This window comes from Chenopodium album, chromosome 15 (assembly GCF_948465745.1).
Source record: "Chenopodium album chromosome 15, dcCheAlbu1.1, whole genome shotgun sequence".
Lineage (NCBI taxonomy): Eukaryota > Viridiplantae > Streptophyta > Magnoliopsida > Caryophyllales > Amaranthaceae > Chenopodium > Chenopodium album.
This window is the reverse complement of record NC_137848.1, coordinates 10,631,581-10,703,669: the sequence shown is the minus strand read 5'-3', so window position 1 is coordinate 10,703,669 and position 72,089 is coordinate 10,631,581. Positions and strand designations below refer to the sequence as shown.

The following is a 72,089-nucleotide window of genomic DNA, read 5'->3' as shown; positions in this document are numbered from 1 at the left end:
GACCTCGCAAAGCAAAAAGCTACTAACAATAGTAACCATAGTGGCTGGAAAGGAAAGAAGAGCGACAATCCTTGTTCTTCTGGAAACGCCCACTCTAGTAACAATGTTAGCACCTTTGACAATAACGGTGTCTTAGCTATGGATAATCAAGGATATAAAAAGAAACCTAGGAGAGAGTTCACACCCATTGGAATGACCTACGATGCTGCTTTCGATCGTCTCTACGATCGAGGATTAATCAAACTCATTGGCCCTACCGAGGATCCAACGCCAGAAAAGCGATCTTCAAGATGGGATCCCAATTCCTATTGCAAGTACCATTAAGGAAATGGTCATACCACCGATGAATGCTACAGGTTTCAAAATCTCATTCAAGATCTCATAGAAGCAAACAAGATCCCATTGCCTCTAGCTAGCGAGAAGACTGTGTGATGTTGAAGCAAACGACACAAGACAAAAGGCGAACGTCAACGACAAGATTTCATGACCTCTTTTTCTATTTCTTTTTCATTTTTTCCTTTCCCCAATAAGTCTAGCATAGGCACCTTTCTTAGATTTATTTTGTAGGTTTTTTTTTCTTTTTCCTTATAATGAAATAAGCATTTATTTTCTTGCATATGATCATTTCATTACATCGCATTAAAAAAAAAATCCATGTCAAACTAAGCACAAGATATACCAATGATTTGAGGCACCCCTTGTAGCCACATCATATCACCTTAATTTCACCCTTCAAATATGCAATCCTTTTTTTGATAAACCACTTTGAGCCTCGTCTAATGATAGACCTTTAATTTTCCACCCACGTCCACCTAACCTTAGGATAGAACAGTGTGCAATTTATGCAATTTTCAATTTCATAAAAAGCTTGAGTGACTTCAAAAGATTAAAATAGCAAAATAGAAACAATAAAAGTGTACAAAAGGGCAAGTGTTCCAATGTCTTTGATATGAAAATGTCTTTGATATGAACACGTCTCAGATTGCGTCTCTTATCGAGTGCTCGGTACCGTGCTTGAGAAACATGAATGCCAAGTGAGTGATAGACCGCATGATCGGGATTGCCCACACTTATAAAAAAAATGCAAAGGCAAAAAAAAAAAAACAAAGAAAAAAAGAGTTAAAACACTCAAGCATAAAAATACAAAGATTCAAAAGCAAGGTTGCACACCTTGGGGGCTTACCTAGGGTGTTGAGCCTTTATCCCCCTCTTCTTCAAACCTTTAGCCTAACCACGTTACAACCCTTAAAAGACCTTTTTGAGGTATACCCACTTGTGCGAGGTTCCGCTAGAGCTACGTTTGGCCTGATTCCTAACGGATACGTAGGCAACCTCACATTGGGGTGCGGCCGTAATAAAAATACATTCACATTTACGTTCATAATTTATCATATCTAGGAATTTCCAACATCATTAGCTTACCTAGCTTAAGAGACACCATCATTTGACTCTTTTCAATATATTTTTCCACACACTTAGCCCTTGCGGCCTAACTTTAGTGTCACTTTCACACACCACACGGATACATGACCAAATAGTCTTTCCCTTAGGAACCCTTTGTCATGAAATCTTAACACAACGTTGGAGCATACTTTGTCATAACAAAATCACTCATCACTCATCATTGCATCACAAAGTATGAAGTACTTAGCCTCTGCGCCTAAGTTACCTAAATACTTTCATTATCGAGTCAACCGGGATAGTCTAAGATGTTACAATCCTTGTACTGTGAGGGACAACGTTAAAGGAATAAGCTCATTCAACATGCACCTTCAAAAACTTCGCTCCTTTCTTTTTTCGCGTCTTTCTTTTTCGGGAGAAAGTCGGTACCCTCCACAAAAATGACGGAAAATTTTTGAATTTTTGCTTCTTCGCATTTTGAGTCCAGTACATCACAATACAATGCACACACGTGTCAACTCACCTTGGATCAACCTCAAGTCAGTCAGTCACATTGAGCCAACCTCAAGTCAATGAGTCAAGCAACGCTAAGTCTTAGGTCAACCCTAAAGAAAGATAAGCAAAGTCCTATATTCCAAAATATAAATGCAGGGACATTTCAGTGAGCAAAAACATTCTCGGATTTTTTCGAAGAACCACGAATGAAAACCTGACTCCAGCGTCAGACGACAAGGCTGTCGCCTGGCGACAGAAGAAAAGGGCGGCGCCAGAGTCTTCCAGCAGGCGCCAGTGTGGCGACGCAATGCATGGCCCCATGTTAAATTATGCGAACCTCATACAACAATTTTGGGTTCCTTGGTACGCCAGTTAGCCCCTATAAGCAAATTAACATGATTAGTAGTCGGCTCGATTACAATCGTAGTAAGTGATTGACCTGACGACGATCGTCTCACTTAGCTTAAGCGCCTATGCATTGGCTCATTACAAGTACCAACGCATCGGTTCAAAGCAAGCACTTATACGACAATTTTTCCAAGATTGGATTGTCATCCCCAACTGACAATATTTCCAAAAGTGGATTGTCGCTCATTCTTCTTAAACGACAATTTTTCCAAGATTGGATTGTCATCTCAAGCAAAGTTTCCAAGCGTGGATTGTCGTATTCCTTCTCTATTTGGCAAGTTTTTTCCAAGTTCGGATTGTCATACATTCATCAAATCTTCGACAATTTTTTCGAGATTGGATTGTCATCTCCAAGCATGGATTGTCGTACTCTTTCTCTATTTGGAAAGTTTTCCAAGTTCGGATTGTCATACATGCGTCAAATCTTTGGCAATATTTCCGAGATTGGATTGTCATACACATAGTTCCCTATGGAAAAATTTCCCAAAGGATTATCGTAGGTCTCTATTCATCATAAATTTCGGCAAAGGTTCCTTAACGTGGATTTTCATTCATTTCAGTAAGTGGCAAATTTTCCCGAAGTGGATTGTCGGTCGACTCTTTTTTGCAAATGTTCCAAGACGCGGATTGTCAATAGTGGAAATATTTTCCTAAAAGGATTGTCGCATAGCATTGGCAACTTTTACCAAAATTGGATTTTGGCAAATTTTCCGAGATAAGGATTGTCACTTCATCGTAGCAACATTTCCAAGGATGGATTGTTACGTAACATTGACAACTTTCCCTAAATCGGATTGTCATACATCATACAACAGTCGTGTTGACAACTGTTCCTGAAGAAAATAGTATTGTCATCACCAAAAGCATCAACATCAAAATTCAAGCAGCATTAAGGATCGACAAGCGTTGGTCTTCGATAATTTTCTTTGGAATATTATCACGACAACTGAAGGTGATTTCAAGCGGAGTTATCTTCGATCGTGTTCCCTAAGATGTGGAAGATGGTCACAAAGCGGAAAAGGATAGTTTCAAGCAAAGCAATCTTCGATAGTGTTCCCTGGCTTGCGGAAGATTATCACAGCGGAAATTGGAGGCAGTTACAAGCATAGCAGTCTTCAGGCGGCATGGCGTTCTCTAGCTTGTAGAAGGTCGTCAAAACAAAATGCAACAAATCGGTTACCTTCAGAGACGTGTGCTCGACGGTGAAAGATACGCGTTTCTTAACTCTTTTATCTGTTTAACTACCGCTAGTTTGCAGGTATCGGCGTTACAAAAATGATTTGGGATCGCAGAACGTTTCGAATCATTCTCCGTCCCTATCGATACTTTGACTTTCGTTTTCAAAACTTGCGTTTCTCCAAACTCAGTCAAAGTGGGGCCTTCTGTAGACACCCATTTGTGTCTCCCCAAAACCAAACCCAGTGATGAATACCTTTTGCGTCGAATGATAACCGAATAAAGTGAAAGTGTGAAAGGTCAGGTGTTTCGGTTAGTTTTTATTAAAAATTCTTTATTCTGTTTTCGAAAAACAACTCTATTTTATGAAAATAGCCAATCCAATTTAGTTTGGTCCACGACAAGGGTCCAATAATAGTGTAGTTAGATAGGGCTTGCAAAGAGCTTTCCAACGATATATTATAAGCCAAATTCCGATGAATAATGAGGAAGTTATGGCCAAAATACTAAACTGGGCCTGGTTGATCTTTACATGCGGCCCGATGATATAGGGGAGGGCCCAATGTTAATTATTATTCCTAAAGTTATTAGAATTAATTATATTCTTCTAGAATTCTCTAGAAGGTTCTCTTAAGTCCTAATAAAATTAGAATTAATAATTATGTTTTGATAAGTTTTACTTGGAATAAAATAAAATACGATTTCAGTTTTCATACGGACTTTACAAGTCAATTTTGATTGATAAGTGGACTCCTTGTTTGAAAGCGCGTAGGTATCCAGGATGTCGCCAGACGACAGGCCTGTCTCTACGCGACAAGCCTTGTCGCCACGCGACGGAGCTTGTCGCCAAGCGACAAGTTTGGTTTTGCAGCGACAGCGTGGAGTTTTATTCCTTATCACATTCTACCTATTTCCGGACTTTTTTCTTATAAATAGGGTCCTGAACCTTCGTTTTTATTCATCTACAATCTACAACCAACAATCAATCTATTCTCTATTCTCTATTCTCTCTAAGCTCTCATCTCTCTAGCTTTTCACAAACACAATTCCGTATACACAAGATCTAGGAACACCTAGTCAAGTTCGAAGTTGCCTTCGCCGTAGACGTGAAAGGTTATAATTTCTGAGGGTTTGGTCCCAAATCCAGTCTAACTCTTTTTAATCTTTATTTAATTTAATTGTTTAATTTTATTATTTTCCTTGAAGTTACTAACGCGTGTATTTTGTTATTAGAAAGAGATACGAGGCATCAAAGTATGTAGTCTTATTGCTCTATTCTTGTAGAAAGCATGTTTAAATTTGTTTAATTCCTAGCATCATGTTAGGATGTTATTATATCTTTCTAGTATCATGTTTAGGGTGCCTTTTACTCTTTTCTAATATCATGTTAGTATCATGTTAGGGCTAAAGCTTTGATCTTTAATGCTTAGTGACATGCTAGGGTTTGTTATTAATCTTGTTAGTATCATGCTTAGGATCTTGCTATTAATATTATGCTTTAACATGATTATTTTTATAATTGTTATGATTATTATTATTATGCTGCTTGATATTTATATATTATTGTTATTGCTTGATCACGCCTTTTATGCATGTTTAAAGGGAATTTGTACTTGTAATCACGCTTAATAAGATAATTAATAATCTTGTTTAGGCTAATATGATTATTATTCAAGTGATCGCCAATAATAGATTTATCTGTGCATTAATATTCAACCAACATTGATAAACAGGTTTAGGGTTAATCTATTGATTGCATGTTAATCAGAAAGCGCACATGAATACGAAAAGAATGAAGTCGAGGCCTATTATTAGGGCAGGTTCAATCTCTTTTAGGTTGGATTTGTACCTTTATCCCCGAACACCAGTCATGGTTCCAGACCTTTTGGAGTTAACGATCTCATGGATCGTTAAGGGGTGTAACCTTCATCCTGTGAACGGTTTACAAGTTCCTAAAACTTGTTGGCGACTCTTTTGCTCTAGCTTCCTTCCCTTTGGACGCCACCATGCTTAAGTGTATGATCACAGTGGGGTTCAAGTTTGGGGTAATGCTTGAAATATTCCCTACACTTACCCTTCCTAACTCTTTCAAGTTTCCCCTAAAGATTAGCTTTATCCATTTTCATTCTTCTAAATCAGATTTTAACTTTTCAAAATTTGGATACCGATCACGAAGAGGAACTTCAAAGTTAGGAACTGCTTCCCCAATTTTTAACAAAGACAGTTTCACATTCAAAAGAGCGTTTTCATGTTTTAGTATTTCAAGATTTTCTTTCAAATTTATATTGTCATCAAAAAGACTAAAGAATCTATTTTGAATTTCAAATTTCATATTTTCCATCCATTCACCGTGTTCTTTGTAAGTGTCAAGTGCCTTGTCACTTTGAGCTTTAGCTCTGTGGAGTTCCTTTAAATTTTCCTGAATATCTAACACAATATGTATCAAATTTTCTTTAGATAAATGTCTTAATTCATTAGAAAAGTACCATACTTCATCCTCATATTCTTGTAATTTGGCCTTTTCATTAGTCTTAGCCATAAGACATAGATGAGCCATTTCTTCTGATGGTTGGTCTTCTTCTTCTTCTGAATCTGAGTCTCCCCATGAAGCCATCATAGCCTTCTTCACGTTTTCTTTTGTAAAGTAGGGCTTATAGGCTTTGGACTCCTTGGCTTGATCTTTTCCTTTGAACTTCCCTTTGTCATTCTCCTTTAGTGGATAGTCTCTTATGAAGTGATCTTTTGAACCACACTTGAAACAAGTAGTGCCTTTGGAACTTGAAAGTTTCTTGTTCCTATCAAACTTCCTGTTGTTCATCATTTTCTTTAATCTTCTTACTAGCATAGCCATCTCTTCCTCATCAACTTCAGATTCCTCAGAGTCTTGTGCTTTCAAAGCAAGACCCTTGTTCTTGGGACTTTCGGCATTGGAACTTAAGTGTAGTTCATGATTCATTAATGATCCTGCTAGCTGTTCCATATTAAACTTTGTGAAGTCCTTGGATTCCTGCATGGAAGTTACCTTGGATCTCCATCGTTCATCTTGTGGAAGACTTCTCAAGATCTTTCTGGCCTGTTCATCTATAGGAATGTGCCTGCCAAGGGAACTCAGCTCATTAATAATATCATTAAATCTTGTAAACATTTCCTCCATGGACTCCTTAGGTAGAATTTCAAACCTCTCATACCTAGACATCAACAGATCAATTCTAGAACGTTTTACCTCATTAGTACCTTCATGAGTAACTTCTAGTAGATCCCAAATCTGTTTAGCAATCTTACATCACATGATTCGGTTATGTTCATGGGGTCCAAGACCACAATGAAAATATTTGATAGCTAAAGCATTTAACTTGAGTTTCCGATAATCTTCTTTATCAAAATCAGAAATAAGTTTAGGAACTACCTCATTTTTCTTATTGGTTGCGGTTACCTCAAAATCACCAGATTCAATTACACGCCATACCTGGTAATTTTAAGCCTTGATGAATATCTCCATCCTGTTCTTCCAGTAGGTGTAAAACTTACCATTGAACATAGGTGGACGTTGGGTAGAATACCCTTCTTCAAGTTTCTCTTTGTAATTCATCTTTCCTCAAAAACTTACTCGGTAAAGTTTTCTACTTACACGTGAGAACCTCGCTCTGATACCAATTGTTAGTTGAGACAAACACTATAAGAGCAGGGGTGAATTGTATGTGAGTTCCTAGTGACAACTTTTGCGGAATATAAAACTTAATGTAAAGGAACTTGCAAAGCACACAATGTTTTACGAGGAAACCTTCTAGGGCCCAACTGGAAGTAAAACCTTGACCCTCTTAGGGATTTCCCAAACCAAATCAATCCACTATAATAGGGCAAACACATAAGTTACAACCTATTATACTCAGACCTTTACTCACAAGTTTCAGATTGAACTTGCTACACAGTAGGACCCTATCCTACACAACCTAAGTCACTGACTTAGATTCACTCGTACTCCCTGAGTACTTTCTCACTCAGCTTCAACCTAGAAGCCTACAAAATTGTATGCAAAGATAAATCACACACACACCCTAAGAACCCAACCAATACAAATTATTGACCCTTAGTATATGAGAGGTAAGCTACGCATGAAACCCGAAACTAATATGACAAAGTTATGAACTTGGAAAACTTACACAATTAAGCACACTTCGATTTCTTCACGCATAAACTCACAAAAATAATGAAATGAGATTTCTACTATTTATACAAGACTTACTCGTATAGAAAGTAGGGTTTTCAAAAGATAAATATGTTAATATACCAAAATCCCAAAACACGATTTTATGTAAATCATTTTGAAAGAAAATCTTTTTAGAAAACTTATCAAAGATAAATCACCAAAAGAATAATATCTTTTGATAATCTGTTTTTTAAGAAATAAATCATTTTAGAAAATCTTTTCTTAAAAATTTATCTTTTATAAACTTTCCTATTTTTTAAAGCTTGCCAAGCTCATTTGTCACGTTTCTAATAAGTCTCACGCGTAACCCTAACAATCATATTTACAGCAAATCTAAAAGATAAAAACTTAACAAAACATATGTGCTTCGCCAATATTCTGTAAACTAGGATACTTGGGCTTCACGCAGTCCACAACTAAATTCTTGTTGTCACTTATACTCAAGTTCTGAACTGGAACTTCGCATGCCAAGTTCTAATAGAACTTGCTGTCTTCAAGTTCCTGTTAGGAAACTCAGATAGTTCTTGTAAAAGAACTCTTCTTCTATCTTGTTTAACCTTTCCTTGGAATCCCTTTATGTCTTCTTAGATTAGGTTACTCTTGTACTTCCAAAGTTTACTACACCTGTTCTAATTACAACACTTAGAAACACCTTTATTAGTTGAAGTTTGCTTAGTTTTAGTTCATCATCATCAAAACCTTTAAGCTTCAACAATTTTCCCCTTTTTGATGATGACAAACTTTAGCAAACTTCTAAGGAAAGTTTTGTGATCTAGTGAGCCTATGTATGGAAAGTCATCTTGTGTGTTCAGCTGTGTAGTCCGGAGGTTGCCCTGAGATTAGTGGTGGTTGCCCTGTAATTTGTTGGCGGAGCGTGTGGGCATGTTGTCCAATGGGCATGGTCCGGTGTGTGGTGGTTCGTGTCGGGTGGACCCTGTAACTCGTGGGGATCGAGTGGTTATGTGGCCGAGAGCGAACCATGGTAGTTGATTGTGTAATCAAGCGGCGGGTCCCGTGGTAGTAACGGCGGTACCGAGATGGGCTAATAGCAGATTGGGGCTATCGTTCGAGGGGAGGCAATGAGTTTGTGGTCTTTGGTCTGAGGGAAGGATTGTTGGGAATATGCATCCCAAGTCCCACATGGAAGAAATAAGGAGGAGAACTCCTTATTAATGAGATGTTCACTACACTAGTATGAGCCCTTTTGGGTTGTGTCCAAAAACAAATCCGTGCGGACTTGGCCGGCCCAAAGCGGACAATATCATACTAGTGGATGTGTGAACGTGTGCGGCGGCCCTAACAAGAGTAAAAGGGAAAGGTAAGAGAATCTCTCTACACTCAAGCAAATGTAATTGATGGATTCGAACTTGTGGCCTAGTGTCAAGTCAAAAGATGGGTTCCCCAATCCCACCAACTCCCAAGCAAACGTTTGATGCAACAAACTGTGTATCGTATATGACTAGACTTTACTAGAAGCTTTTCTACATTACTACTTGAATGGCCAGTCATTTATGACAATCATGAGGCATAGATATGTAGTTCTTATCACATCAAATTCTCATTAATCATACCACTTGAAAAATACAACAAAAGTTCAATATACAAGTAAGGCACTAAGGCATTGCTAATTAGCGACGGCATTTTAATTAATCCAGCTCGACCACATTCATTTTCATTGTTTGTTCCTAAATAATCTGATTTTTTTTTTTTAATTTTTAATTTTTAATTTTAATTTTAATTTTTTATGGTCTTAAACTCTTAACCATTAGACTTTTGTCATGTTCACCTTATCTCACTTATATTTATATTTTTGTGAATAAGCAAACCTAATTAGTTTAACTAAAGTAAATTTTTTAAGTTAAGTTTAGACAAGTTTAGATAAGTTCAGTTAAGCTATTATTTTTAATATATAAAGTTAAAACTAAAAATCAGAAGAATATAATGCATTATTCTTAGAGTATCTACTCGTATTATTTCTTACATTCTTAGAGCCACAAAATCGTATCACGATTAAATTTTCATGAAATCATAAGCATAATAGCACACCTACTATATTCTATTATAAAAACAATTGATAATAACCAACTCACAACACGTTATTTTAAATGAAGCGAACTAGTGTGTGGCCTGAGTAATGCCTTAGCTTGCTAATTTGTACTTCTTTAATTTGATAATTATGTTCTACTGTTTGTATAGTTAGTGTGTGGTTCAGGCGTTCTCTCGAGTGTTATTGTGTGTCTTTTTTTTTTAAAAAAAAAAATTATTTTACCTCATATGTATTTATTTTGTAATCTTGTGAAATATAAAAAAAATAAAAATATAACCTCTAATTTACTTAATATATCTAAGGAATATATAATGTTAATTATATGAAATTTAAGACATTAATCAAAGTTGGTTGAAATAGTAAATGTATGAACTTGTCATAAATCTTTGTTAGTGTCTAAATAATTGAATTGTCATCCTTAATGATTTGAAACCGTCTTTATGCAATTACTTTTTCATACTTCTATATATCAAAATTTAATGGAACAATAATTTAAAGACAGATGGAGTATTGTAGTAGACTCGGAAATAACTATCATTTCCCAGTTCGTCCCACAATTGCCCAGCTGAAAATCCTCATACAACCACCTCCACCAAGTCCCACAAGGCCACAACGGCATCTCGTCCGGATTCACGTGGAAGTGAAGATATAAATGCAGCTGTGATTCAAACACATTTTACTGCCCTTATTTTGTTTATACCTCAAACACATTTTAATGTTTTATAATAACATGTTATACGATATTTACATTGGAAAATTAGAACTACACAGGAATATTTTATCAAAACAAGGATGGTTGAATATAAATTTACGGTAGCCGTTTGAAAAATGACTACCACATTATTTTAGTGATATATAATATGATTGATTTATTTTTTCACCTTACAAAATGGTCATAATTAGTCTTATTATATCTACAATACAAATATATTTTTTGAAATTTTCAATTCGACATAAAATAATTTTTTTTCAAGAAACTATAAAATAAGAATAAAAATTACATAATTGACACTAAAAAATTGATAAATAAAAAAAATATTGATAATACTATTTTATACCTAAAGTAAAGCAATATACTTAATTATCTGAAAAAATTATATCAATTATAAACTACTTCTTCTTTTTTTTTTTTTTTTTTTTTTTTTTTTTTTTTTTTTTAGTTGCAACACTTCTCTTTTCACGTTTGCAGATGCATGTTTTCAATCGTCAACATTTTTAATTCCCGACATGTAAAAATTATAAACAATTGATATTAAAACTGTATAAGTCGAGACAAATCTAACAAGATTCCACGTGACTATATTTTTACTTATGTATAAACAGTCAAAGTTAGTCAAAACGAAATACATAAATAGTATAAAAGTTAAATTGTTGCAACTATTAAAAAACGGAGAAAGTATATATAATCATGAAAACATTATGATAGTCATATTTCAAATGACTACTGTAAAATTTTCACACAGGTCTTATTGACTTATTCAAAGCTAATTGCGCAATCTAACTATTTACCTTCACTATATACTAAACATCGATCTAGTGTACCGGTAAATAGTGAACTTATATATATAGTCACCCGCGATTTTTCATCTTGAATCTCGAGTATTCCATGTAACCATCGTCTTGTGTTCTCTGTTTCATTCTTTTAAATTCAAGTATTAAGTTTCTTGGCATTCATCTTGTTGTCTATGCCCTAGCCAAGTATAGTCATTAATTAGAAGAAATTTGACAAAAGCTTTAATTTTTTTTTTTTCCCCGAGAAGTTGACTGAAATAATTGTCTCTTTCATAAAGCACGAATAGAAGTTAGAACTACTCCGATCCTTAGTCTCTTTCAATTCTCTTCACTTAATTGTTGGATGGAACTAATAAAGGGAGGGCCCTTATAATTTGGTTGTAAGCCAAAATTGTTAATATAACCATAAAAATATAAAATTGCCTTTATGGACAGATGGTTTGACGATTTGTTAGTTATAACCACGAGTATGATTTAATTTGATTCTAATTCATTAGTAGTATTCGAATAGTTAGTTTACTTTTGTTGTGAATCTTGTACAGTGGTCTTAGCTTGCAATCTTGCATACAGAGTAATTTTACCTATGTTTTTTTTTTGTTCTCAATTATTACTCATTTGGTCAAACTAAAAACCTTTGATTTGATCGTCTATTGCTGCTTATGATACACATATAATACACATGTACAAGTAAAAACTTATTATATGTATGTGATCTTGGTAAAATTGTAAATTTGTTATTGATGTGTAGTATTCAAATATCAAATTTTCATAATTTATCTCACTAGATATGTAATTAAAGTTATAATTGGTCAAACATGAGCATTGGAATATTGGATATCATACTAAATATAACTAGGAAAAAAAAAAGATCAGAGGTACGAAATAATTACTCTTATGCTTATCTATGGGTTAATTACAAACTAATACATAGATGATTCATTATAACGTCAGATCAAAAATTTATGACACGTAAAAATTGTACTTTCTCCGTTTTTCTTATCACAACGTTTGATTTTTTACGCTATTCACATGCACTTCTTTATTTTTTTTTTTTTTTTTTTTTTTGTGATTTATACGTTGTAATTATAGTCATGTGGGATCATGTAAAATTCATTTCGAAATACACTGTATTAATTTCAACATTTTATAATTTATACTACTCCGTATTATAGACGAATTTAGATATTTAAGCTATAAAATATGCATTGATAATATATGGTAAGTGTAAAATTCCCACGTTGTGATAAAAATATAACGGAAGAAGTAGTTAACTAGCAAGGATGGTCGTCATATATAGACTTTTTTTTTAAAAAAACCTAGCTAGCATTAATGGAGAAAATAACGATGAGGTGAGAGAAGTTTCTAGATGTGTTAGGGCTCGAAGTTATAACCTATATGGCTAATTGGCTATATTTCTCTCAAGTTGAAGCATAATATTTTAATTAGTTTTTAAAATTTTAATGTATTAATATATCAATATTTTATATTTTGGAAATTAAACTTTTCTCAAGAAAACTAGCTTGCTTATTGATCGAGCAAGCAATTTTTATTTTTTAATTACTACTTCCGTTCATAAAATCTGCAACAAACGGGCTTGCACAATTCTCAAGGAAAAATTTCTTAAGCAAAGATTAGTAAACAAAAGAGAATGTGATTAACTGGAGAAGAGAGAAAATAACCCCACCACAACCACCCAAAACCCAGCCAGCCAACACACACCACCGACACCACAAGACCACTGCACTAGACCACCGACACCACCAGACCACTGCACTAGACCACCGACACCACCAGACCACTAGCACCACCACTAGACCACCAACGAACGAAGCCCCACCTCACCACCACCAATCAACTCGCACCACCACCCTAAACCCATCCAACCAACCCGCACCACCACCAAAAACCCACCCAACCACCAACGAACCAAAACCCCCACTTACCACCACCAATGAACCCACCCAGTCGCACGACCACCAAATCGTAGACCCCCAAATCCAACCAAATTGCACGACCCCCAAATCCAACCAAATCGCACGATGACGACTTTGAAAATGGTGAAAGAGGCGGCGAATTGGTAGGGTGACGTGAAAGGGGTGAACGATGGCGATTTTGAACAGGGAAACTAAGTTAGCGGTTGGTGGTGGTGGTTTCGTGTTATTGGTGGGAAACAGAGAGATTTGATCTGAATGGTGGTGTTGGTGGTGGTTTCGTGGTGTTGGTGGTGGTTCAGAGGGAGGAGAGAGAAAAAAATGGTGATGTTGGTGGTGGATGTGGGTTGTGAGGGAGGAGAGAGAATGTGGGTTAGGGTTTTAATTATAGATAAATTAATTTGGGTTAAGAGTTAATATGTTATTTATTATATTTAAGTAAAATTTAGTAAGGGTATAGTGGTAATTTTACACAAAAAAATTACTAAAAGAGGAAACTTTTGGTTTTTGCACATAATGTATATTTTCCGTTTTGGGAAATTGTTGCAGATTTTATAAAATGGAGGTAGTACTTTTTTTTGCTCCAATGATCAAGCTAATACTAAGGACTTTTTTGTTAATAAATCTCTAGGTATAACCATTATAGTTTATCTAAATATTGATTCAGGGTCAAATGACTTATAGGTCATCTTTGAATGTTTTAAAAAATATACATATAATCACCTGCAATCTTTCATCCTAATTCTCGAGTTTTCCAATTACCATGTCTTCTCTACTTCTATCAATCTTTAATTAAATTTGTGTTTGCTTATTAATTTCCTTCCATTCATCTAGTTGTCTATGCCCTAGCCAAATATAGTCATTAGACGTAGAATGTCACACAAAAACATTTTTAAATATATTTTTTTGCTTGAAGTTGACAAATTAAAAACAATTGTCTCTTTGTCTTTCATATTACACGATTAGAACTACTCCTTAAGTCTTTTTCTCTTCACTTAATTTGTTGGTGGAACTAATAAAGAATTAAGGACCCTTATAAGTTATAATATGATTTTCAGGTATAATTTGGTAACCACAAAAAGGTAGCCAATAATTTGCAATAATGTCTTGTTTTAATTTTAATAATTACGAGTAAGAAATTTCAAGTAGGTTTTAACAGTGTATTGGATGTTTTAATTTCATGACAATTATAAATGTCATAAAATAATCTTTTGATGTTATTTTAATGCTGTTCCTTGATAACATCAACCATATTACATGGCCATATCGAATTTATTATTTTTCTTTGCAGCCACATTTTCATAAATATGCATGCATGTTCTATTCATTTAATAAAAATGCAGTAACATTCATTACACTACCACCTTCATACAGATATCCTTAGACATTATTCTGTACTTCCTCCGTCCCCAAAACTTCGATCCTTTTAGCCTAATTTTAGTCCCAAAATAATCGACCCATTTGCATTAAAATATCCACCAATTTACAAAAAATTTGTGCAAATTATCTTCCCCATATAAAATTTTGTTTTTTTCATGAATTTTTAATACTTTATCTCTCTATTTTACAAACCCCATGTAAATTTATCTTTCCAATATATTTTTATTTAAATTTCTTAATAACCGCAAAATCAACTCAAAAGAGTCAAAGTTTTGAGAACGGAGGGAGTATATAATACGGAGTAAGATTTTCCCATTGTTTATTTTCAGTTGACACGTTATTTCGACTTTTGACACTCTTTATTGAATTTACCTTGACTTTCTTTTGTAATTTATTTTCTTAGAAAAACATAATCATATAAGATCTTGTAAATTTTTTCTCATTATCTAGTTTTTATAACTATCATACACAACATTTCAAATCTGGCCTCAACTAATTTGATATAAAAAAATAATATGCTATACTATAATAATATAAAGGCAAATTTGGCCTCAACACTTTTTTATTATGGCTTGGGTGCACCTTGTACTTTGCTTAGTAGTCAAACACCACAAACTAATGACTTGGGTGCAAAGTGCACCTTTAGTGAGTTTTCCGGCCACCATTCTCGTGCGAAGCCGGTGAATTTTTTCGATTTGCGTGCCGAAAAATATCCCGTGTGTGAAAGTTTTGGGGGTCATTTTGATCTTTAAGAATCCAAATTTAGCTCGAAACCAGCAAAAAAAAAAGGTGTAAATGACTCAATTCGACTTAAAAAACAATGACACACAAATCGAGATATTTTATAACATGCTAAACAAATCATGTACGCTATTTTTGCTTGTTTCGAGCTCTATTTAAGTCCTTAAGGGTTAAAATGACCCCAAAAACCTTTATGGGACATTTTCGGCACGCAAATCGAAAAATAAAAATTCAATTCACCAGCTTCGATTAAAATGGTGGCCGGAAAACCCACTAAAGGTGTGCTTTGCACCCAAGTCATTAGTTTGTGATGTTTTGGCCACTAAGCAAAGTAAAGAGTGATGCATGTACCCAAGCCATAGTTCAGAGTGTTGAGGCCAATAATACACCATACTTTTACAAATTATCGGTGATCTACGTTTTTCGTGTTTAATTTGGCATCACACAAACCATCTCTAATAATATTAAAAAAAAAACTTCTTCAAACATGTCTCAAATACGGAGTAATAAAATATGTATATCCTTTCAACCTTTATCTAATAAAAAAATTTAATTTAATATATAGTTTGAAATAGATACGAAGTATTTGTTTAAAATTAAATAAAATAAAATAGACATGGGGTAGGAAAATCAGATTTATGAGTTCGTTGCCTGCCTCCTCTCCAACTGCATGCCATTTATACAAGTTTATGAAATGACTAAGTAACCACAATTTTGCTGCAAGATATGTTGGAATTTCTATCATTTAATACTGTATATTTTTAAGCATGTGCTAGTATGGTACTGTACGATCTTTTCACTAATAAATTCAAAGTTATTTTGGAACTCATATTAGCTGTATTGCTACTTGCTATAACTAGTTAACTACTACTAGTACTACTACTACCCCACGCATGGGTTTATATTATTATTACGAAGTAATAAATAATAGGCTACGTTTGATTCCGATCATTATATTATTTTGAAATAAATTACTACGGACTATTCTGTAGAATATTCTTTATAATCGAAAATACTAGAATTTTGAAATTATAATGCGATATTATTATTATATATGTCCTCTATTTTTTTTATTCTCTATTTTTTTTATTCTTTTATGTTTGTTTCATTTGTAATAGATCATCTAGAGAGAGCTCAAAATTAAATCTTGATGATCTTAATTATTCATTGTTTTATTTACTAATAAACATAGTATTGCGTGTGATCTAGTAAACATACTAACGAAAAAAAGATAATTATCCATCATATTAACTTATAAAGAGAGAAGACTGACACATGATAGTACATTACTACTCCGATCCCCTATCTCCTTAGATCAAGTAGTACTTTAAAAATTTTACATATTTTTATAATGGTGCATTATCACTTGGAGAATATTTTAAAAGGCTTTAAATAAAAATGTGACATATATTTTGTATTAATTATATTTCTTATTTAGGGATTACTATAGAGGACTAATTTTATTTAATTTATTGTATATTAAATAAAAGATTTATTCACTTCCGGCCAATCCATAAATAAAAAGTTGTGCCATCCATTAAAGATCAATCAACTAGATAACCCTCAATTTTTGTACTAAGTTATTTTTAAGATGGGAGGTATAAGAACAACATTAGTGTTGTCTTATCTTATTACTTTCTTTCTTTATCATGTCAACTTTTCAAGAATATACTCCGTAATATTTTAGCAAACTCAAAATCTCAAATAACTTCAGAAGTAATCCTCTTAGGGATTAGTCATCATGTCAATGTAAATCCTTATCTAGTTGTGATAGGTTGCAACTTGTAAGTGTGAGTTGTTGTCCCACGTGTAATTAAACAAAGAATCACTACGTTATACCTAAGTGAGCTACTCCTCCTATTACCATATGGTTTTGGAATGAAACCTTACTTGGGCTTATGTGTAAGTTTTTCTTGACTATGATACCATATTAAGTTAAGATAATACAAAATGAGTTTGGGCAACCCAGGCCAAACAAGAAGAAAGAGATCGGGTTTAGTTCACTTACATACGTGTTAATTAAGGGAAGTTTGTACTATAATTAATACTTAGGTCCTGTTCAGCAGGGACTTAGAAGGTGATATTAAGAGTAACCCTTCTACATTTCTACTTGATAAGGTGATACTTTTTCAATTCTCCATTTAATGTGAAGCAACTCACAAAGTTAGATCACAAGTAAATTATAATGGGGTTTTGATAATGAACCAACTCAACCCAAAGCTTAATCTTATGGTTGAAACCCAAGATCGATTTATATACTCTATCGTGTCCCCTCACATGAGAGACCTTTGAGTTTGAAATGTGGATACAACATTAGTCTCCTCATACCCAGCGCAAAATATTTCACTTACAAGTGAAGGTGGATTAAATTTGAATCTAATATGACTTTTATACTGTCTCACGTTTATTCTGATACCATGTTAATGAACCAACTCAACCAAAAGGTTAAGATTATGGTTGAAACCTAAGATCGATTTATATACTCTATCAAGTTTCAACGATTTCATCCAAATTTAGCACATTTGCCACCTCTTATTCTCCATGGACTAGTCTCCAAAGTTATTGTCAACTATATTAAAGGTTAAAATTTGTTATTGTGCTTGTTGGGTGACATATAAAAACAAGAGAAATATCAACTAAGAGAAATATCAACTTCTAAAAACAGGATCAATGTTTTTTACTATAGCTGACATGATGTACATAAGAAGTTGTACTTTAATTATGAAAAATTTATTTACCAAGGTATATATTGTTTAGGGTAATTTTACCCCGCCATGTGGACCAACCAGAGGGTGACACGTGTCAGCCCCAGGGTGGTCCAAAGTGGACCTATCCCCTGCTTGACACGTGTCATCCCAGATATTTGGAGGATGACGGCCTTCAGGCCCAAATCCCGAGAAAGCCGTAAAACAGCGCAGCCCACCACTGATTAGGGTTCTGTGACCTAATCAGAGGCACAATTCCCAAGGACCCTATAAATAGGGAGATTCCCCTCTTTTGGAGGGCACGTTCTACCATTTATTACAAACTGTCCCTTTGATAGAGACAACTGAGCTTGGAACCCGAGCAGATCCCCACCTAAATTTCCACACCTTTTTCTCTCCTTTCAAGTTACTAACTTGATCGTCGGAGGCGGAGCACCTACCAACTGGTGTCTCCGTTTGTCTTGCAGGTACAGGCCGCACCGGACCAGTCTTCGAGCTGTAACTCTCTTGAGGGACAAAAACACCCAAAACATTTGGCGCCGTCTGTGGAGAGAGTACCTCAAAGATGGTTGGAGAGTCTGTACCCATTCCTGATCTTACAAACTTACAACCGGTTATACAACCGGAGAACCAAGAAAACCCTCAACCGGCACCTCAGCCGGGAGGTTCTGGAATTCCTCAACGTTCCCTCGGCCTCCGCCTAAGGTCGTCACTGAGGATGAAGCTGATGATGAAGATGATGATGATGTGGAGACCTATACCACAAAGGATGGGTCCTTCGTGTCTAAGTACAAGCGTTCCAAAGATAAATTGGAGCGCAATCTTGATCAGACGGGCCCAAGCAGGCGCCCCTCTGGAAGGCCAGAAGGGGAAACCCAGAAGGCCAAAGGTCAAGCCCCAGTCACCCGGGATGAGCTCATGAAATTCATGACCTCTTTCAAAGGTAAAATCAAGGCCATGATCAACAAAAACAAGGCAGGCTCTAGCAAGAGTCCGCCGGCTAAGAAGTCTCCCACTCCTGGGAAGAAAAAGCCCGTCAAGGACAGGCGTCCAACTCCCCATCCCAAAGACAAAGAAAGGAGAAGGAGAGGATGGCCTCCAGACTTGAATGGTCGAAAATTCTACTGCCTACTGGTCCTCAGAGGCAGCCTCGGCATGAACAGCCGGGGACTAGCAAGAAAACAGCCTCCGACGCTCGACACATCATCGAGCGGAGGAGAAACCAGCAGCTGTCTGAGTCATCCTCTACTTTGAGCTTTCCAGACAGCTTCAAAGAAACTTCTGTAAGGAACTCACAGTCCTTACTTGAGAGTCAGACAGGCGGTAAAACCATCAATACCGAACCTCAGCTGATGATTGGGTCCGTCCCATATGCGCCTCAGGCGCAGTATAGGCAATATGGCCTACAGTTCATGCAGCCTCCTCCTTTTGGAGGACAGGAGGCATACACCCCCGTCCAGCCTTTGGACTGGCAGCTTCGGCTGCTCAAGCTTGGTGAACAACCCTCTGCGTTTGCCAAGAATATAACCGAGGCGGCTCAGCCGTCCAAGGTTAAGAATGTGTTGGTGGGCACCTATGATGGTACCACCAACCCAGAAGACCACCTGATGGCATACACCAACCTCATGTGCTTACAGGGTTGGGACGATTCCACCTGGTGTCGATGTTTCCCGGCTACACTGAAGGGCATTGCCCAACAGTGGTTTGGCAACTTGCCAGCCGGCTCAATTGATTGCTTCAAGAAGCTAGCCTTCTTGTTTGCCACCAACTTCTCAATGAACATCCCTGCTAAGAAAACGAGCCTTGATTTGAGCACCGTTAAGCAGGGTGAGAAGGAAAGGCTACGCTCATATGTCAGGCGGTTCAACCTGGTCAGAATTCAAATCCAGGGACTGTCTGACGAGGTAGCTTTTACAGACTTTTTCAAGGGTCTGAGAGACGGGTCGGCTTTTAAGTTCGTCCTTGTCAGAAAGGGGGCATTTACGCTACAGGCGGCCCTGAGGGAGGCGGAGAGCTATATTCAAGCTACCGACCTCTGCACGCCTAGTAGTCAGCCAGACTCAAAGAAGTCTGACAAACAAAAAGAAAGCCGGTCTGCTCAGCCGGCCAACAAAAAAGAAGAGAGCATAAAGAGAAAAGAAGTCTGGGCGGTTAGTGATTCTGACCAGCCTTCCCAGAAGAAAAAGAGAGAGTTTAAACCGTACGTCCCCAAGTACGATTTTAACAAAGACTGCAACTCCATCCTCATGGAGGTAAAGGACCGGCTGTCCATTGAGAAGCCGAATCCAATGAAGAGTTCCGTCCAGTCGCGGAACAAAAATAAATTTTGCCAGTTCCATGAGGAGGTTGGCCATGACACCAACGACTGCTTCAGTCTACAGCGGACGTTGGACCGTCTGGCTGACAAAGGGCTTCTAAAGTCCTACATTTCTAAGTCCCCAGCTGGGGCAAAGAAGAAAAACAAGGGTCAGTCCCCCAAGACTACCCATCAGCCTACTAGTAGCTCGGATACCGACAAGGATCCAGTCTACACTATAGCAGGTGGATTTTCATGTGGTGGCCCTACCATCCGGGGCACCAAGAGCCATCTTCGAAAGATGGACAAGGATGATGATGATGAGCAGGCGTTTGCCAGTTCCACCTTCCCAGACGTCCTCACAACTGAGAAGGACAGGGGCAGCGTCTGCCGTCCGCATGACGACCCGGTCGTCATTGAATGTAAGGTTGCCAACCAGCTGGTTGGACGGATCCTTATTGACACCAGCAGCTCGTCGGACATTACCAGCCTCCGGTGCCTGCAGCAGCTGAAATACAATGTCAGCTGCATGCATCCGGTCACCCGCCCCTTGGTTGGTTTTGGGGGTGGGATGGTCTACCCAGCCGGAAGAATTGACTTGCCCATCCGGCTGGGAGAAGAAGGCCAGGGACGACATATTGTCGTCAGATTCTTGGTTGTTGAGGAGTTGACCTCCTACAATATCATCCTTGGTAGGCCAACCCTCAACGAAGCTAAGGCGGTAATAATCCCGTCTCTCATGCTCATCAAGTATGAGCGGGATGATGGCTTTGTTGGTTCCCTGAACGGGGATCAGAAGACGGCTCAGGAGTGCTACCTCTCATCCGTTAAAGACACTGTGGCCTCAGACGGCCAAGAGAAGGAACCAATAGACCTTGACGATGTCAAGGATGCCAATCCTGCCCCACCTGCCGTTGGTAAGAAAAAAAAAAGCGCCTCTGCTGGTGGAGGTGAAGAAAGCGAAAAAATAGCAATCACTGACCGGGGAACGATCAGACGAGCTCCGTCCCCAACCGGCTGGTGAAAACATTGATCTCGTTCTGGATGAAAGCCGTCCAGAGCATACTGTGAAGGTCGGTACGGTTGCTTATGCTACTCTGGGTGCAAGCTTGCACCTTGTGTTGAAAGAATTCAAAGACATCTTTGCCTTTGAAGTGGAAGAGATGCCAGGCGTCAGCCCGAATCTCGCTGTCAACAAACTCGCCGTGGATCCTAAAAAGAAGCCCATTCGGCAAAAGAAAAGAAACCATGGCGAGGAAAGAAGTCAGGCGACAGCTGCCGAAATCAAAAAGCTGCTAGATGCCAGCTTCATTCGGCCTTGTAATTTCCCCGACTGGGTGGCCAATGTGGTCCTTGTTAGGAAACCGAATGGGACCTGGCGCATGTGTGTTGATTACACAAACCTCAACAAGACGTTTCCAAAGGACAATTACCCGCTTCCAAAGATAGACAGTTTGGTCGATTCAACAGCCGGTCACGCCTTGATAAGCTTCATGGATGCCTACTCTGGCTTCCATCAGATACCGCTCTGGAAGAAAGATCAAGAGAAGACGGCCTTCGTCACTGATTTCGGGTTATTCTGCTATACTGTGATGCCGTTTGGCTTGAAGAATGCGCCTGCCACCTTCCAACGGATGATTAATACGGTCTTCATTAATCAAATTGGGAGGAATGTGGAGGCGTACATCGATGACATGATAGTCAAATCCAAGCAACAGATGGATCATCTGGCTGATCTCCGAGAAACGTTCACCACCCTCAGGCGGCATAAGGTCATGTTAAACCCCAAGAAATGCGTCTTTGGTGTTGAGTCTGGGAAGTTTCTCGGATTCCTGATTGATCAGAGGGGGATAGAGGCTAACCCCGAAAAGATACAGGCGGTAATTGACATGAAGTCACCCCGTTCTGTCAAGGAATTTCAGAGACTAACTGGTTGCCTAGCCGCCTTGGGAAGGTTCCTCAGCCGGTCAGGCGACAAATGCCTTTACTTGTTCCAAGCAATCAGGAAGAAGACCAGGTTTGAATGGGGAGACGATGCTGAGACGGCATTTCAGAAGCTAAAAGAGCACTTGCATTCTCTGCCTAGGCTGGTCAGTCCTCTGCCTAGGGAGACGTTGTACATGTATTTGGCCGTCTCAGATCATGCTCTCAGTGCCGTTCTCCTTGCTGAGCGAGACGACGTTCAGCTCACGGTTTACTTCATTAGCCATGTTCTAAAAAACGCTGAACTCCGGTACCCCATGGTTGAAAAATTTGGCCTTGCTTTGTACATGGCATTCAAAAAATTGAAGCCTTACTTTCTGGCTCATCCGGTGGTGATTTACACCGACCAGCCACTCAAGCGGCCAATGTCTACTTTGGAGTAAGCCGACAGAATGTTGAAATGGGCTATTGAAATACAAAGTCTTGAAATCACTTACGAACTAAGGAAGGCAGTGAAAGGTCAGGCGTTTGCTGACTTCATTGTTGAAATGACCCGTCCGGTGGCTCTGGATAATCTTGATCAGGTTTGGAAAGTGTATGTAGACGGGAGCTCTACAAAGAACGGTTGTGGTGCAGGCGTAATCTACGAGTCCCCTGAGGGGGACAGATATGAATATGCACTACGGTTCAAGTTTCAGGCCTCAAACAATGAGGCGGAATATGAAGCCCTGCTAGCCGGAATCCGCATGTGTAAGGCGGTAGGGGCAACAAAAATTGACGCCTACTCTGATTCACAGTTGGTCGTTAGCCAGTATGAGGGAAAATTTGAGGCAACTCACCCGGCTATGATAAAATATCTTCAGGCGGTCAAAGAGGAGGCTAAGTCTCTTGAGGAGTTTCATTTGAATCAAGTACCCAGGTATGATAACAACCAGGCGGATGCACTGTCAAAACTTGCATCTTCCGCCTGCCATGATATGCCTCGGTCAGTCTTTTGGGAAGTTCTTGAAAAAAGAAGCATCTATGAAGATCCCATTGGAGTCCTGGACCGAAGCTCTACCTGGTTGGATGGCATCCGGGCATACCTCTCAGACGGTACACTTCCTGATTTGCCACAGGAGGCAGCCGTTCCGAAAAAGCGAGCCGCAAACTTCGAGTTAAGAAATGGAGAACTCTTCAAGGCGGGGTTTCTTAAGCCTCTTTTGAAGTGTGTAACCCCAGAAAAGGGGAGAGAAGTTCTTGAAGACTTGCACTCAGGATTCTGCGCCTCCCACATAGGCGGCAGATCCCTAGCCGTCAGAGCCAGACGACATTACTTTTGGCCCACTCTGGAGGCAGACGCCAAGGAGTTGGTGAAGAAATGTGACAAGTGCCAGAAATTTGGCAAACTTATTCACCGTCCGGCTACTGATCTGACGGCCATCCACAGCCCAATCCTGTTTGCAAAATGGGGCATGGACATCTTAGGTCCTTACACGCCTGCCCCAGGCGGAAAGCGTTACATCTTGGTGGCTGTGGATTACTTTACCAAGTGGGTAGAGGCTGAGGCGGTAAAGAATATCAAGACATCAGACGTCATCTCTTTCATCTGGAAGAATGTCATCACCCGGTATGGGGTTCCTATGTCCATGGTGTTTGATAATGGTTCTCAGTTTGAGACGCCTCAGCTAAAAACTTGGTTGGGAGATCAAGGGATCTCAAGTTGTTTTGCATCAGTCGGTCGTCCCTAAGCAAACGGCCAGGTTGAAGCCTACAACAAACTGATCTCAGACGGCATTAAGAAGAAAATTGAAAGAGCCGGTGGCTTATGGGCTGAGGAATTAATCCATGTCCTTTGGGCCATCCGGACAACAGCAAAGGGGGCAACCGGTGAAACCCTATTTCTCATGGTTTATGGTGCTGAAGCCGTCTTGCCCATTGAACACTATGAGCCGACTCTTAAAGTCATGCTTTATGATGAAGAGGCAAACTGGGAGGCAATGCGCCTGGCATTGGACTCACTCCCAGAACACAGGGGCAATGCCGCCTTGCGTCATGAGATTTACCGTCTGAGAATGACAAGAGCCTACAACAAGAAAGTACACAGGCGTCCTTTGAAAGTGGACGACCTAGTGTTACGGAAAATGGAGGCAACCGGTAGGGCCAATGAGCTTGGAAAGCTAACTCCAAATTGGGAAGGCCCCTACCGGATTTATGAAGAAGTAAGAGACGACACCTACCGCCTGGAAACTCCAGACGGCAGGCGCCTTCCTAGAACTTGGAATGTAGACAATTTGAAAAAGTACTACTTCTGAGATTTGTAATGTTTGTAAACAAGAAGTAAATTAATGAGAAATTGCTTTTTGTTTTCACTTGTTTATTTCTCTGAGTTTGTCACTTGAAAATTGAATTAACGTCTGATTGACGAGAGGCCAATGGCCAGATAATTAAGCTAAGCACAAAACCGCTTAGTGGCTATACAGTCGGTCTCAAACAAGACCAGAAGGCCAATGGCCGGATGACTGCTTTTCTCATAAATTCGCCTATCCCAACATGGACAAAGGCGTCCGGCGACACCCCTCCAGGTGCAATCGTCGCAGAGAGAAGCCAACTTGCTTACTCTAGGTACCAATGCAGGCGGCCACGATTGGACGGCTGAATCAGCCATCCATAGCCGTCTGACCTGAACAGTCTAAGGAACGACCAAGTTTCGAAACCCGGATGTCCAATGACATCAGTCGGCGACCGACTGAAGTTCTTACTTAGCATTTTTTCGTTTTAAATTGCATACATCCTCGTTTGGGGCAAAAGAGTTGTGCAATGGCTATACAATCTCTACCTAGACGGTCAACACCGTCTAGATAGTGACTGGAACGCCTGTTAATGTACGGCTGTGCACTTAGTTTGGGGCAATCACTACTGTGATTGATTGACTTACAAACGTATCATGCTCTATGCAGCATCAGACGTTCCCAAGTCAATCAACCAACTCCACTTGAAACCAACCACACAGCCGTCTAGGGGCAAGGACAGCCGTATACTTTTGATAAGTTAGGCAGAGATCGCCGCATGCTTTTGATAAGTTAGGCAAATATTGAAAATGCGAAAAATTGAAATGAAATTGAAGTGCAAACACAAGCGTAAAGTAATAAAAACCGACTCAGTCGGTGCATTCATTGAATTTCGACCCAGCCAAACGGCTGTGATGGATTAAATATTAACCGGACCCCGTCCGGGTAAAGGAAATTGTTTGACAACACGGCCCTACAGCCGGTAAAGATACAAATATACTCGGCACACAGGCCGGAAAAGCAAGTTTGGTGGCATACTGCCGCAGATAAATAAAAAAAAGAAAGAAATTGGCACACAGCCGCTAAATTCATTGCCCGCAGACGGTCCCTCCTGGCCCTTCTCCCCTTCTTCTTCAGTCTCGGGGGCTTCAGGCTCGGGGTGCTCAGTGTTGGCCCAGACGAGGAAAGACTCAGGCTCTGGCTCACCCTTCTCTCTCGGGTATATCACCTCTTCAGCATATTTGTAAGCCAGAGCCCAGACGCCATAATCCTTGTTTGGATACAAGGCGGCCCAGACGATCTTCATCATGGCCTCGCTGTCGGCGGCCATCTCAGCTACCAGGCGGTTTTGATCCTCCTGTAGAGTTGCTCGGAAGTTATCTTGAGCTTTGGCCGCCTCCTTCTCCAGCTTGGCAACCTTGCCCTTCAGATCAGTGTTCTCTTTCGAGACACCCTGAAGCTTCTCAAGGTCCTCCTGAGCCTTCTGGAGGTCCTCCTTAAGCTTGGGGAGGTCCTCCTCCGCCTGTTTCTGGGCCGTCTCTGCATCCGTCGCCTTCTGCTTGGCCGCCCGCAAGTCCGCCTCCAACTCTTGGATCTTGGCCGCCTGTGTCATTTGGGTTGCTTTAGTTTCAAGATCGTCAATGATACACGAGTATAAAGCAACATTATTGGCGTCTGAGGCGGACTGCTTGGCCCGTCTTACCTCATCCCGCTTGCGGGTGTAAGGACGCTTGAGCCCGTCTACCCGCAGAAGAGCCTGCAAAAGCAAACAGGGTTAGCACTGCAGGCGGAGAAAAACTTGGAGAAAAAATGATTCAAAATTATTCAAGTGTCTTACCTCAGCCAGGAGGGACAAGATACGTTCAAGATTGAACGTCTCAATCCCCGGGATAACATCCTTATCCCGCTTGCTCACAGCCTCCAGCATGGCCTTGGCGTGCTTATGGACGTCTGGCCAGCGAGGTGATTGATCTGCACCACAATCAGCGTCAGAGTGTGAAACTAAAGCAGCACCAATCTGGTTCCGACCGTCTGAGGATGACGTCTGCTGGGAGTGTGATTTCACTCGCAACGGCCACCCCAGCTCAGGCGGGGATTCAAAAGGGTTCTTACCTGCAGAGCCGGCCAGACGAGAGCCGCTGGCAGGTGCGGTGAACCCCCCGGTTGCAGATAGGGGGTTGGCCAGGTCGAGGCCTAGGGAGCCACTCACCTTCTCCGTTCTTCCCCCTATCCGCATCTGAGTCTTCCCGCCTGGGGCGTTGGGAGTTGCGGTGGAGGCTGCCTTTTTCGAGGACTTGCTGGGGTTAGAGGCGGTGGTCTCCCCCCTTGCCCGTTTGAGTTTTTTCTCAAACGTCTTATTCACCTCTCCCCCCTAAGAAAATAAACAAGTTAATGTTAGCAGTCGAAAAAAGCAAACTTTGAAAGCAAACTCAAGAAAAGAGTCAGACGTTTACCTTGGCCCTGAGTTCCCTCGCCTGAGCCTCGGCCAGGTCTCTGCGGATTTGGGCAGAGGACCGCCTGGGAGTCTTCTCGTCTGGCAACATGTTCAACGCTTCTTCTGCAAAAAACAAAAAGGAATTGGTTAGTACATCATTAAAAACGATTCCAATACAAAAGTACTACAGACGAATATTGATTCAGGCGCATACGTCTGGTGAACATGTGCCCTAGCCCGCAGGCGGCTAGGAAGCATTCGTCCCTGAGCCAGGCGCTCTTAGGGATCCAGTTTCTGGGGACTTTTATTATCTCCCCGGTTGACAGCGTGGCGTCTGTGAGGCCGAAGAAGTCAGCCTCAATTATTTTATCGAAGTCCTCATCCGGGATCCGGGGCAGACAGCATTTCCGACCCAGAAGGTCGGGCTTTTTATTGTATTGGCGGAGCTTGCAATTCTCCTGCCTGGTGGGGCCGTCAGCAGGTAAAACCTGTGCTTCCAGCCATCAAATCTGGAGACCTTATCCAAGGTCATCATATATTGAGGAAACGTGGTCAAAGTATACCACGCTCTGTACCCGCCTGGGATGCGGCTAAGATAGTGCATCTTAGCAAAAGCTTCCCAGCCGGGGTGAATTCCTTGGAACTCACAGGCGGCAACATACCCCAGAATGTTTGCCCAAGAATTGGGGGTAAGTTGCCAGACTCCGAGGCCATAGTCTCTCAAGATTGCCTTCACTGCCTGGTGAAGGGGGAAGCGCAGACCAGCCTTGAACGCCGCCTCGTAACAGCCGAAGTAGCCGTTGGCGTTTCGTTCAGTGTCTTCCCAAGAAATGGTGCCGTCTGCAGGAAGCACCCTTATTTTGTACCCGTCTCCTAACGGGTGCACTTTCAAAAAATTTTAAGGCCTGTTTCCATGAGGTCCCTGTCTTTGTTGGAGACGTGGATCTTGTAGGGATCGTCCTTCTCATTCCACTTCTTCCTCTCTTCTTCCTCGCTATCCTCAAGCGAGGGAAGATCATCACTGCTCTCAGAAGAGGAGACGGTAAATTCGCTCCCCGTCTCCTCCCCAGATTGGGAGACGGAAGCTGAGGCGGCCTCCTCACCGCCTTGGTCGCACTCGTCCAAAAACGAGTCTGGAGGAGTTGGGGGGCCACGCGGAGGGGATCTCTCCGGAGCCGTCTGGTGTTCTGAGCCAGAAGTCTCTCCCTCAGGCATTTGGCCGCCTGAGCCTTCGCTCCTATAATTCGGATCATGTGCTGTCTGCATAGTCCGAGCCATTATGTCCTGCACAGACGCGCAAATGGTCGGAATCCAAGTATGAGGGTGGTCCCAACACCCTGAGACGACACTACCAGTCCTAGACTCAGCCGTTCCTGGTGAACGGCTGGATTCTAACCTAGGTTATGCCGTGTCTGTTGGTGATGAATCCATTTATTGCAAGAAATATGTACAAGCGGTAAAATGAAAAAGAGCTGAGAGTGTCAGAGACGGTACCTTTAGATTTGAGATCTGAAGGTAGACGGGTCCGCCTGTGTTGAGAAGAATGAGTTTTCTTAAAACTTGCGCTTGACTCAGACGGATGACTTCTGCTCTCTCTTTCAAGATTCTCTCTGAAAATTTTTGTGAAACGTACAAAAATAATGAGGGTAAACGGCTATATAAGGAGGGTAAATTAAGGGGTATTCCTGTAATTTACTTAGATGGTGAACAGTAAAATTTTGGCGGTAAAATAACCACCAATCAGAGAGTGACGCGTGCCACAGATGCCACGTGGCGTGCCACGTCACATCTGTGAGGGGCAAATGTTTAGGGTAATTTTACCTCACCATGTGGACCAACTAGAGGGTGACACGTGTCAGCCCTAGGGTGGTCCAAAGTGGACCTATCCCTGCTTGACACGTGTCATCCCAGATATTTGGAGGATGACGGCCTTCAGGCCCAAATCCCGAGAAAGCCGAACAGCGCAGCCCACCACTGATTAGGGTTCTGTGACCTAATCAGGGGCACAATTCCCAAGGACCCTATAAATAGGGAGATTCCCCTCTTTTGGAGGGTACGTTCTACCATTTATTACAAACTATCCCTTTAATAGAGACAACTGAGCTTGTAACCCGAGCAGATCCCCACCTAAATTTCCGCACCTTTTTTTCTCCTTTCAAGTTACTAACTTGATCGTCGGAGGCGGAGCACCTACCAACTAGTGTCTCCGTTTGTCTTGCAGGTACAGGCCGCACCGGACCAGTCTTCGAGCTGTAACTCTCACGAGAGACAAAAACACCCAAAACATATATATTCTCCAAGTAAAAGGAATAATCCATGAGAATTTTAACAATTTTAATTTATTACTATTGACCAACAAAAGAGTTGCTGTAACTGTAGAACTGACAGATATTGAAATTTCACGACAAAATTTTCTACCAAACATGTAAAATCATCACCTTTGCAATAATATATCGAGTGAATCTTTTAATGGGCCAATTAGCTAGCAATAAATCAAAACATAAATACAATGTCCTTCTATAAAAGGAAATATTTTGACAGCTACAAAACAACGCAGTTTGTTACTAGAGTGAGTAAATATTTTTATATCCAAACTACCAACGCTGACCTTCGTTAATGTTGCAACTAACACATTTAATAATCCTCATAATCATCCACTTCATAGCCCTAATTTAACCTCATTTTGTTCATTTGTTAATTGTTCTTTTGTTAATTCAAATAGAAGATGCTAATTACATGCAACTTCCACTACCGTTCTTTTCTTAATTCCTACTCTGATCCTATTGTTCTTCCCATTCAAAATCGGGGAGTAAATTAAGAAAAATAAATTTTAATTAATGGGAGAGAAATAAAAATGAGTTTCTTTAAAAAAAAATGAGTTAAATTCAGCCCAATGATAATGTATAACCCGTACAAATAAATCCAGTCAAATTCGATCGAAATTAAATAATGAAGCTAGAGTTAGGCCCGCCGGTTCGGTTCACCTTAAAAAAAAAAAATTCAGTTCAGAAAAAATAAGTTTAATTTAATAAAATAATTTTCAACACAGTAAAAGCAGTATCTCTAAAGAATAAATATAATAGAGAATTCGTAAAAATAATTTCACTTGATTAAAATTATTTTAAGTTCGATAAAAATATTAAGTTTAGCAAAATTAATTTCAGATTAGTAAAATTAAGGTGAAGTAAACAAGGCCTAATATTAGGAATTAATTAACATCGCAACATATCTTGTGAAACTCTAGTTTTGGAAACTTCCCTATCTGCAAACCCTAGGATAGATTTTTACCTCATAAGACCACCTTAGGTGGATTTGGCAAGAGGAAAGGAAACCTAAGATAGATAAGTAGAAAAGGTAATAAACGGGCACCGATTTTGAACTGGTGTTGATTAAGGGGTTGCCCATGTCACATATTTTGGGCATCAATTCTAAACCGGTGTTGATTTGTTAAAACGGTCACCGGTTGATCAAGACTTGAACCGATGTCCATAATAGATGTTTCATTTTTTATCTATTTTCTCCATCCTTTTTCCTTCTTAGTGTTATGGTTTGCAATTGTCTTTGATTAGTTGTGATTTTTAGATGTATAGTTATGGGTTTGAATTAATAGTTTGAGAATTTTTGAGTTAATAGTTATATTTTTTTGGTTATTAGGTATAATTTGAAGTTGAAAGTTATAATAAGTAGATGGTTATGGTTTTTGGTTATTATATTGGTGATGGTTTATTAATTATAATTTTGAGTAAATTTTTATGGCATTAGTTATGATTATAATTATTAGTTATTGTCTGCATCCTGATAATCCTTAAAAGTGAAGATTTTTAGGCAAATAGTTCTGAATTATAAGTTATTGGCTAATGTAGTCTCTAAGCAGTTAGTTACACTGTGATTTGACAAGAGACAGATCACCTCACATAAAAGTCAATATCTAAAGTGGTAGGCAACTCCAACTCATTTCTCCTTATCTTCGCTCTTTCTCTCTCCTCCTTCTCTTTCTCTTTCTCTTTCTCAGGCTCTTTTATGATTATAATTTTATGTCATATTTCCAAATAAAATGAATTTTATGTCATAAATGTTTGAATTGTGTAATTAATTAAAACCATCGTAATCCAAAAATTTCTTTTTCAATCTGGCCATTAAAGTATTTCGAAATTCATATATCCATAGTATTAAAATGCCCTAAGATTTGTGTATGTTCGAATTTTGAATTATTAATTTCCAAATTCTTGTTCTTCATTTGTTTCTTCATTAAGGACTCATTAGTAGTTATTAGTATGAAAGGGCACATTTTATTAGCAACTAGCTTTTTTGCAATCATTTATGGTTTATTAAAAATATGGAGATTTTATTAGAACAAAATGGACATGCAAGTAGACAAGTTACAATCAAGAGGTCAAAGTTTCAATTTGATTAATTTCCATTATGATTTGAATCTCCCTCTCTCTTTCTTCTCATTGCCGCAAATTTTATTTTTTTTTACAAATTAAACCTGAATTTTTATTACTCAAATTAAAATTACTCTTCAATAACAAAATGATTTAGCCCCAGATTAATAAACCTTAGCTTAATGACGAAAAGAATAAAAATTTTGGTTTTCGGATAATTCAGGCATATATGTATGTAATTCGAAAGCAGAAGTTTTTTTTTTTTTTTTTTTTTTTTTTTTTTTTTTTTTCATTTTCTTGATTAAGGGAATGAGTGTTGGGGTTTGGATTATTTTGTATACTCTTTAAGCATCGATTTGGGTTAGTAATGAGGATCAGATGGAAACAAGTGTAATGAGGTGAATATTATTATGAAGGCGAGTTGAAAAACAAAGACGTAAAAGAAAATAAAATAAAAAAGATATCACCAGTTTTCATGCAGGACTTCTTTTATTTTTAAATAATTACTAATTTTTTATTTTTTTTTTATTTTGATAAATTTCTAAATACCACATAGGATTTTGACCTATTATAGAGTTAGAGCAAGTAGCATTTCATAATATCCAACATAAAAAGGTCGGATTATTATTGTCATTTTTTCCCTTTAACTAATAGTTGATATATAGTAATTACATGTTTATGATTTTTAGGTTAATAGTTATGGTCTTTGGCTATTAGTTATAGTTGATTTTAATTAGTTGTATATTCGAGTAAATAGTTATAATTTTGATTTTTTTTTTTTTGGACGGGGTGATTTTGATTTAAATTAATAGAGATAAAGGTATCTAATTTGCATGTATAAACCAAATTTGGTTATTATTTTAGGCTAATATAATTATGGTTCTTGGTTTATTGATTATAATTTTTGGGGTAATAGTTATAGTTTTGAATATATAGTTGTTAATGTATTAGTTAGGATTTTAGTTATGAATTTAAGACTAATATAGTAGCTATGATTTTTGAGTTATTATCAGTATGGTTTATTTATTTATTTATTTGTAGATTTAATATATAGCCAATATAGGGTTTTCAACTTATTAGCTTTGATTTTTAGGCTAGTAGTTATGGTGTTTGGTTGTAAATTATATCTATTTTTAACTGGTTGTTATTTTTGGGTAAATAGTTATATTTTGATTCAATAGCTTTATTTATTTTTACGGATTAAAAATTATTATTATTGAATTTATTACTGAATTGAAATTGTTTTTACTCAATATTTTTTTTATTTTTTTTTTTGTAAGGAAGAGAACATAGCCTAAATTGTTGTATTATTAATTATGATTCTGGTTTATTAGTTAGTATTTCTGATCTTTTGGGTAGATAATTATGTTTTTTAAGTTAATAATTACACATATGAGTTTTTTTTAAGATATTTTCAGGCAATTTGGTATCTTATGTTACAAAAGTTACTCATGACTACTCATGATTTTTAAGTTAGTAGTAATAAATAGAAATCAATGCCGCAAAACTTGTTACAAAATCATGAAATATTGACAAAATTTTGACATAACTCGCATGCAAGCTGCATTGATTATCGTATAAATGCAACCATTACCAATTGATTAATAATTTAGAACCAGCTTTAAACATTTAACCGTTTCCTCAAAATATTTGTTGGTTGTTTTAATGGACGATTGGAAGTACGTATACTTAATAGATAACGAATACAGCGACGGTACCTCGTTGGTGGGACTTCCTTAGCTTGACCAACAAATGAACGAGATGGGGTTACTAGGGGCGCGTTGGCAGCGACAACAGAGACGATCACGACTTTATGGTGACTGGTGGCTGTGGAAACACAAGGTTGTCTTGGTGGTGGGAGTATTAAGAGAGTTTGATAATACCATGACAAATGAAGCTAGGAAGGGGAGGGAGGTAAATTGGGAATTTATGGGTTATGTTTGGTAAAGGAGTAATAGTGGTAATTGTACATAAAAATGACCGACTCAACCAAAAGTTAAGTTGATGGTTGAAATTCAAGATTGGTTTATATACAATAGTGGGTGTGGATGAGACTTGAACTCGTGATCTATATATGTCTGATACTATGTATGTTCAAGGATCAACTCAACCAAAAAGTTAAACTGATGGTTGAAATCTATGATTGGTTTATCTACTCTATCAATACATATTTCACTTGTCAAGTACCTTAGTTGGTTAATATGGGAGGTACATTTAAAATCTTAGATAGAATTTCATCTACAACACATTATCATTTATGACTCTCTTTATAAATAATAAAAGAATAGATGAAAACGGAAGGTGAATACAACTTTAATACAATATAAAAGTGGATTTTTAAAATAAATTTATAATTTTATGTTTTTGTTTTAGTTTATTTTATGGCACTACAAAGACACCACTCGAACATAGGAGGACCTAATAAGACAATACAAGAATGCCGTTGTTTATTGTGTTTGGTGGATTGACAAGTACATAGATATTATACCGAAAAGCTAATCGGGCTTTAGATTACTTAGGAATATTAGGATTCGCCAACTCAAGAATTTGGGATTTTTTTAACCAATTGGAAGATTTAATGGATAAAATTTTATTGGAGGAATTTAATGACATAGTTTGGCCCAAGACAACTTGAGTGGTACCAAAACCTAATTACTTAAGTAAATTTTTTATTTTTTTATTTATAGTTTGTAAATTTATTTTTTGAGTGTATTTTAATTTGTTTGCAGTCTATTCCATTGGGGCTTGTCCCCCATTTCTACAAAACCAATTTATGCTACAATTATTGATGATATGGACATTCATCCATATCCTTTATTTCATCACAACTATCAATTTTAACTTAAACGTTTGAACACTCTATTTATAGCCTCAAACTTTGTACACTTAAATCATCTTCATCATAATAACCGAGCAAGCACTCCTTTTCTTTTTGTTCCAACAACGAAAGCCTTGAGTTAGGTTGTTTAAGCCTCCTCGATCTTAAATAAATAAGGTGCTATTTCTCCCCGTTTCTCTTTGTTTTTGTCTTTGGTTTTTTCCTTTTATTTATATTACGAGGGATTAATTAGGTTATATTAAATTCAGTTTATTTAAGAAATATATGTTGTTGTCGTCGTTATTACTAATATTGTCGTTCTTATAATAATAATATCATTATTTTTGTCGTTGATGAAAAAAAAAAGTGCATAATATAATATTCGCATTAAACAGATTTCTTCAAATGGTAGGATTAAATTTGAGACTTCATGATAAAAATACGCATAGATCGATAATATAACTAATGTTTATTTATCTTAATAATTCCTTTTTACGTAGCTAGTCCTTAAGACACATTTAGTAAGAGGTCATAAGATGTAAAAATGATAATAGATCTGTATATATGTAATTAGACATGGAATTTTTTTCACATAGTTACTTATAAAATCTTCATCATTACCACCTTTTATTACCAAAACAACTAAACGGCGTGCCATTAGCATTATGTGTATCACTTAATTACCTTATTACACTGTTTTGGTTGCTATTACTATTGTTGTCGAGGATATAGTGAATATTCGTTTTGAGTTGTTCATCATATAATGATTAAAGACATAAATATGGACGAACAAGCATTTATGTGAATTTACACTAATGGAAATGTAAATAAGATTCCATGAAGTAGTAACAGTCGCAAGGACAAAACATTACAGAAGCATGCGTAAATGAAGATTTACATTTTACATGCTGCATAAATTCCATTTTACTAACGTACACCATAATTTTACGTACCTCTATCGTACAATGCAAATTCTTTAGCTTAGACATTAAAGCATATCACACCAAATGATCAAACAAGATTCACTTATGATCAAATTCATGAATAATTGCTTACACTAGACCAAGTAGTCAAGTACATGGTTATTCGCATATCCCGGTACCAAGATTATTTCTTTGTACATGTCTATATTTGATGGTCAAATTCATGCATATATAAACGGTTACATCAGGTACATATGTATTCCGTGTATTCCTGTAACAAGTTTATTACTAAGTCCATGTTTATACTTGATTATACCACCAAATTTCTCCTCATTCTAGTTAGGGATATACGGTGAATCTATGTTCAGATCTAATTCTATAAAATTTATTGCATAATAGGAAGTCATATTTTTCTGTCTATATATGGTACTGAAATCATATCCTAAAACCAAACACTTCCTCCATTACTTAATATTTACATCAATTGGCTACTCACATTTATTAATCCACTACTTTAACTATTAATACTCCATAAGTATATATTATTAAAAATTATAAAAACAATTAAAATAATGAAACTATTTATATACTTTAATGGTAAAATATGATCATAAATAGTGTAAAAAAAATCAATTTTGATGCAAATATTAGGAGTACTCCGTATATAAAAGGGAAAATGTAGGAAGAAATTAAATTCCGTGCCACCATTATTTATTCCATCCATAAAATAGACTGTACGTATAGTATGTAATTGCTGCGGCATTTAAAGACAAAGATCCGCATTGAATTTACACTGTATTAATCCATTTAATGTTTTGTTACTCCAGCTTTTGGCGGCAGTTGTGAGCAGAAGAATTAAGGAAAAAAAATAACAAAAATGGCAATGAGTTTATATTCTCTCCCACAAATTAGCACACACCGTGTTAAAGCTCCAAAGATTTGCATGGCGTTAACTCTCAACAACGCACCTCCTAAGTGAGTTTCTTTCGATCTCCTACTTATAATGTTGTGATTAACAAGGTTTCATGTAGGCTACACTACTCTATTTATCTCCGATCTCCGGTTTTGAAGGAAGATCGGCGGTGTTATAATCCTTTGCATGTGCTATAGATAGAAACATAGGTTATGTTTGGTTATTTAAAATGGACAGCTGAGATTATTTGTTTTTTAATTAGTAATTTTAATTAAAAATTGTTTTTTAGTTATTATATATATATATATATATATATATATATATATATATATATATATATATATTCAGAATTTGAAAAATATTGAAAAAATAATTTCTGGAAGCTATACTATATTTAAAATAATTTAAATAATTTTTAATTAAAATTAAAAATTGAAAATAAATCAAAAGATTAATAATCTCAACCGTTCATTTAAAAAAATTGTGGTAGTCAAAAGTCATAAAACTAAATCAGAAGCATTACAGCTTATTTTATTAAGGTAATACATACTTTATTTCATAACACAATCAGATTAGATCTATTTATTTTCATTGGGTTTACCTATCTCTAAATAACTTTCTCCTATAACAAAATTATATGAATGAAATATTCATTTTTGGAAAGCTTTTTTTTTTTTTTTTTTTTTTTTTTTTTTTTTTTGTAACAATAAAACCTGTTACCAAAAAAAAAAATAAAAAAAATAATAATAATAATAAAAGAAAAAGATTAGTGCGTTAAATTCATCTCGATGTATAATCTCAAAGTAATAAACACGTATCACCTGATCGAATGTTTGTAGTTAGGTAGCTAGGAGACATAACTTATAAGTGAAAGAGACATAGTTTATTAGTGAGAACGATACTTAGCGTTATGTGTATGTATGCACATAGATTCTTATTAAAACCAATGATATAGTTATTATACGTTTGATAACAACTTGTTACTGAAAGGGACATAGTTTATTATTGAGAACGATACTTAAGAGTTGCATGTATATACATCAATTATTTTTTTATTTATATATATATATATTTTTTTTTTAATTTTATTAAAGCCAATGATTATAAAGAATTGGGTCACATATCATTAAGCTATTTATATCAAGTATGAAAGTCATAGATACCCAAAAGAAAAGGTCACATACATTAAGCTATTTATAATTAATTAAAGACATTTGGCAGATTACGAAAGTCGTTGTTATATTGATGTGATATATGTATCTTGGTATTAATATACGCATCATTTTTTATACTAATATTTACAATATATCCTATTTTCCATAGGACCATATACAACATGCCACTATTTAGTACTTGTATACATCCCCAAATATAACCTTGCTATACATCATAAATAATTCATGATGTCTTAAATTGGCTACATACCTTATCATTATATGATTCGTATGTATCTAGTACTCTACGTATGTACATCTGTATCACTCCAATCTAGTCATTGGTTGACTCAAATCCTTCATGTCATTACTACCTCACATAATTAAATACGGAGTAACTTTTTTTTTTAATAAAAAAAAAATAGGTTTTTAATTAATTAAACTTCATGATATGATAAACAAATAGAAAAAATTGGTAAAAATAATCCCAACTTTTGTCCGTTCACTCAAAATAATGTCAACTTTAGATTAATGTTAAATAATCAGAAATTTGGGGGTTATCGGTTACTTGGGACCATTTAAAGCGATAACCCCTAAAGTTCGGATTATTTAAAAGTAATCCAAACTTGGATTATTTTATGTGAATGGGCAAAAGTTGAAATTATTATTTTTACCAATTTTTCCAAACAAATATTTGTTCTTTGATTAATTATTAACAATTGGATCGTGTTAAATTAAACTTAGCACTAGTAGCTTTATACAATTGTTTTAATGAATCAAATCAACTAAAATTATGCTCCAATTCCCTTAAAGTTTCGTCTTTTCATTAGATTTGTCTTTTCTATTCATGGTGTCTTAATAATTTGACCTTTTACATCTTTAAGATAATTAACTAATTTAAGTATTGAATTACTAAGCTAAAAACTGAGATTTTGATAAAATGGATCGGAGTAGGTACAATATTAAATGAATCTATCATGAACTCCAATGATAATTATATGTTACCTTAGTGCTATAATTTGATTTACAAAATAAAATAGCCATTTTCATGCACTTTATTTGTAAATTGTATACAATTTTATGTACTTGTAATTTTTCTCACATATACTCATACATTTTTCATTATTATTGTAGAGTAACAATAAAACCAAGTCCGAAGAAACCCTCAAGTAACCCTAAGCGCGAGAAGCCTAATGACCGTGTTACACATTCAATGTCACCCGAAAAGATTGAGATTTTCGATTCATTGGAAGGATGGGCAAGAGATAACATCTTGAAATACTTAAAACCTGTTGAAAAATGTTGGCAACCTAAGGATTTTCTTCCTGATCCAACTTCAGAAGAGTTTTATGATCAAATCACGGAACTTCGAGAGAGGGCTAGAGAGGTTCCAGACGATTTCTATGTTGTTTTGGTTGGTCATATGATCACCGAAGAATCTCTTCCGGCTTACCAGACGGCACTTAACACAATGGATGGTGTGAGGGATGAAACGGGTGCGAGTTCGACTTCATGGGCTACATGGTCTAGGGCATGGAGTGCTGAAGAGAATAGACATGGTGATCTTCTTAGCAAGTACCTTTATTTATCTGGTCGTGTTGATATGAGAGCTATTGAGAAAACTACCCAATATATGATTGGGGCTGGAGTGGTAAGAAATATATATACTTTCCCGTTCTTTTTAACTTGATCCGTTTTTACTTTTACACTATTCACCATCCCTCCTTTGACCATCTTTTGTAAATTATACGTAAGTATAAAATATTCATGTGTGATCTTGTTAAATTCGTCTCAATAAGTATTATCATAATATATAATTTCTATAATTTTTACTTATGAGGAATTAAAATTCTGCATTGACAAGCGTGATAAATAAAGCAGGTCAAGTAAAAAAGAACAAGATATACTTTTTTGCTATCATAACTTTTTATTTCAACTTTTAATACTTCATTTTTTAAAAAAAAAACCAATTTTATTAATTCAATTCGTTTTATTTTAATTGGTCTAATTGGGTTAAGTCACTATAATATCAACATGACATCATTATTATTATAATTATTTGCAACAATCTGACATAAAGTTTGAGTAAAATATTTCCCATCATTGTAAATAATAGTATAATACGAGTATGAATTAAAGGTAGTAATATCTTTCCATTTTCAACATTCAATCTCAACCATTTATGATTATAATTCATCAAAGTATATTAGTTAATATTTCTACTGTAATATTTATCAGAATCATTAATTTTTGTTGTACAAATGCAGGACCCAAAATTTGAGAACAACCCATATATGGGTTTCATATTCACATCATTTCAAGAAAGGGCAACATTCTTCTCACACGGCAACACCGCAAGGCTAGCCAAAGAGCACGGTGATATCAACCTTGCTAAGGTATGTGGCCTTATCGCGGCCGATGAGAAGCGCCACGAAACCGCCTACACCAAGATATCTCAAAAACTCTTCGAAGTTGACCCCGATACAACCGTCATTGCTTTCGCTAACATGATTAGGAAGCGAATCTCTATGCCGGGCCACCTTATGCACGATGGCCGTGACTTCAACTTGTTTAGTCATTTTACGGCTGTTGCTGCTCGGCTAGGAGTGTACACGGTCACGAACTATGCCGAGGTTATGGAGCATTTGGTGAATTATTGGAAGGTTGATCAACTCACCGGGCTTTCGGCTGAAGGGCGAAGAGCGCAGGAATATGTATGTACATTGCCTCATAGAATAAGAAGTATTGAAGAGAGAGTTCGAGATAAGGAAAAAGAAGCGCCTTCTGTTCCTATAAGTTGGGTTTTTGATAGAAGCATCAAACTTTGATGAACAACTTATTAACTTTGGCACGACGAGAAGTTTGTGCTGTACCAGTTGTCATTTACAACGGGTGTATGTGAAAATTTCTGAATTAAAGGTAAGACTGCGACTTAAAATTACACAAAAGCTAAGGAGTATTTTATTTTGGTTATGGGTTTTTAATAGAGTGGTTGCAACCAATCAAGTAATTGTATTGGTTGCTTTGTTTAATTTATGTGCTTGTTTTCAATTTTATTACGGTTGATGTATTATTAATTAGAGTTAACATGGTCCTCTCATTGTAATGGTACACTAGTACATAATTGAATAACATATAGATGTGTGTAATTTTTTTTATTTGAAGTTTGGTATACAAATTTGTAATAGTGAATGAAATTTGGGGTGCATGTTTAATGGAAATTATTTTTTATTAAAGTTATTTGATTTATCTCAACTTTTATGTCTCATCTTATATTCTACCATATTTTTTTTTTTTTTTAAGAAATATTCTACATATTTGGTTGCTTAAATTTTGAACTAATTAAATTGAAGTCGTCAAGGTTGAACTCTCAAGGACCTGAGCGAACTGCTTGGGCTAATGCGGTGTCCAACTCTAGTTACTAAGTCGAGAATCGACAAAGGAGGAAAGTTGTTAAGGTTGAACATATGTTCCACGGACCCAGATTTGGGTGTCGTGTCTAACACAACATCATATTCGCCGAATTTATGAAATTTTATATAAGGCAAGGTGAATATGTATTTAGATGCCATGTCATGTTGAAAAGCAAGGTATTGAAGTAACATATACTCCGTATATATATAGGGTTGAAACTTGAAAATTACGGAAATTAACAACAAATTAAACAGAGATGACCTAGTGAATTAGGATCCTTCTTAATTAGCTGTCATAACAAGCACAAATACAAACATATAAAAGACCAACTTTAATTTCTCCAAACTGTAACATAAAAATGTATGCTAGAAACCATTGCATACCACAATTTCAAATACATGATAGTATCTAAGGTTGTGTAACTCTTTGATATAAAAAACAGTATTATTAAGAACTTAAAGGCTGACTTCTCGATCATAAACCCAACTTAAAGGCAGGGAAGGTGCATGTTTTGCCCTGTCGAGAGCCTTCTCTTCTATAATTTTGATCTTTTGGGGTAACCCACATACAAATTCCTGAGCTTTTCGTCCTTCAGGCGAAAGGCCGGTGAGCTTTTCAACTTCCCAATAATTCACCAAGTGCTCCATAACATCAGCATAATCCCTGGCAGAGTAAACTCCAAGCCGAGCAGCAATAGCAGCAAAATGATCAAACAAGTTGTAATCGCAGCCATCATACATGAGATGGGCCGGCATAGAGATTTTCTTCCTCATCATATCAGCAAAAGCAAGCATGGTTGTATCAGGATCGATTTCAAACAATTTCTGCACTATTTTGCTGTAAGCATTTTCGTGGCGTTTTTCATCAGCAGCAATAAGGCCACAAATTTGTGCTAGCTTCAGATCACCATGTTGTTTGGCTAGTCTTGCTGCATTGCCGTGTGAAATAAATGTTGCCCTTTCTTGAAACGATGTGTATATGAATCCCAAATATGGGTTGTTTTCAATTTTCGGATCCTGCAATACAAAGCACATAAGTGACAGAAGAAAGCTCGTAAAAGCAAAGCAACAGATTCTACCTACCCACTCGATCAATACAACTCTGAATAAAGTGAAAAGATTGAATACAACAATATTTAACCGACGGAGGGAATAGTTACAATTGTATTAACACTCCAAAGACTTTACTTTATATCTAAGAAAATATTGCAATGAATATATATTGATTGTTAAAATTGTGCATTAGCAAGTGTGTTCAGCCAAAGTTTAAGTAGATTCACATGACAGGGTAAGTGAGAATTGATTGAGTGTACCACGTTAATGGACCAATTCAACCAAAAACTTAAACCGATGGTTGAAGCTCAAAATTGTTTTATATACTGTGGATAACATTATTACAAGAAAAAGTTAATCACTCTTACCATTCCTGAGCCAATCAAATACTGAATCGTCTTTTCGACGGCTCTCATGTCTACACGACCGGAGAGATACAGATACTTATTAAGAAGATCACCGTGCCTATTTTCTTCAGCAGTCCAAGCCCTAGTCCAAGTAGCCCATGAAGTCGGACTAGCCCCGGTTTCATCTCTCACTCCATCAGAAGTATTAAGCATAGTTTGGTAAGTAGGAAGTGCTTCTTCAGTAATCATATGTCCTACCAAAACAACAAAGTAATCATCTGGAACCTCCTTCGCCCTCCCCTGCATCTCTTTGATTTGATCGTAAAAGCCGTCTGAATTCGGATCAGGAAGAAAATCTTGAGGCTGCCAACATTTTTCAACAGGCTTCAGATACACCAAAACGTTCTCTGTTGCCCAATTTTCCAAGGAATTAAAAATCTCGATTTTTTCGGGTGGCATAGAATGTGTTACTTGATCATGCGTTGTTCTGCATTTGGTACTGCTACGCTTCTTTAGATTTTCAGCTCTTCTACAGCAGGAAGAAGTAACATACATATATTAGAGAACAATTGATGTTAGATTTACTCATTTACGTACATCTATGCATGATCACATTGTTAGTTGTATGAATGAGTTTGCCTACTCTTTATTGTGACATGTATTTGAATGTTGTTGGGTTCATATATGATTGAAATTAAATCGGCCCATTAAGATTTAGGGGCTGAGGCCCGAGGCCCGAGGCCCGAGGAGGGCTATCTTTTATTTCTTTGGTTCTTACTTTTATATATATTGATGCATGATTTTGATCATTAATTAATTTTTTTGGTTAATTATCTGCAAGGATTGTAACTAGATTTTTTTTTAAAAAAAAAAATAATATTTGGAAAAATAGTAGTTGATGAGATAAAATATTTCAACAACATTTCACTAGGTAACATTTTTGATTTGTATAGACTAAAAAAAATAATTAAAATGAATTTATAAATAGTGCAAAAGTAAATATATAATGAAATCATGTAATCAAGTAGAGATTGAGAAGAATATAAAAAATAATACGTAGTACACTTTGTAAAATATTCATCTTTTTTGAAATTTGTACTCCGTATTATAGAAGATAGAAAACTTACTTAGATGTGGAGTTGTTCACGAAAACCCTGGGAGCTTTAACACAGAAATTGCTCACTTGTGGGAGAGGGTGAAAACTTATAAGGGCCATCGTTGTTTGCTTCCCTTATCCAACTCAAATCTATTGCCAAAATGTTACTTAAAAGTTTCAACTTATTACTCTAAAATAAGATTACAACAAGCCTTTTAATCCTTGTGATGCAAGAACTAATTATATATATGAATTGTAGTTCTAATACGAAGCACTATTTATCAAATGACTCAGAGAATATTTTTGAGGTTCGAATTCATGTATATGCTGAGTTTATTGCATACAAAGGCTTAATTAATTTCATAAACTTTGCACATGTCAGTTCCAAGAAAATCAAAAACTTTGCACATGTAAGAGTTTCAAGGTGGTTTCTAAATTCTAATTTCTGTTCTTCTAAGCCTAGATGAAAGGTGTTAAGGGATAGAGGCCATAGAGCCATGTGTCACGATTCGACACGTAGGTCGAAATTGGCCTAATATTTGGCGTCCTTGTAATTTAGGCCTATGAAAACCACAATTTAGCTATTTTTTGAACTGTGTCCAATTAATCATCTTGATAAGCATAATGAGTAAATACGTAATTAATTTCATATAAAAATTAAAGGATAAACGTGTAATTTGTTAACCTTATGAAACTCGAGTTAAATGATGTTACTCCCTTTGGATGATCAAAGTAAACTTGATGTTTGGATGTCCTCTTTCTTGTTGCTTCTTCCTTGTGTAAAATCCATCCTCCATTACTATAGCAGAGCTCCAGACCTTCCCCACAAAACCCCACTTGTACAAAAAATCTAACAATTACTCATAATCCACATTCTAAAAATCCTTCAAAACCCATGAAATCTCGAGCTTTGCTTCTTCAATAACATCCATTAATTACTCCCTACAACGCAGTTTAACAATAGAGGACTTTCGTTAGTCTGTGTTGCTAATAAAGTTCTACAACTTTCACACAAATTTGATTTCAAGGCTCTGATGTACAAACTTCTGAAATAATCTGGTTTCAAAAAAAAAAAAAAAAAAAACCTTCTGAAATAGTTATAGTCTACACAATGCTACTTGCTTAGCAATGTACAAAAGTGAGGTACAGAGTTCTAGGCACTTAGCATGGAGCTCTATAAATAGATATTACATCTCATTTGTACATTATCAAACCGTTGTAAACTCTCTCAAGTAATTAAAACAAAATTTCTAAGCATCTTTGCTCTATTTTTGCCTTCATTTTTCCACATTTAGTCTTTCGTAACAACAGTTTATCATCGTTAAGTAACTCGAGTGCTTTGACGTACTAGTTATATATCCAACGAGAGTGTAGCACTAGTAGGAAGAGTGTAAGCCAAGGCTTGGAAATATAGTCTAGTTGACCTACATACTTTATACTTCATATGATTATTATTTATATAGATGTTACCTCCATTTCAATTGTATTAAATAATGGTTCATAAGAATTTTGCCATTATTCTGCAACACTACATCAAATATGTGATTTATAAAATATAGACATGTAAAATATTTTTAGATTCACATTAATGCGTATTAAATTTTACAAATCAATAATTAGAGATATCAAATCTTAAAGTTTTACATAGTCAATTGTGAAAAAATAGAGTGTAATTCATTTTAAAACAAAGGAACTATAATGTTTGACAAAACATAATGAATTTTTCTTAAGAATCCCGTGGCTTGGATCAACCCTTACATTGACCTTTAGACCAACACATGGGTTGGTCCAGCGTGTGTGTCATGCGTGCGCTTGATTTTTCAATATTTGGGTCCGATCCCATCCAATAGTGGTGAATCGAGCTTGACTATAAAACTTTTGGGTCTGATGCATCCAAAGGCCTGGTTAGTAATATCTCACCTAAGTGTACGTATTAATACCTACTCCTCCCTGGATGACTACTATCGATACACATATTTTATCTCTTTTTAGAGTTTACCCTTTTTACTATTCCGTGATTTCATGTAATATTTAATATAAAAAGTACTTTTATAATTATAGTAGAATGATGTTTGGTTTACTCTATTTTGTGTTGTATTAATATGTGCTACTTCGTATGTTATTAGATTATAAAAATACTACACAAAAAAATAAAAATAGAGTTTAATTGTCATATGGGTTAGATTATAAAGAAAAATCATTTTGATGAATCTTTATTTTTATTTTAGTAAATGGTCATGTATATTAGTGTATGGTCAATTACATATCAATAGACGATTATTTGAATTTTTATAAAAGGCTATATTTTTGTCATTTTCTTCGAATGTTTTCCATGGGCAGTCTAATAAGCTAAGGAAGTCTATTAGAGTTTGTGATTTCTTATAGTTTTTAATGAAATTGATTTTCATGATAATAATTGAATTGTTATAATATAAAAAATTTCCAAAATTATAACGTAATTCAATTAAAACTATTATTCGGTGAGTTTTGGATAATATATATAATGGTTCGTTTTAGATGTTTGCATTATAAAGGATTAATATTCAAATCAATAACATAAGTGTAAGTTTTGTATGTGGTTAGCCACACGGTGTGGCTACATTGATTTATAAGGGTAATCTTTATTTATATGTATGAGTAACCTCATTTTTTCATAAGAGTATCCCCATATTGTCCATAAAAGTAACCCAAATTCATTATACAAGTGAAATTAAGTAATTTAGAAATAGATAACCCTATTTGTTCATTCGAATAACCCCTATTCTTTTATTTTAAAAAAATAAAAGAATAATTCCACTTATTTAAGAGAGTAACTCATTTTTCTCATTTAAATAACTTACATACGTTAAGGTAATCCCATTTGTTCATCACTGTAACTCCCTATTACTTAATTCATTGCCTTATATGTAATTATGTGAAATGGCTACACCATGTGGCTAGCCACAAATAAGACTTTGTGATAACATTATACTAAAATAGACACCAGGAATGACACGTATCACTTCCTAATGCTGTTCGTTTCCCTACAATTTTTTTTTTCTTTTTCTAATAAGATATTCATTACTTTATATAATTTTGATTTACTTTCTTAAAAAAAATATTCACCAACTCATAATCTCATATAATTCAGATTGTATAAAATATTCACATATTTTTCATTTCTTTTATTGTATAAATTATTATTCTATTATCTTTTACTTTCTTTGGTGTTCCACCTGGTTCACCCTTTGGGCTAATTCAGATTCGGGGCTCAATTCTAGGTATAAAGTAAGATTCAAACCTTTTAATTTCATTTTTAAAAAATTAGGATTTTTTTTGATAGATTTTGAATTAATATTATAATTCATTGTAAAATTTTGTAAAAATCGTGCGTGGCACGGGGCTTGATCTAGTCTATTAACTAATACTAAAACAAAACGTTGCTAACATCATTACTTCTTCAAATTATACACATGTCACTCTCACATTAAATTTTTTTCCCGCCAATTTGCTATGATGATGTCATTACTCATATATATATATATATATATATATATATATATATATATATATATATATATATATATATATATATCGTTGTTTTTTTATCTAATAAACCTTTCATATGATTTATCCTTTGTCCCTAACGAGTTTTTTTTTTTTTTTTACATATATGTTAATAGTTTAATGTTCAAAAGTTTTCTTTTGTGATAATATATACATATATACATATATATATATATACATACATACATACATATATATATACATACATACATATATATATGTACATACATATATATACATACATACATACATACACACATACATATATATATATATATGAAATAGAAAATTTTACTTCTTCGTATTGTAAACTAATCTCACAATGTGTTTGTTTAAAATCGTGCATTGATGTGCATCGCACGGGAACTAAACTAGTTATAATGACTAAGACATATTAACAATTTGATTTTAGAATTGAAGCATTAGTTGTCAATTAATATTATTTATTTCGTTAAATAAAAATGTTAACGAAAATATATTTATGTTAACTTGAATGGTGTATGAATCCTTTAAATCCGGTACCAACGAGTATCATCCCCCAAGAACAACGTTTTCTTTTAGCCCTTTCAACCAAGCGATACGGTCTCGGAGAGCCGCTTTTGCTAAAACTCGAGCAGTTTCCTGCAAACTGGCCTAGGATATAAAACTTTGAGTATTTAGAGATGCTCTCGTTATTCCCAATTAAGTAGCTCGGTAATATCGCTTTTTCCAAAGCGCGTCCCGTTCGTTCCGCCCAAAACAATCCAATTAGTTCTCCAAGAAAAAAAAACATTAGACATTTCATCTTCTAAAACCAAGACTTTTGATGTTATTTGATGTACAATAATTTCTACATGCCTATTATGGATCTACACCCCTTGTGATCGATAAACCTTTTGGATCTTGTTAACCAACAAAATACGACTTTGCGCTATAGTTAGCTCTGCCTTAATCAAGAATTCCCAAGGACTTCCAAAAATTCTTGTTATACGTTTGTTCCAACCACATCAATCCTCTTTTCGAGATTCATCGATATTGAATCAATCGAATGAACTTCTAAGACTTGTTCCACTTTTGGAAGGCCCTTGTGTGATGTCATTAGACCATGAACTGTAACTAATGTATAAATGTAACTAATGATGTCCCCTTAATGTAACTAATGATTTTTCATATATAAATTTAACTAATGTATCCCCTTCATTAATGATGTCCCCATAATGACTATGAATTATTTCTCTTGGAGTAGCCAAATAGGGCTTAGCTGATCTTATTACTACAGAGTCAAATTGAACAATTAGAACTTGACCCAATTTTAGGTGTGTTCCTTTTTTTTTTTTTTACATACATTTTTCACAAACAAATTATCCAAGATAATTTTTTGTGGATATCTCTTCACAAAAATAATAATGAAGAAAATACCAATTCTCAATTTGAATGGATTCAAAATGATGTTACTATATGGATCGGGATTATAAATTCTTTGAGTTTCGTCTATTAAACAGTATTGAAATTTAAGTAGTTGAAAGGTTTGTTTTAAATTCTCAAGTTGTAAATAATTAGTTACCAAGATCTGATTATGAGTTATTAAATGGTAAAATGAAAAAAATGCGCAATTTGAAGGGATGCTCCTAACGGACCAAACGAATTCCTGATTGGAATTGGGGGATCTTTTTTAATTGAATTGATTCTTTGTGATATTTTACACCCTTGAATGGTAATGGGCGTAGTCGAAAACAATTGGATGATGACAAAATTATAAAAAATGGACATTCCTTGTTTATCCCCAACAACGTACAAACAGTTCCTTGATTTTGGTTAAATGATTTTTGAAGTTTTGTCTTTGAATAAGTGGAATAAAATGGATTCATATTGGTAGGAACTGCTCCCTCTTTTTTTCGGATGATGGATCGATCATTCCTTTTACCAATATAAGAAATAACGGATTTTGCTAAATTGACCTTTAAGAAGTTTTGAATCATACCATGTTCTTATGTAATATCCCGTATTTTTAATATATCTAATAATTATTTATTTACTTATAAAATATATTTTGGGCCAAATAATTTTAAATATGGGTTTTAAATTGATGGATACTTACTCTACAAAATTACAATTTATGTCTACAACAAGCCCAATCACCCTTTTTATTTATTTGGGCCAATTATTCCTCCCTCACATCATCACTTATGAGCCCAAATAATTCTAACCTACTCAACACTGTAAATTTCCCTTTGATCCCCATAATTTTCCCACACAAGAATCAAAAGGGGTAAGTTTTATTTTATTTTCTTTCTTTTTCCTTTTTCCTTTCTTTTCTTTCTTTTCTTATTTTCCCTTTCTTTTGCTTGTTAATTCACGCACACCATGAGACCCAATTGTTGCTGACCTGTGCTGCTATCCGACGACCAATTCGGCCACCCTCTACCGCCAGTCTGCCACCGGCAGCCAGCGACCACCACACCCGAGCCGCCACTTCCTAACTGGCGTTCTTAGTTGTTTCTCCTTCCCAATTGTGTTTTATTAGTTATAAAATCATATGTTTAGTTTGGGTTTTATTTTAATTGTTTGAAAGATGTTTATTTAGTATCAAAATCATGTTTTTAGTAGTCAAAGAATATAATTTCAGATTTTATGCTTGATCTTAATTTTCAGATTATATAAATTATAGGTTAAGGTTTTCAATTTGGGAAAAATTGCGGAAAATAATACAACCTTTGGGCGGCTTTTTTATAATAATACAACTTTTGGATTAATTTTTAATAATACAACTTTTGAGGGGTGTTAATTTTAAACAAGACAAAAACCTTGTAACCTTTAAAACCGGTTACCCAGGACACGTGTCATAATGTAATTGGTCTAAATATTATTTTTTAAAAATTCACCGAGTGCCATTAATGACCAACGACCGTTAACTCCGTTAGTCATTAGGGGTTAATCATGACACATGTCATGATATTATTGGTCCATTTATCTTTATTAATAAAAATTAAAAAAAAAGCTGAAAATAATTAGAAAATAATTATAAAAAAACAGAAAATTAAAATTAAAAAAAAAACCCCAAAATTTTCCCAGCCACCCCTACCACCGCCAAACCCTAGCCCCTCCCCTTATATCGCCGGAAAACGGGCGGCCACCACCTTAACCACCGAAAATCGACCGGTCGACCCTTTTGCGCCCCACCTAACCCACCGTCGACCCCAATAACCACCCACACAAACTTCCCTGACCCTATAAAACCTAAAATTAACCCAGACCCTAGCCCCACCGCGACCTCAACCACCTCGCCACCCCTACCACCAGCCAGACGAGGCCCAGAGCAGCCAGATTTGCCGCGTCGTTCTCCAACTCGGAGCTGCTTTCCAACCCTCCCCTACCCTTTTACCCACCACAACCATTAACGAAATCAAGGTTGTGAAGAGGAGGAGGGCCAAAATTGCCAAGTTAGAAGGGGATAAGGGTCGAAATCGGAGCGCGGGGAAGGGGAGGTAGCCGGAAAAGGGATTGGGGAAGGGAAGGGGGCTGGGATCGGGACAGAGAAAGGATTTTGAGGGTTGAGGACTGGGTTTCGTGGCTGTGGGGAGGGAGTTTCGTGCTGGTGGGGAGGGAGTTTCGTGGGAGGGGGAGGAACGGCGTCGGCGCTGCGAGGGAGCTTCTAGGTGGTCGGCGCTGCGGGAGAGCTTCTTGGGCGGCGTCGGTGCTGTGGGACAACAGAATCCGGTAGCTGGGACGGCGGGAACGGCGGCGGGGAGGGTGGTTGTGGCTGATGGGGGTTTTGGCTGGTCGGGGTTTTTGAAATAATTTTGGGGGTTTTTTTAATTTTCTAATTTTTTTTTTTTTATATTTTCAATTTTTTTTATGAATTAAGATAAATGGACCAATTATATCATGACATGTGTCATGATTAACCCCTAATGACTAACGGAGTTAACGGCCGTTGGTCATTAATGGCACTCGGTGAATTTTTAAAAAACTAAGTGGCATTTGGTGAATTCTGAAAAGTGCGATGGCATTTGATGAATTTTTAAATTTGTCAGTGGCATTTGGTGGAATAGCCGTTTTTTTTTATGTCATTAGATTAAAATTTTTAATAAATTAAAAAAAAACCACCCAGCCACCATTTCCTACCACACAGCCACCACTTCCCCCACCACGCAGCCACCTCCTCTCCCCTTTCCCCACACGCAACCCTCCCCGGCAATAGTACGGCCGGCGCCCAACTCGCCCCCCACCACACCATTGACGTTCATCGCCATCAATCAACACCAACATCAACAAGCATCAAGAAATCACGGCCCTTGGATTAATTGAATCAATCGAATTGGAGCGTCTCGCGGCCGCTGCTGTTCGATTTGGAGCGTTTGATGTGTTTGGTTGTTCGAATTGGAGCGTTTGATGTGTGTGGATGTTCGAATTCGAGGAGTGTTTGAAGAGCAAGGGAGTTTGTTGCTGCGATGGCTGCAGTAGATGAAGTGGGCAGGGTAATGGTGTTTACAATTGCTGCTGGTGGTCGAACTTTTGGTTGTTGATTGAGAATCGGTGATTGCGGGATGCAGAGGTGCGAATTGGTGGTGTTGTTGCGTGTGCTGCTGAAGGTGTGGTGCTGGTCGTGGCGGAGTTGGTTGCGCGATGGGGTGATGGGGGTTTCGCTGGCAGCGATGGCATGATGGGGTTAAAAGGAAAGGGAGAGGGTAGGTCGGCCGGCGACGGTGGGAAAGCTGGGCGTCGACCGACCGCCGCTGGGAGGACTGCGTGTGGGACTGTGGAGGAGGTGGCTGCGAAGTGGGGGATTTTTTTTTTATAATTTTGTTAATAATAATAATAATAAATTAGTAATAAAATAATAATTAATTAATTAAATTGACAAAACCAATAAAACAATGACACGTGTTATGGTGACCTTCAAAAACAAGTTACCAACAGGTTATGTCTTGTTTAAAATTAACACCCCTCAAAGGTTGTATTATTAAAATTAATCCAAAGGTTGTATTATTATAAAAAAACCGGCCAAAGGATGTATTATTTTCCGCAATTTTTCCTTCAATTTGATAAAGTTATGATTTTTAGGGTTCTTATACAAATTGATTTGGGGTTTTTATATACCTAATGATTTTATTGTTTAATTGGGCATAAAAGTATGTTTTAATAAAGTTTTTAAGGGAGTTTTAATCAAATAATGTTGCTGGAATTTTATTTAAAGTAGTAGAATTGTGATTTTAATGAAAAGGTTTAATTACCCATTAAAGAGGGGATTATTTAGGGGTTTTTAAATAATTTTCAGATTATTATAAATTGTTTAAAGTGAGTTTAAGTTGCTAATTAATATAGTATAATTGTATATACAAGGGTAATTAATATAGTATTATTGTCCCTTTATGTAGGAGACTTGTTTCGGGAATTGTTGTAGTGTACTCGGCTATTTTAAGAGCTTATTTGAGGTACGTTCGCGTACTTGGTATTTATTTGGTGATGTTGGAGCATGCTAGGCTTTGAATAATTGATTCCAACAGTATCATGATAGATTTTGATTGGAATTTATTATTTGGTTGATGTTGGTGATTGAAATATGAAGCATGAATTATTTGTGATGGATTATTGAATGGAAAATAATTATTTTGGCATGTTGTATATGAACCACACTTTTATTATTGGCATAATAGAGAGCATGTTTAATTAAACTAATGTTTAATTTGGTTTGAAATATTAAAAAAAGAATTATATATGGTTCATATAATTTTTATTGATGTTATAAGCATGAGAAATGAGCTATTTAAGTTTCTTTGTACACGAGGAATAAATTATATATTGGTGCCTTTGTGCACTTAAGGTGTTTCAAACACCGAGGGATAGGAATTTTGGCGCATTATGTGTTTATGGTGTCTTTGGCACCGAGGTAAATTAAAAAGGGTTCAACATTAAATATTATGTGGTCGCTAATTATTCAAGAATTAAATTGGCATGATGTAATGTTTGAATAATTGTGATGATTAAATTGTGTTATGGTTTGAGAATCATCACCAAGTCTAATAATATGTAAATAACGTAAAGTGAAAGAGATTATGCACCAAAACTCTTGGAACGTATATACCTTGAGTATGAACATATGGGGGGAGTCATACGACTTTATATTTGACCATAACTTCTACTGGGAGTACATAACGCTATATTTTCCTTTTATTATTACGCGCAGGAATTTCGCCACTTACGAGTGGTTATTTTATACTAGCACAGTTAGCTCCCGTGTTAGTACCCCTTTATTAGGGCAGGTTAGGGGGAAACCCGTTCGATGCGTAATCAAGCTAAATAAATAAATTAGCTATGTATTAGTTGCTCATTGAGTATTTTGTATGCTTGTAAACAGGTGCAACAAGGTAAGTTATGTGATGATAGGATGAAAGCATGTTAGTGTGTTTTATTCACGCTTATGTACTCAGCATTACTGATTATGTGTTTGTGTGTTTTGTTGGCCTTGTCTTTATCTTGGCCCGACGACGACCCATTTCTAATGGCGAGTAATAGGGACAAGTAAACAAAAGCTTTTCAGGCGATGAGGCATATTCATGATGAGCATGAGTGAAGAGCGAATCATGGTTAGTTTCCATAAGATTATGATGTGGTTTATTGCTTGAATTATTATATTATATTATATTATAATATGCTTGTGAGACTAACACAAAGGTTTTTAAGTATTTGTTCGGTTTTAATATGGACCTACAATGGTTCCAAGTTGTAGGTTGACTTCGTTTGACTTTACTTTCGTTCAGTTATCTTTTTAAGTTGACTTGTTTTGAATGTTTTTAAAGATAGTCTTCCGCTGTGTGTCTTTGATAATTGCCTTAACCGTTTTCACGGTGGCGGTAATGCCTTAGAATTTCCTATATCGTGTTTTAAAAAGGGTAAAACGGGTATTTTAAAGGAAAGGAATTTTTAGGGTGTTACATCTTACTTCAACAAAGGAAGAGCGGGCCTCTTTGACAGAAGAACCTTTTTTTTTTCTTGATTCCAATTCAATACTAAACAAGTACGTACTAATTGAATATTTGTGTCAGAAATTCCTCGAGTGACTTTGCCATTTCCATAAAGGATATAATTGACAACTTGAAGTTGCACATTATCCCTTTCCTGCAACAAATCCTAAGGGAAAATTGTTGTTAAATTGATACCGTTGCACATGAATCCAATTTTTCAAATTTTGTGAGTCCTTGGAATTTGTCCTGCTTGGTGGGATCAAAATGCCACTGTGTTGGGATATCTTATCTGCCTCCCCAGTTTAAAGGATATCTCTAGAAAGAATTTTAAAGTCAATTTTTTTTCCTTTCTATTCAGACCACTCTAGCTACTTGGCTTCTTGTATTTGAAGTAATCCGCGTATCGACTCCAATGATACTGTTGTTGTGTACCAGTATGGATGAAGATCCGAGTAAGATATAAACTTCTTCAGAAATGAAAAAAAAAACCGATCGACTTTCATTTGGTATTTTGGTCGAAATTCTTTGACTCCTCAATACTCAATCAAATCTTCTCACTACAAGAATTCGGGCAAATTGCGACAATTTTATTACGATGGCCTATAAAACTGTAGCAAAATTTGAAATCTTCTCTCTTTCCTTTATGATAGTTTTTTATCCCGTCGCAAAATTACGACAGTTTGGCCCATTTAAATCGTTGCTAAAGTGTCTAAAAAATGAAAAAAATAAAATATCTACAACGGTTTAAAACTGTTGTAAAAATGTTGTATTACGACAGTTTTCAAAATCGTCGCTATAAGCGACAGTAAAAAACCGTCTTAAAGGACATTAAAAAAAATAGAAAATGGGTATAAAACCCTTCCCCTCTCTCCACCCTAACCCTAAATATTTGTAAGCCGCCACTTTACCTTCTCTTTCTCTCTCCCTTCTCTTTCTCTTATTTCTGCCTCTCTTTCCTCTGCCTCTCTGCTCCCTAACTCATTCTCTCTCCGTTCTCCTCCTCTCTCTTCTCTCTATTTCCATTTCCTCCCCTCTCCTATCTTCTTTTTCTTTTTTTCTCTAGTTCCATGGTTACCTATCTTTTATTTTCTTTTTTGATGAGTTAACTCGAAGTTCGGCCATGAAATTCTACCAAGATTATGAATTTCACCATAGGTTTCGAAACTAAGGGGTTTTAGGTCAAATTCAACCATGAAAATTTCAGATCTAGAGTTTTCATGGTCGAATTTGACCAAGTAAGCCCATATAAGATGAAATTTGAGATAGGTATGTTAATTGTTGTGTAATTTTTGTTTTTATTGTCGTAGGTTATGTTTATTTTTGTTTCTTTGGTGTATTTTTGGTATTATGCCCATTTATTTCGTTATTTAGGGTTTTAACTGCTTTTTTATTTTGTTAATTTTTGTTTAGCTTCAATATTTCTTGATTTTGATTTAGTTTTTGTTAATTTCAATTAATTTTAGTTTTTGTTATTGTGGTTTAGTTATGTTATTTTGGTTTAATTTCGATTTCTTGGTTTATGTTATTTTTGTTTAATTTCTATATTTTTTATTTTCATTTTAATTTGGATTGATGTTATTTTCTGTTTAATTTCGATTTTCTTGATTTTAATGGTTATAGTTTTTGTTATTTTTGAGTTTAATTTCAGATCTAAAGTTTGTTTGTGGGTAGTAGTGATTTTTGGGTTTGGTTTTGGGTGGTTTGTGGTGGCGGGGATGGTGGTTATGGGTTTTTGTGGGTGAAGTCGTGAAGTGAAAGGTTGTTGTAGTGTTGGGGTTGAGGGGTTTTATTTTTATTTTTATTTTTTGCGTCGACTTTTTGCGACAATTTTCCAGACCGTTGTAAATTGCGACAGTTTTTGGTTGTCGTAAGCTTATTTTTTGCGACAGAATTTAAAACTGTCGCTGAAATTAGTGAAGTTGTCGTAATTATTTTTTACGACAGTCAAACTTTCGTAAAAATGTAATTTTGCAACATGTCTGGTAACGAAAAACCCATTACGACAGTTGGCTGCCGTAACTATTTGTTGCGACGGTTTAAGCTATTTTTGCGACAAATTTTGGCTGTCGCAAAACTGCTAATTTCTTGTAGTGTCTTTTTTAACGATTGAATGTATCTCTATAGTCCCATATTTAGTAATTCTCGAGCTTTTTATTTGGTATCGAGGATCATCGAAATAAGAAAAAATACAATTTCGACGGAAAATTCCATTTATGGGTATTTCAATCGAGATAACGGAAAGGGGCATTAATTCCTTTTTTCGTTCTTGACTCACTTGGAATTTTTTAATGAATCTATTTCTTCGTTTCTTTGCCAATAAATCCAAATTTTTTGCAAGATATATGAGATTACATTGACCGATTCGATTAAGTTCTGAATAATATAGAATCTTATCCTGTTTTTTTACTGAAAGAGTCCAGTAATTTATCTTTACTTGATTGGTAGTGACTGGGGAATTCGAAATAGATATTTTTTCAAAAGAAATAGAATGAGTGTTCATTAGATCTTGATCCTTGGAGAGCGAAAAGGGGACTACACTAGATCTGTACGACTTTCCTAATAATATCCATAAATGGCTTGTTTTTTGTAAGAGATGAACATTACCATATGTAAATTTAGGTGCATGGTATACATCGGTACTCCAGTGCATTTCTCCTTCTGAATCAGAATAAATATGTTTTCTAAACCTTTCCTTAAAATTAAAGGTTAATGTCCCCGCGTGAATTTCAGCAATCACTTGTTCAGATTCAACATATTGATCATTTTGAACTAAAAGAAAACGTTTTTGGGGAACAGTCACATTATGTAGAATATCTTCACTTTCAATAGTGACATATAAGTCGATATAACATAGAAAAGCAGGGTGTCCATGAAATGTACGTGTAGGATGAACCAAATCTTCATTGAATTGTATTTTTCCATAAGAAGGAGCTCGTACATGTTTTGCAGTACCTCCTGTGAATACTCCGCCCGTATGAAAAGTTCTTAATGCTAGTTGAGTACTAAGCTCCCCAATGGATTGGCCCGTAATAATACCTACAGCTTCTACTAATTCAACAAGGTCGCCATGAGTAAGACTCCGGCCATAACATAATCGACATATCCAAGACGCACTTTTACAAGTAAAAGGAGTTCGAATGGGTATTGGTTGGGTCCGAAGCGTTATGAATCGATTGACAAGTCCAACCCCGATATCTTGATTTCGAGTGGCAATGCACCGTGAACCCATATATATATGGTCTGCTAATACACGACCAATTAATGTTTGGATCAATATTTTACAAGTAAATTACTATATTAAAATTACTACTTACCATGTATGCAAAAAAATTACAGAATAGAAAACTTTAATTCTCCGTATTGTAAACAAATCTCACAATGTGTGTTTAAAACCGTGCATCGATGTGCATCGCACGGGAACTAAACTAGTTTTAATGACTAAATTATAGACATATTAACAATTTGATTTTAGAATTGAAGCATCAGTTGTCAATTAAAATTATTTATTTCGTTAATTTAAAAAGTTATTTGGCAAATTTTGGCTATTAAATTTAATCAGTCGTAAACTTTCATTTTTTATGGGAACAATAATCATTTAGATGGAACTAATGTTATCATAGTTATAATTTATTAGGATTTTATAAAATTTTATATAAGGCCGCTATATTTAGGTGTCGTGTCATGTGGAAAAGCAAGATGTTAGTAACAACAAATTAATGAACAAAGATGGCCTAGTGAATTAGGATCCTACTTAATTAGCTGATCATAACAAGCACAATACAAAACAAACATATAAGGTTTCGTTTGGCAACATTTTTTTTTTTAAATCATATGATATATGTGATATAATCAATCAAAAAGTAATCAAATTTATTAAAATCATGATAATTTTGAAAACTGACAATAAAAAAGTAGAAACACCTTTTCCTTGTTTCCTATTTTTGGTTTTTTGTTTTTTTTTAAAAAAAACTGAAAACTAAAAACAAGAAATGATGCCAAATAAGTCCTAAAAAATCAACTTTGGTCTCTCCAAATTGTAACATAAAGTATTTTAATGAAGGAATTATGTCTTCGATAAGTGCAATTATTAGATATATTAAGGATCACTATTATGGAGATAATAAGTTCATTCTTTTGGGTCGTCATTGTCTGTTTCTAGATATGATAAATGATCTTTAGGCTAGTCAAATAGTCTAAAGCCTATTAGAATGGATCCTATGAAGTCACACAACAAGCGTATTGGGTTAAACAAGTGAGAGGCCCACTAATGGGCCTCATGAGATCATGACAAACCATTACGAGTGTTGGGCTAGAGTAGTTTGATTAGGATTAGGAGTTTGGGCTTGACATGGACTCTTATTTAGAGATATGATATATAAATAAGATCCATGACTTAGATTGAAATAACAATTGACAAGTCAGTTAATTGTAACTCAAGCAACCAAGTCCCAAAACCCTAATTCTCTCTCTCTCACTCACGACTCTTTCTCTCCTCCCCTTGTCCGTACGGCCGGCCACCTAGGTGACGCGTGTGGTGGTTCGTGGTTGGTTTGTCTTTCTCTCTTCTCCGTAGAAGGACAATTGAAAGGGTACAATTGCAACTAACTAGCATTAGTGGAGGTTTAATCTGTGCCCGTGGACCAAGTAGAGGAATCACGTTTGGGGTTCTTTGTCTCCCGTTTGTTCTTGCTCGATTACTAGTGGATTCACGCTTCAAAGGTATTATTAATTGTTCTTTATGTGTTATGCATTGATCTTGGTGTTTAGATGCTTATGAATATGATTCATGCAATTCCGCTTATAGTATCTAAAGTCCTACATTTAATACATCCAAATTTATGCTTGTAACCATACACACATTTCAAAAAAAAAAAAAAAAAAAAAAATCATACCACACAATTTTAAATGAGCTTGCCCAGGTTACTCAATTTAGTAACAAATTGTGTTACTCAAATGACAATTTATGTAAATATTGCTTCTTCTTTCCCTTCTTCCTCCTCACTCATTTCTCGTTTATAAACACAAGCCCCAACCATCATCATTTCTGACAGATTTTATCTAACCATCACTATCAACTCGCTGCCGCCGCCACCACCATCACCATCATCTCGCCACTACCACCATCACCATCATCTCAGTCTTCTTCTTCCCGTCTTCCTTCCTCTATGATCACAACACCACTCACAAGCCTCGATCCCCATCATTTCCAGCGTCCAGTCCGATCGATCTAACCACAACGACCCTAACGCCGCTTTGCGGCGAGAACAAAAAGACACCCTAATTGTAAAGGTGTAATTAAGTCCATATCAACCCCTTAGGGAAAGCTTATACTTCGCGGTAGCATTTTCAACCACCATAAGTGGTGGTGGTGGTGTGCAATTATGTTCAGCGGCGACAAGTGATGATCGTGGTGGCTATGGTGGCTGTGATGATGGTAGTGATTGACTGGCTGTGATGGTTGAGGTAGAAGAGGAGTGAAGGGAGAGAAAGTTAAATGGGTATTATGGAAAAGTAAAAAGTACCCTTACTAACGCCAGTGCAAATTATCGGGGTGTCGTTTGAGTAACAAATCATATGCATGTTACTCAAATTAAGTAACTTGAATTTCCTCATTTTAAATACATGGTAGTTTTTAAAAGATTGTGTAACTCTTTGATAAATATAAAAATTAAAAAAAAAAAAAAAAGTATTAAGAAATTAAAGCTTGACTTCTCTATCATAATCCAACTTAATGGCATGGAAGGTGCTTGTTTTGCCTAATCTTGAGCCTTCTCTATTATAATTTCAATCCTTTGGGGTAACCCACATACAAATTCTTGAGCTTTTCGTCCTTCGGGCAAAATTCCGGTGAGCTTCTCACACTACAAGAAAACAGGCTATTTTCAACGAAATTTTTCCGTCGAAAACACCCTAAATTCCGTCAAAAAATTTCGTCGTAAAAGAAGTTATCGAAAAAAGGTCCTTTTTCAACGGAAATTCCGTCATAAACACTTTTCTGACATAATTCAGGCGAAATTCCGTCAGAAACACTTTTCCGACAGAATTCAGGCATCGAAAGCGATTTTCCGGTCCGAAAAAGTCCGTCAGAAATTTCCGATGGAATAAAAATCTGCCGAAAATTATTGACGGAATTAATGCAACAAAAAAAAGGCCCACAGCCCCACCGCTACCACCCCCACCGCCACCAGCCCCACCAACTAACCCACCACACTCACCATCTTAACTCGCCTAACCCTAATCTACCACCTAAACCCACCAGACTCAGCACCTAAACTCACCTAACCCGAACCCACTCACCAGACCCCACCAACCGTAACCCAACTCACCACCCAACAAAACCCCAAAAAAAACCAGATCCCAACCCTTAATACCACCACACCACCAACCCCCTAACCCGTATCACCACCACGAGCCACAAAAAAAAAAAAAACCCAAACAAACAGAAGAAATTATTAAAAATTAAATAAACAGATCTAAAATCAACACCAAATTCAAAATTTAACAAAAAAAAATTATACAATACAATTATCTCAAATATTTTAACTTAAATATACAATTATATTTAAAAAACGTTATACATAGAAAATTTAAAAATTTAAAGTAGATCGATATTGAAAGGTTGAAGGTGCGGCTGACGATGATGCGGTTGAAGGTGATGAGGCGGCTGGAAGCGACGTAGCTGTTGAAGGTGATGCAGCGGCTGTAGAAGGTGTTGATGTTGTTGTGGTTGTTGTTCCGCGGCCGTTGGTGGTGTTGTTGATGTCGGTGGTTATAGTTCTGGTGGTGTTGGTGTTGTTGATGATGTTGGTTAATTTGAAAAGAGGGCAAAGAAAAGGAGAGAAGAAAGAGGAGAGAAAGATCCAGAAAGAGGAGAAAGAATGAGAAAGGGGAAAAGGAAAGAGAAAGGGGAAAGAAGGGGAAAAAGGAGAGAGAAAGATCCAGAAAGAAGAGAAAGAAAGAGGAGAGGGAAAGAGAAGGGGAAATGAGAGGAGATGTACAGGAAAAGTGAAGAGGAGAGAAATAAGGAGTCCATCATTTTAGGGTTTAATAGTTTAAAAGGGTTATTTTTTTATTAATATTCCGACGAAAATTCCATCGGAAATGACAGACGAAAATTCCAACGGAAATTCCATCAAAAATTACAAACGAAAATTCCATCGAAAATTTCCGACGGAAATGAAATCTGCCGGAAATTAAAAGTTCAGTGACATAAATTACTACATATATTAATCCGTCGTAAATTTCTGATAGATTAATATAATTCGTTGGAAATTTCGACTTTAGCGATGGAAATACGTGTCCGTCTGAACATTTTCGTAGGAAATGAGTTGTTTTCTTGTAGTGTCAATTTCCCAAAAACCTACCAAATGCTCCATAACATCAGCATAATCCTTGGCAGAGTAAACTCCAAGTTGTAGGGAATATTTCAAGCATCCCACACTTAAGCCTCACTGTGATCATACACTTAAGTATGGTGGCGTCCAAAGGGAAGGAAGCTAGAGTAAAAGAGTCGCCAACAAGTTTTAGGAACTTGTAAACCGTTCACAGGGTGAAGGTTACACCCCTTCATGATCCATGAGATCGCTAACTTCATAGTGGTCTGGAACCATGACTGGATATTCAGGGATGAAGAAACAAATCCAACCTAAAAGAGATTGAACCTACCCTAATAATAGGCCTCTACTTTATTCTTCTCGTATTCATGTGCGCTCTCTGACTAACATACAATCAATAGATTAACCCTAAACATGTTTAATCTATGTTAGTTGAATATTAATGCACAAACAAAACTATTATTGGCGATCACTTGAATTATCATCATGTTAACCTAAATAAGATTATTAATCATCTTATTAAGCGTGATTAAAAGTACAAATTCCCTTTAATCCTGCAAGAGAAGGCGTGATCAAGCAATAACAATAAAATAATATCAAGCAACAATAAATAACAATCATCATAATAAACTCAATAAAGCATAATAATATTAGCAAGATCCTAGGCATGATACTAACAAGATTAATAACAAATCCTAGCATGTCACTAAGCAATAAAGATCAAAGCTTTAGCCCTAACATGATATTAGAAAGAATAGGAAGCAACCTAAACATGATACTAGAAACATATACGATATAGAAATCTTAGTTAATACCCTAAACATGATACTAGGAATCATAAAGACATCCTAACATGATACTAGGAATTAAAATAATTAAAGCATGATTTCTATAGAAAAAGAAAGTAATTAAATTACTTACTTGGATGCCTCGTATCTCTTTCTAATAACAAAATACACACATTAGTAACTTCAATGAAAATATTAAATTAAGCAATTAAATCAAATAATTGAAATAGAGATTTGGGACCAAACCCTCAAAAATTATCAAAATTTCACGTCTAGGGCGAAGGCAACTTCGAACTTGGCTAGGTGTGTCTAGAACTTGCGAATGCGGAATTTTGTAAAAGGGAAAGGTTTAGAAAAAAATAGAGAGAGAATAAGATTCTAGCTTTTAGAGAGAGAAAGAATAGAATTAGATGATTGTGAACGAAAAAAAACGGGGAAACACGACCCCTATTTATAAGAAAATAGTCCGGAATTGATAAAAACAAATCAGAATTTGAATTGGAATAAAACTGGTCCTAGTTGCGATAGACAGAGTCTGTCGCCATGTGACAAGAATCACGCATGGCAACAAGCTCTGTTGTTTGGCGACAGGCTTGTTGTTCTGCGACAATTAAAGGATAAAACGCGCTTTGTACAGAATCATTTTCTTAATATAATTAAGCAATTAAAACTCCGTTTTAACCAATTTCAAATCAGATTTTATCAAAATAAAACACTTGTTTTATTTCAAATCAAATTCATTAATTATCAAAGATATTAATTATCAATCCTAATGCTATTAGAACTCAAAATAACCTTTTAGACTATTCTAGAAGACTATAATCAATCCTAATAATTTTAGGAATAATAATTAATTGACCCTCCACTAGATCATTGGGCCGTAAAACCATTTTAGACCCAAATTAGTATTTGGACTATAACTTCCTCATTTTTCATCGGAATTGGGCTTATAATATATCGTTGGAAAGCTCTTTACGAGCCTGATCCAACTACACTATTATTGGACCCTTATCATGGACCAAACTAAATTGGACTGGCTATTTTCATAAATAGAGAAGTTTTTCCAAAAACAGAAAGAAAGATTTTTATTAAAAACTAACAAATCACAAGGCTTTTCACACTTTCACCTTATTCGATAATCAAGCGACGTGAAAAGTACTCATCACTGGGTTTGGTTTTTAGGGAGACACATTTGGGTGTCTACACAAGCTAAGCAGCAATTGCAGCAAAATGATCAAACAAGTTGTAATCGCGGCCATCACACATAAGATGGGCTGGCATAGAGATCTTCTTCCTCATCATATCAGCAAAAGCAAGCATGGTTGAATCAGGATCGATTTCAAACAGTGTTTGCACTATTTTGATGTAAGCATTTTCATGGCGTTATTCATCGGTAGCAATAAGGCCATAAATTTGTGCTAGCTTGAGATCACCATGTTGTTTGGCTCGTTTTGCAGCATTACCGTGTGAATTGAATGTTGCCTTTTCTTGAAAGGATGTGTATATGTAACCTAAATATGGATTGTTTTCAGCTTTTGGGTCATCCAATACAAAAACACATAAATGACAGAGGTATCAAGTAGAAGTAAGCTAAGCTCACAAAAGCAAAGGAACAAATTCTACCTACCTACTCAATACGACTCTTAATAAAGTAAAAAAATTTGAATAACACAATATTTATGGGTTGGAAGGAGTAATAATTTTATTAACTCTCCAAAGACTTTCATATAGTACTATATCAACAAAGAAGCTAAGAAAAAACGGACTCACGGGAAAAAAATAAAAAATAAAAAAAAATTCTTAATTGTCAAAAAATTAGATAATAATGGTTAGATATTAAGTTATAAATATCAGATTTTAGATTAAAAGTGTCAGAAATTAGATAATAATGGTCAGATATTAGATAATATTGATCAGATATTAGACGATATTGATAAGATATTAGACATATATTCAATAAATACATAGCTGCTACAATAGAAAGCCTTACTGCATTTAGTGATTTGAAAACTGATAGCAGAGCTACATGACCAAGGGATTATTATGCATCGTGAAATCAAGTGATGAGCAAATGACAGTCACGCTACCATCTCAACCACGTTTGCAGTTTGCACGAAGGACTAAGAGAAAATGAAAATTTTACATCAACAATCAAATACAGAGCTATAACCAAGCCAATATAGCAGATTAAACAAGGGTGCACATCAAAACTTGAACAAAAAAAAATTAACATTTGAAGCAAGGGTGGATCGGAGTAGCAACTAAGAGTTGTTCTATTGGTGCGTGATGTGTGCGATGGATGGAGCAGTTATAACACCCCCAAATCTCCCTCTACGGAAATACTAGTATAATACGTTTAATTATACCGTAGAGATAGACTTAGGTGTATTACCGCCGCGTGATTACGCAAGGCTACTCAAAACTTACTAAATAAAAACCAATACTTTGTAGCGGAAACATCCGTACTCTTTCTTTTATTAATACTTATAAAAATAGTAACATTGTTATGAGTACTCAAAATAAAGACGAGACCAACATTCCTAAACTAGGTGAAGCAAATCCCAGGACTCCCATATGTTCATTCATGACTCCACTTGAAAATAGTTAACACTGCTTACCAATACGGTAAACAGGGCGAACAAAAACAAATAGGAAATACAGATTAGAAAAATATGCTAAGTACGATAAGTGCAAGATAATGTAAACTCAATTCATTTGCAAACATGCTTTTAAAACCAATTCCAATGATTAATCCAATAATTCCAAAACTCATGATTCAAAACCAATTCTCAATAATCTCAAAACAATTCCAATAACTCAATAAGTAAATAGAAATGATTTATAAAACCAATTTCTTTTTTTAAAAACCAATGATCTCAAGATACTCAAAAATAATACCAATAACTCAATGATTCAGTAATAGTGATTATTAAAATCAATTCTTTTCAAAAACCCAATTTCCTCTCTAAGTGTGCCCACCCCCCAAGCTATTCTCCTACTATTTCAAGGCTATTCTTGGAGAAAACTAGGTCATACAAAGTCCATAGTCTTCAATGAATCCGCATAGTGGGATTAATATAATAATCATGCTTGTAAAGCTTTTATAATAATAATTCAATAATTCTCATGAAATTCCTCTTTGAATAAAATCAACCTTTATTATAGTTTAAATCAAAACTCCTTTTGTATTTAATTCAATCAAGCTTTTAAAAATCCTTTTAAAAACTCTTTAAATTAATCCAACATACTCTTAAAAATCCAAATTCCTTTGAACATAATAAATAATTTCAAAGCATTCAAAACATGATATTTAAAATAAATCCTTTTATTAAAAACAAATATTAAAATCAATTCCTCCAACCATACTTTACTTCATAAATCATAACTCAAATCAATTCAATTCAATCACTAATAAAATCATATGAAACATGCTATTTAAATCAATCACTTTTAAAAGTATCTAGCCACCTAAAATTACCTTGATTCCGAATATCAATCAATACTTCGCACTTTCAAAGTTTAATCACGAATACACCTTGCAAATAACATAATCATAAGGTTATCACAACATAAACTCAAATCTAATGTGCATGGACTATAAAACACTTTTAAAAAAATACTTTAATATAAAATTATAACTTTAAAACAGGTATTTGTATTTTAGAAAACTAACCATGAAGAAGATAAAGGGATAAAATTAAAGAGAATTGAATTTCGTGGGAAAGAATAGGCAGAACTTGTAGAGGCCATAACTCCTTCAATATAACTCCGAATTGGGTGATTCTTGAGCCTAACCTCAAGGATTTTTTGAGAGGAACAATCTTTTGTGAAACACCAGTACCCCAAAAACTGACCAGAAGTGCCCGAAAACTGGCTTCAAAGGCATACGGGCTGATTTGTGTAAAAAGAGGAGAAGAAAGTATGAAAAAGTTTAGGGAAAAGAAGAAGAATAAGAGAGAAGAAGATAATTGAGTTTTAGTGTGAAGAATATGAGAGGTATGAGGGGGTATTTATAGGCTCACGAATGAAAGAATTATGGTAGGAGAATGTAGGAAGAATTATGGTAAAAAGTATTAAGGAAATTACTTGGAGAAGAGAGTTAAAGAATTATAGAAAGTTAAATATTAAGGTGATTAAGAATAATAGAATTAAGGAAAATGTGTTGTCATGAAAAATAATATGGCAAAAGAGATTACTTGGGGAATAATCAAGGATGAAAAAAGGTAGGAAAATAAGATGATCAAATCTTTGTGAGATGAAAAATAAAATTAAGGAAAATAAGAGATTTTAAGGAGATAATTAAAAATACAATTTACCAAAATAAATCACCCAAAAATCCATCATGGTGGCCGAAAATTTGAGCTTTCCTAAGCTCATATTTTCGGACCTCCCTTTAGATATTTAGAGAATTAATTTACTAGTTTTAAGGAAATAATTGTGTAAATAATATATATTATATAAAATAATTAATCAAGAAAATATCAATTATTCACTAAATAAAGTCACTAAGAAAATCAGATTTTCTACACTTAGAAAATCCGAAAATCATAGCTTATTATTTAGAAAATTTGGACCTCCTAATTAAATAATTAAAATATAATTTTCGCTTAGTTAAAATATCCGAAATATATATAAATAATCCGGGTTTTAAAATAAAATAAATGGATAATAAATCTTATCTAAAATCCAAAAATAATAATTGAGTTTTAAAATACTTCTGGCGCCAAAATTTAAATATCATTTTGGCTCCAAAATTCAAATAGTGAAATAAATTACTAAAATACCCTTTTAAGAGAATACTAATTAATTAATTTATTAAAAAATACGTTTTAAAAATACGGGGTATTACAGCATTGAGTAGGGGTTTTGGTTGGGCGAGTGGTGGATGGTACTACGAGTAAGGAGTTGGGGATGGGAGGGGGAGGGTGGTCGTCGGCCGCCGACAAATGGCTAGGTAGTGGTGGTGGTAGTGGGTGAGGAAGGGTGTGGGCATTATTAACCGGACTCGCGTGGAACGGTCTCACGCAAAACCTTCTCAAGAAAAGATTACAGTGAAAAATTATTAAACATTAATGTCAAATTTGTGCATTAGCAAATGTGATCAGTCAAAGTTTAAGTGGATTCACATGACAGGGCAAATGAGGATAGCTTTATATGAAAAAAGATTAAAATGAAAAGTGGATTCACATTACAGTCAAAGTTGTGCATTTGCAAACGTGTTAAGTCAAAGTTTAAGTGGATTCACATGATAGGGTAAGTGAGGATATTACCCAAAAAAAAAGAAAAAAAAAAAGATCACTCATACCTTTTCTAAGCCAATAAAATACTGAATCGTTTTTTGACGACTCTCATGTGAACACGACCCGAGATATACAAATACTTATTAAGAAGATCACCATGTCTATTTTCCTCAGCAGTCCAAGCTCTAGTCCAAGTTGCCCATGAAGTCGGACTAGCCCCGGTTTCATCTCCCACTCCATCAAAAGTATTAAGCATAGTTTGGTAAGTAGGAAGTGCTTCTTCAGTAATCATATGTCCAACAAAACAGCAAAGTAATCATCTAGAACCTCCTTTGCCCTTCCCCGAATCTCTTTGATTTGATCATAAAAGCCGTCTGAATTCGGATCAGTAAGAAAATCTTGAGGCTGCCAACATTTTTCAACAGGCTTCAGATACACCAAGATGTTTGTTAAATTGTGACTCTAAATCTAATAGGGCTGACTTTGAATGCAGATATCTCTAAACTAGCTACAAGTAATTTTGAGGTGATTCAAGTTGGAGGTGATGTCTTGGTTCAAGAGTTTTCCACAATAGGTCATATGCCCAATTCCGATAAGAAACGAGAAAGTTATGGCCATTTTACGAAAACCTGACGAAGCTGGAAAATTGCTACGAGCGGGCAAGCTATAGCTCGACCCTATGAGGACTTGCGCCAGGCATGAGCTAGCTGCTGAGCTATAGCTCGGTAGTTCGGTTCTTCTAGGATAATTTATGGAATATTTCCTAAAATAATATTTTTTTCTATGATGTCTATTTTAGTAAACTTGGGGAACAATTTAAGGTCTTTATTAGGGTTTCCTTATGTTATAAAAGGACCATTTAGTTGATCAATTAGATCATACCCTTTTGAGCCATTAGATTTAGGACTCCTTGTCTTATTTTCTCGTTCTCTCTCCATTATAGTGAAGAAGTTCTCGAATCCCCACCCGTGAATGTAGGTCTATTTTAACCGAACTACGTAAATCCTTGTGTTCTTTGTTTATCTTCTTGATTGCTTTTCTCGTTCTTATTTTTCATTGATTTGTTCCGCATTAATCAAACACAATTACACCCTTATTTCCTAACAATGTTCTTAGGTGCCCAATTTTCCAAGGATTCGAAAATCTTGATTTTTTCGGGTGACATAGAATGTGTTACTTGACTATACAACATGCCACATTTGGGACGGTAAGGCTTCTTTAGATTTTCAGCTCTTCTACAACAAAAAGAAGCTAGTTTGCACGAAAACAGATACGAGTTCAAAACGAGTATGGGTACGGAGACAGGATACGGCAAAATTAAAATTCCAAAAAACGGGTAACCGCAAGGATACGGCAAAAAAATCACCAAAATATAAATCCATAAAATGTTTTTTTTAAAAAATTTATTCCATAAACTACAAATTAAAAGAAATAGGGGTTAAAAAAAAAACCACCTACTGACTACAGGCTACAGGCTACAACTACAGTAAATCGAAAAAAAAAACTTACTAATACAGTAATACGAAGTACTTTCTTTCAAAAAAGAGTACTTTGTACTCAAATCTAATAATCATATAAAAATAAAAAAAAAATTAAAAAAATTAAAAAAAAAAAAAAAAAAAAACTTACAAAAATCTAAACCTCAATCAAATTAAATTGGAGGAAAGAGGAAGAGAGAGACGAGCTGAGAACTGGTGGTAGAGAAGAACTCTAGAGGGTTCGCTGCTGGTCTCCGGTCGCCGGTTTCCAGCTATTGGTGTCCGTCGTAGGTGGTCGCCGGTAGTCGCGTCCAAGGAATCGTGGGTCGCACTCTGTGGTTGGCTTCTACAATTTTTAAGGGTTCTTGAGAAATTGAAATCAAATAAGTAAATTTAGGGTTTTTTATTTTTAAATGGGCTGGAGACATTAGAAAAGAAGCAAATTCGTCCCAAAAACGTACCCTAATCCCAGTCGTCCCCAAATTATCTCCACGTACCACTTTTCAAGGGTACTCCACGGGGACGTATTTGGGTCGTACTTGTACTGTACCCTTCCCCGATACATCCTCAGTACGGGAGACGGCTGACGATTGGCGTATCTGTGCATCATTGAGAAGAAGTAACAAACATATACAGTACAAATGTTATATTTCTAGCTTGATTAATTACATACGTGATCATAGTGTTAGTTGCATGTACTCCCTCCATTTTTAAATAATATACTTACTTCATTTTCTTATTTGGAAAGATTTTACAATATTTAATAAATTTCTCTCACCTAGTGGACCCAACATAAATCATATTTTATTACTCCTTCCGTCGTTATATTAGAGTCCACTATTCCTTTTTTGGTAAATCAAAATTAAAGTCCCATTATTAGAATCTTTCCCTTTTTGGTAAGTGGTTTTTTACAATTTTAATCGCATTCTCCTAATTTAATGCCCATATTATCCTCAATTTTTACTGATTTTTTGTGCCAAATATTTTTGACATTTATCAATCCACCAACTAATGTTCTCTCTCTTCATTCTTTTTCTTCTTTAATTTCTAGGTACTTCTTCTTCTTTTTGGCATTTATTAACCTCTTTTTTTCTTTTTCTCTCACTTGTTATTTAATGCACTTAATGTACAATGATACTTCCAATCACAAGATTTAAGTACAAAAACCTTAATTACCATGAAAAATGAGAAATGAGACTCTAATAAAAGGACGAAAGAGGTAATTTCATATTCTCTCTCTTCCAATTCTTTCCACTATTTTCGCTTTTTACAATTTTTTATTCTTCCACCAACCCCACTCGCTACCTCCATATTTTATTATTTTCTTTGATAGGCGTGTCGCGTACCTAACAAAAAATAACCGAACTAACTCTACTATGTAGTTAAACAAGTAGGGGTCAAATCCCAAGAAACTAAGGACTAACTAATTAAACTGACTCAAATCAATCTTAAACAAGTAACCAATCAATATCGAGAAATCTATACTAGAACAATTACGAACTATCAAGCAACGAAAATTATAATAATGAATTACTCAAGAACTAAAGACATCTAAGTTTAAGTGTCCCCACTAATGTGAATCAATGCAATAGAACAATCCCTCTGCCTCAATTAAATCAATAATTATTCCACAAGACAAATGCTCCCTAAAACAATACTAAGAGTTTCTTTCGATCAACTAATAGCTTCCCTAACATGCAATCATACCTATTTTCATGGAATCATACATATTAAAGACATTAAGAATGACATCCAATAAGTCCTAGCAAGACCAATTATCTTTTTTCATGCATAAAGGCTCTTACTTTTAATTAGGGTTCTAAAATCAATTTAAGAATCAACTTTCGTTGTAAACCTAATCACATTCAATAATACTATTTCTAGTTAATTACTGATAATAAAACCAACCCTAACATAGAGGAATTATAAATTAATTAAATTGGGAATTGGTAATTAAATAACACATTAATCCATATTAGGATTCAACCTAACCCTATATTATGAAACTACTCACACATGATGATAGAAATAACAAGACAAATAATTAAAGAAAACATAATAACAACAGAAAATTAAAGAAATTAAAGATGAAAGAGAAATACTTGAAATTGAATTAAGATGAATGCTTCAATGGAGTTCTATGTGTTCTCTCACAAAACAATGTAGAATAGAAAAAGCTATATTAAAAATTCGATGTTTTTAAATAGGGTTAAAACCCCTATTTATACTATCCTAAAAATAAACATTAAATAATAAAAATAACATTATCTTTTGCGCACACGTACATGGCCGTGTGCTGATGGGTGCACGACTGTGTAGCTAGTCTCTACTTGATCCTATATTCCATCATGTATGTGCATGGTCGTGTAGCAAAGGGGTACATGACCGTGTAGGCAGAGTTCATATGGAGATGGCCTTACACGACCGTGTACCCACACGGTCATGTAGCATGAAAGCGTGGATGGAAGAGTCACACGACCATGTAGTATATAGTACACGGCCATGTATCGTTATCATCATCTAGCAATCCGATACATAACTTCTCATGACTTGCAAATCTTCTTATGAAGTTCACCAATCTATCTCAAAATGTCGTAGCATGTTCATCATCACTCCAAATACTCTACTTAATCCTGAAATCACAACATAATAACCTAACAACCAGAACAGAAGAAATTGAGTCCAACTTGGATAAAACATACAGAAACACGAACTATAAGTCGAAATTCTATAGTAAACACATTCCAAATAGCCCAAAAATAATGGTATGATATCGACTTATCATTCTCCAATTTCTTCTAAAACTCCGCACATGGAGAAATGGAGCAAGTATTTAAAAACGGATGGAGTATGAATGAATTTGCCTACTTTTTATTGTGACATGTATAATAATATGGAAAAATTGTTAGGAATAAAATGACCTTTTAGCGGTTTTCCAAAAATAAAATAACATTTTGATTATTCCATAATAAAACGACCTTTGATAGCCATTTGCTAAAAGTAGAACGGTACTGTAGGAAATATTTTAAGCATCCCACACTTGAGCCCCACTGTGATCATAGACTTAAGCATGGTGGTGTCTAAAGGGAAGGAAGCTAGAGTAAAAGAGTCGCCAACAAGTTTTAGGAACTTGTAAACCGTTCACAGGGTGAAGGTTACACCCCTTAACGATCCAGGAGATCGTTAACTCCAATAAGTCTGGAACCATGACTTGAAGTTCGGGGATGAATGTACAAATCCAACCTAAAAGAGATTGAACCTGCCCTAAATAGACCTCTACTTTATTTTTCTCATATCCATGTGCGCTTTCTGACTAACATGCAATCAATAGGTTTTCCCTAAATCTGTTTAATCTATGTTGGTTGAATATAATGCACAAACAAATCTATCATTGGCGATCACTTGAATTATAATCATATTAGCCTAAACAAAATTATTAATTATCTTATTAAGCGTGATTACAAGTACAAATTCCCTATAAACATGCATAAAAGGCGTGATACTAGGAAGCAATAAAACATCCTAAACATGATAATAATATATACATGATATTAGAAATTTTAGTTATTACCCTAAACATGATACTAGGAAGTAATAAAACATCCTAACATATACTATGAATTAAAATAATTAAAGCATGATTTCTATATCAAAATAACTATTAAATTACTTACTTGGATGCCTCGTACCTCTTTCTAATAACAAAATACACGCGTTAGTAACTTCAAGGA

At 35.6% G+C, this 72,089-nt stretch overlaps 2 protein-coding genes and 1 pseudogene across 2 annotated transcripts; 1 reads left to right on the top strand and 2 right to left on the bottom strand.

The window, feature by feature from the left end:
• The first annotated feature begins 35,883 nt into the window (after positions 1–35,883).
• Positions 35,884–39,954, top strand: LOC145582928 (stearoyl-[acyl-carrier-protein] 9-desaturase, chloroplastic-like). The gene is made up of 3 exons (XM_081639988.1): positions 35,884–36,027; positions 38,254–38,770; positions 39,387–39,954. Exons 1-3 carry the CDS (start codon positions 35,930–35,932, stop codon positions 39,945–39,947), a joined length of 1,176 nt encoding a protein of 391 aa, XP_081496114.1. The 5' UTR covers positions 35,884–35,929; the 3' UTR covers positions 39,948–39,954.
• Positions 39,955–40,879: 925 nt separating this feature from the next.
• Positions 40,880–42,870, bottom strand: LOC145580788 (stearoyl-[acyl-carrier-protein] 9-desaturase, chloroplastic-like). The gene is made up of 3 exons (XM_081637891.1): positions 42,825–42,870; positions 41,954–42,480; positions 40,880–41,549 (listed from the first exon to the last, which is right to left on the bottom strand). Exons 1-3 carry the CDS (start codon positions 42,868–42,870, stop codon positions 40,989–40,991), a joined length of 1,134 nt encoding a protein of 377 aa, XP_081494017.1. The 3' UTR covers positions 40,880–40,988.
• A 16,321-nt stretch (positions 42,871–59,191) lies between these two features.
• LOC145580787 (stearoyl-[acyl-carrier-protein] 9-desaturase, chloroplastic-like) lies at positions 59,192–69,066 on the bottom strand (annotated as a pseudogene).
• Between the last annotated feature and the right edge of the window lie 3,023 nt (positions 69,067–72,089).

What these genes read in the sequence shown, in the direction of transcription:
- LOC145582928 (XM_081639988.1), top strand. Translation starts at nt 35,930, where the DNA reads ATGGCAATGAGTTTATATTCTCTCCCACAAATTAGCACACACCGTGTT. An exon ending in CTCAACAACGCACCTCCTAA is followed by an intron (nt 36,028 to 38,253) that starts GTGAGTTTCTTT and finishes TTATTATTGTAG; the next exon opens with AGTAACAATAAAACCAAGTC. An exon ending in ATATGATTGGGGCTGGAGTG is followed by an intron (nt 38,771 to 39,386) that starts GTAAGAAATATA and finishes GTACAAATGCAG; the next exon opens with GACCCAAAATTTGAGAACAA.
- LOC145580788 (XM_081637891.1), bottom strand. Translation starts at nt 42,870, where the DNA reads ATGTTACCTAGTGAAATGTTGTTGAAATATTTTATCTCATCAACTA. An exon ending in ATATTTTATCTCATCAACTA is followed by an intron (nt 42,481 to 42,824) that starts CTATTTTTCCAA and finishes AATATATGTATG; the next exon opens with TTACTTCTTCCTGCTGTAGA. An exon ending in ATTTGATTGGCTCAGGAATG is followed by an intron (nt 41,550 to 41,953) that starts GTAAGAGTGATT and finishes TTTGTATTGCAG; the next exon opens with GATCCGAAAATTGAAAACAA.